At 48.6% G+C, this 62,970-nt stretch overlaps 2 protein-coding genes across 4 annotated transcripts; one reads left to right on the top strand and one right to left on the bottom strand.

Annotated features, from left to right (window-relative positions):
• Positions 1-20,641: 20,641 nt before the first annotated feature.
• LOC117011290 (atypical kinase COQ8B, mitochondrial-like) lies at positions 20,642-39,529 on the bottom strand. Of its 3 annotated transcripts, none has more exons than XM_033086658.2 (13): positions 39,497-39,529; positions 38,013-38,079; positions 37,574-37,651; positions 36,910-37,020; positions 36,150-36,235; positions 34,872-35,012; positions 33,119-33,200; positions 31,426-31,519; positions 28,075-28,216; positions 26,131-26,238; positions 24,866-24,931; positions 22,314-22,400; positions 20,642-21,023 (listed from the first exon to the last, which is right to left on the bottom strand). In XM_033086658.2, the coding sequence occupies exons 2-13, from the start codon at positions 38,017-38,019 to the stop codon at positions 20,661-20,663; spliced, it is 1,365 nt and encodes a 454-aa protein (XP_032942549.1). In that variant the 5' UTR covers positions 38,020-38,079; positions 39,497-39,529; the 3' UTR covers positions 20,642-20,660. The 3 variants fall into 3 exon arrangements, with proteins under 3 accessions (XP_032942549.1, XP_032942547.1, XP_032942548.1); XM_033086656.1 differs by lacking the exon at positions 39,497-39,529 and adding an exon at positions 38,700-39,071; XM_033086657.1 differs by lacking the exons at positions 37,574-37,651; positions 39,497-39,529 and adding an exon at positions 38,700-39,071.
• Positions 39,530-39,605: 76 nt separating this feature from the next.
• On the top strand, positions 39,606-41,422 carry LOC117011289 (collagen alpha-1(XXIII) chain-like). Its single transcript, XM_033086655.1, has 3 exons — positions 39,606-39,613; positions 40,200-41,201; positions 41,244-41,422. The coding sequence occupies exons 1-3, from the start codon at positions 39,606-39,608 to the stop codon at positions 41,245-41,247; spliced, it is 1,014 nt and encodes a 337-aa protein (XP_032942546.1). The 3' UTR covers positions 41,248-41,422.
• Positions 41,423-62,970: the final 21,548 nt, after the last annotated feature.

Genomic DNA, 62,970 nt, shown 5'->3' with positions numbered 1-62,970 from the left:
TCAGGCTCTTGCTGCCTTTTTCCCCTCCAGAGAGATGCGACGTGACTTGATGCCCTTGTGTTCCCATGTCGCACTCCATCTACTCCGGCTACTCAGCACACAAGAGCCATGCTGGGATCTGCCCTTGCTGGCATTCATTGTGGAGGTGAGCCTGATGGCCAGCACTGCCTCACTGAGCTCCTGTACTCCCAGCTCTCTGTCCTCTTGTAGCCGCAGCTGCCTGGGACAGTGTCTGTGCCCTGTGCTGCTGCCTGGGCCCAGCCCTGTGCGGTTCCAGGCTCCTGCCGGCCGGGTCCCCTGTCACTGCCCTGTGCCTTTCAGGTCCTGGATTGCCTGGACTTGAGTGAATGCACTGACAGCATCCTTGAGATCATGTCAAGGAACCTGCAGAGCAAGTCCAGCGAGAGGCATCGCCTGGCACTCAGAGGCCTTGTGGTGCTCAGCAAGGATCCCTTGATGGTGAGAAGGGGGCAGTGGCTGCAGCTGCATTTGGGAAAGCAGTCCCTCGGGCTGGCTGGGCTTCAGGAGCTGAGGCAGATGCTCCCAGCTCTCCTGCCTCACCTGCCTGAGTTCTTTGGGACAGGCCTTCGGCCTCTGGGCCCTGCAGCAGCAGGGTGGGGTTGCAGTGCCAGGGCAGTGTTGGCGCTGCAGCCCTCCGTGGCTTCACAGCACAGCCTTGTCTTCCGCACAGGCCAGACATATGCGCAGCCACAGGCTGTCTCGAAGTCTTTTGGAGCTGCTGGGTGATGCATGTGGAGAGGTGGTTGTCATGTCCCTCTCTGTATTCATCAATATGTTCCAGAAGAAACACCTCATGATATCCAGCACTGCTGCCCCGAAGCTGGCTCAGCCACTCCTGTTGCTCTTGGAAAATGTAAGGCTCTGCATGAGCACTGGCTGCTGCCCAGAAACTTTGTGCCTTCTAGACTTTTGGGCCTTTGCTCCAGGTGGGCTGGAGAAGTTGCTTCTGAGGTCTTTTCCTCCTTCTTTGCTCCAGGACAACAGCCACGTGCAGGTGCTTTCCGTTCACCTTTTCTGCGAGGTGATGGACTTAGCAGTGGACAAGGGGGAAAAGGCCCTGGAGAGAATTGTGAGCCAAAGCCTGCTACCACTCTTCTTGCACTGCCATGAGGAGAACCAGCATGTGGCCAAGGTGAGGTTTTGTGTGATGCTGGTGGATACATGGCAGGGGAGCTCAGCTGCCTCCTGCCCTGGCACCTCCCAGACTGCAGCCTCCTCCAGCCTTGGTACAGAGATGCGGCTCCTGTGCCCTGAACCGCGGTGCCATCTTCACACCTCTGCTGCTCTCCAGGCCTCTTGGAAAGCACTGCATTGTGCGGCTGGCTTCTTGAACAAGACGCATCTCCAGCAGGTGCTGATGACAGAGGAGCTGTGGAAGTTTGCTGAGTGCCTGGTAAGGACGGCCTGGAAGCGCCAGGCTCGCCCTGGAGAAGTCCCCTGACCATTGCGCTTGGCAGCTGTGGCCCTGCCCAGTGCTGCACGCAGGGGCTGCACAGGCTCTTCGCCAGGCTCCTGTGGGCCCAAGTTGGGCGTCCACAGAGCCCTGGCGAAGCAGGGCTGTGCGGCGGGATGGCACCGCAGCTCCCCAGGCACACCCGGCCCTCTGGCCCTGCAGAGCCCAGCACCAGCAGCTGCTGCCACACCTCAGGGCTATGCGGGCAGGGGAGGCCGGGGTCGGGCGCGGGCAGCACCTGGCAAAGGGGCAGAGCCCTCCCCGACCCTTCCCTGCCGCCACTCTCTGCAGCTGGCTGAGGACAGGAGCCGAGCGGCCGAGCACCTGCGCCAGGCCCTGCCGTACCTGGAGACCCCTCAGGAGCCCCTGCGAGAGGCGGCCGTCAGGTTCATTGGTGAGCCCGGGCTCCCTCCCCGCCCCACCGCAGCTTGGCCCCAGCCCCGCCTGCTGCCCTGGCAGCGCCACCCGGGCCCGGCGCCACGGAGCCCCAGCTGCCCTTGGGGCTGCTGCCACCCTCTGGCAGCCATGCCCTTGGGCATCAGCATGTGGCAAGGGCCTGGGCTGAGCCCTGCCGGGCCAGGAGGGCGAGTGGCCACAGGGCTGGCAGCACCACAGGCAGGGAACTGTGCCGCTCGGGCCATGACAGGCTCTATGTTCCCAGGGATGACCGGGACACTCATGAGGGAGCACAAGGAAGAGCTCCAGCTGGTCAGTCAGGGTGAGTGAGGGCAGTGGGCTGTCAGCGGGGGCTGGCGGAGTGAGCTGAAATCCCTGCCCCGACTGCGGGGGGGCTTCGCTCCTTGTTGTGGACAAAGGGTGACGTGCACTGAGCACAGAGAGATTTCAGGGCCACCAGAGGGATTCCTTGCCAGTAGCCAACAGCTGTGCCCCTTGGCAACTCCTCTCTACTAGCCATTGCAGGAGCTGAGTGGGATCCCCTTGGCAGGAAGGTCTCCTTGGATTGCCACAGATCCGTGCTCTGCCTGTGACTCTCTTTGTCTCTGTACCAGCCATTCAAGCGCCAAGGAAAGACAGTAGTCCATCCCACTGGAACCTGGATATTCAAGACTAGTCTGCCAGCAGAGCTGAGGAACTGGGGTCATCTTAGGGGGCCAGTGAAGCAGTGTCCCAAGAACAGCACCAGGAGACACTGAAGAGGACACCACATGCATATGTCACTGGAGCTCCAGGAAAACAGCTGATGATTGGCACAGCTGAGCTGTGGCAAGCTCGTGCGGCTTCAGCCCTCTCCCTGCCTGGAGATAGATCTCTCCCTCCAGCCCTCAGACCACGCCCATCCCTTTTTTTCCTTTCTATCTCCTTCCTTTGCTTCACCCAGAATATTATCTACTAGTAGTGCTTCTTTATCCTGTGTCATAAGAAAACGATTAAAGTGTTCTGTGAAATTTGAGTCTCAGAAATAAACAAGTCTTTTTGGAATAGACCTAAATGACCAGTTTTAGGAACTTGTATGAACAAAAATGCTTTTAGGATGCTGGCTGCCACAACAAAGCTACTGCCTAGTGCCAGAGGCCGAGACAGAGGCAAGACTTGTTTAAACTCCCCTCTCCAGTTGTACCATTCCCTTTGGCTCTCTGTGGTCCTTTCAGTCCTTGAGGCACATTCGCCTTGGCAGAAGGACATGGAAAGGGAGAAGGCTGTGAAGAGCGTGTTTGGAATTTGCCTGGATCTGTGGAGATCGAGCCAAGCACCTGCAGCAGGGTGTGTTAAACCCGCTTTGGACAGAGGTGTGAGCAGGAGCATCTCTGTCCAGCTGCGAGTCCCAAAGCTCTCTTGGAGAGCTGTGAATTCAAAGGCCTTTACACATACGCTTTTCACATCTTACCTGCCTGCTGTGTTTCAGCTCCTGGCAATAGGCAATTGCCTCTCGCTTGGTGGAAGCTGCTGTGGGCCAGGGCCAGCACAGAGCTGGGCTGTGTGGGCCGGGCAACGAGCAGAGTCTTGGCTGATCTTGGTGTGTCCCTGGCCTCAGCAAAGGCTTGGGAGGTTTGCCTCCTGAGGCATCCTGCTCATTGGCTCTTTCTGGGTGCCTTGGAGAGAACAAGGCAGGCATTTCTGTCCTCTGGGCATTAGCAGGCCTTCAAACGGGGGCGTGCTGTGGAGCAAGCCCAGCTGAGATACCCTGAGAGGAGCCAGCCCAGTGCTCCTTGCTCTTCTCTGCTGACACCAGATAGTTTGTCTGTTTTTGGGATGACCCTGGCTCTGTCAGGGTGGACACGAGACAGCTGTTCCTGTCCTGCTGGGTCCCAGCAGTGCCTCACAGCAGTCCTGCATGCACATCAGGATGCTGGCCAAGAGAGGGCCTGGAAACTGCAGCAGCTGATTTTAAGTTTTTGCAGGTGCCTACAGGTCAAGGCCAGCGGTGTTCCCTCAGCATACAGCAGTCCTGAGGGTTGTCCCCAGAGCTGCCTGATGCCGCCCATTCCTCATGACAGCAGTTGCTTTCCTGTGGAAAGTTCTACCTCCCCCAAGAGTAAAGAGGGAGCTGGAGAAAGAGCTTGCCAGGCCGCTGTCCATCCTTTCTCAGCAATCCTGGTCAAGTGCAGAAGTGCGAGCTGAGCGCCAATGTGCGAATGGAACAGCGGTGCACAGGAAGGGTTGGTGGGAAGGATGATCCAGGAGCCATAGGCCTGGCAACCTGAGCTTGCTGCTGAGGAATGCCTTGGAGCAGATCCTCCTGAGTGCCATCCCACGGCCCCTGCAGGGAAGCAGGGGGGCTGCTGGAGGCTGGGAAAGCTCTGCAGAGCTATGGGGACAGCTGGGGGTCCTGGCAGGCTGTTGATGGCTTCTGTGGGGCTGTTTAGGGGGTTTGGTGTTGGTGGGCATCTTGGGGAAGGAGTTGTCTGGAAGATGAGAGGTCTAGGCTGGAATTGGGAGTCACCTTGAAGGCAGCATCTGTGCTTTGGCACGGCTTTGGCTATGGAGGGCAGGAGGAATAGCTCTGGTTTTTTCCTGTTAGTGGTCCTGATTCTCCTGCAGGGAAGAGGGGACAGCTGTGCTTTATGAGTCACTTAGATATCTGTACCAGGAGGAGGATTAGCCATTTGCAATGTAGTAGTCAATTTATTCATTAGTGTTTCTGAATCAATGCTATTCAAAATTCCCAGTCCTGTTCCCACAACACCGGTTATGTCTCTAATAATTCATTTTTTAGAGGGATCCCGCTTTCGCAACCAGGTGGTCCATCCTTCAAAAGAGGTTTGTAAGAAAGAGGAACAAGCGGGCTGAACTTCTGAGACATTGTTTTGCATTAACAATTTGACTTGTTTAAGGGACCACGCTGGATTAAACAAAATTTGTTGTTGGCCAGTTTTCCTAATTACATATGGTCCAATTTCAGAAAATTTCGGAATTAGCATAACCAGCAGTTGGGTGGTAGGTGTTACAATATTGACATCAAGTTCTACCCAGTATTTGGTGTTATTTTACCACACATGATTTTATGGGAGGATTGTACAGCAGTTAGGTTTAACCAACATTCCTGGTTTTGAATTTCACAATATAGAACACAGCCGTGAGGTCCTGTGCCATAGCTGTACACAGATTCCCTGAGGGATCCAGCAATTAATTTACACCTTATCGCAACATCATCACCTCGCATTGCCACAAAGGAAGGGAAAACATTGTGTTTGTTCCGCACTAGGGAGGTGCTTATGCTATGGTATATAATTATTGTAGTAAGTGTGGGTTTAGTCATAGCATTAATTTTGAATCTAAAAATTAGACCCTTCACACCAGACTTATCGGCTGGATCATTCTGCCAGTTACAGGTTACATAGGTAGATTTGGTCAAAGTGAAATTATACCAGCAGTCAGCAGGTTCATCTCTGCAAAGTTTAGTGATTTCAGTGTTGATGGTATTGGGGTCTAAAGTGTAATTACCAACATTGTGCTGGTGACAACACAATATGAGAGGGGTTTTTTTACTACAGGATCATGCTTTTGTGGGACAGAGTTTTGCTGTGATGTTGAGATGCAAGTTGCTCATCACGTCTGGTTCTAGCAGATTGCCGGCAATTGCAATGGTGGAAGCTTTCTCGTGAAGGGACTTTTCCACTTTCCTGCATCCTACCTTAATTTCTTCACCAATTGTTCTGGTTAATGCTCTAGCCCAGTCATTTCTGTCCCAGACCCAGTCACTTGCACGGTATACCTCAGAGTCATGCAGCACCACAGTTGCTAGGTTTGGGCGACGATCTCTGGGATAGGGTCCTAGAGCGCTGGTGTACCTGATGGTTGCTTCAGACCAAGACCAGGCAGTCGAGATTTGGCCGAGGAGTTGTGGTAGGATGCAGAGAAGAATCAACAGTGTTAATATGGTTTTTCTGGTTTTCATGTCCCTCGGGGTTCTTTCTGTAAAAAATAAACACAACAGAGTCTGCCACCAAGCAGCAGGAGATTAAAATGACGGAACTATCCAACTGGTACTTATTCTAGGTTCCTTTCCCATGGCATTGGTGGCAACCCATGACTTTTCATTCAGGGGGGTTTTTAGCACTAGTGGTACCTCTCCAATGGTGGGGAGGTCCACTAGAACAGGTTGCCCAGGATAGTGTGCTGGATCCTTGGGGTCATTTGTTCCCCATAGCACATGAATTATGTTAGGAGCTTTTGGACAAAAAGCGGTTATTTTGGGACATCCGTTAACCCGCCATCTATCATTTATACCTTTTACAGCTTTCCATACCCGTAAGTCCCAACCAGTCTCTTGCGGTTTGAGGAGTCGTTTCAGGAGTCAGTTTGTCCTTTCTACAATCCCGTTAGCTTGGGGGTAGTAAGTGGTGTGAAAGATTCATTTTATTCCTTCATTTTTTGCCCAATCTTGTACTACTTTAGCAGTGAAATGGGACTCATTGTCAGATTGAATTTCCTGTGGCTTTGGAAAAGTTCCAAACCACTCCTGCGATGATTTAACAGTATTTTCTCCTGTAGGTCTTTTGAACACCTCAGCTTGGACTAACCCAGATATTATTTCCACTCCTACCAATACAAAGTTCTTATCACTTGATTTCCTGAAAGGACCAATATAGTCTGCCTGCCACGCATCCCATAAACCTTTATCATCTCTTAAGTGCAGAGGGTTATCTTCCAAAGGATGTCTTTCTAATAGTTTGTGACATTGCTTGCAAGCTGATACACGTTTTACACATTTCCCTGGTGACAGGCCAACCGCAGGCAAGAGCTTCCTTGTACAGATCTTTTGCACCTGTGTGCTGTCTTTTTACATGCAATCATTCTAACGAGTGCTCCTAATCCTCTGTGATCAGCTCCTTTTTAAGGGGGCTCAATCTAGCTAGTTCATCGACTACATTGTTCCAGTCTCCAGCTAGATTTCCATTTGTTTAGTGAGAAGCTACCCATCCTACAGAAAAATTTCCTTGACCTGCAATATTTAGAATTTCCTGCCATTTTTCCTTTTGCCATACTGGAATTCTGTTAACTTCCCAATTATTCTGTTGCCAGAAAGGAAGCCACTCAGTACATCCCTTAAACACAGCATAGGAGTCAGTATAAATATGCACAGAAGAAGTATTCTGCTTTTCATGTTGGAAAACACTCCAAACAGCTATTAGCTCACCAACCTGAGCACTGCCTTCTCCTTCTGTGATGATTCGTTCACTGGAGCAAGTGTGGAGGGCAACTGCTCTGTGTTTCCACAACTTTGGCATCGGTGAACCAAGAATTTGTTGATTGTTTGGGGGAGAAGGGTGGAGCAACCTTAATTGACGAGATGGGTTTGTCCTGATCGTTAACCAAACTCTCAGTCTCCTGTATTGCCAAATTTTTTACACCTCCTTCTGTTACCGTGAAGGTGTTACAGTAATGCTCTATTTGTGTGTACCATTTCCTAACTGTGGCCCTCTGGGCCACCCCGTCAGGAGAAGGGTTTGCAGTAGTAACCATTTTAATGACGTTGAAAGGGCCTCGCAATACAATGGGTTGCTGTCCTGCAATTTTTTCAACTTCTATGAGAGCTAAGCTAACTACAAAGAGCCCCTTTTCCCAGCTAGTGTATCTTTTTTCAGCATCTTTAAAGCCACGGGAATAAAAACCAACAGACCTAGTAGGGTCTTCTGGGCCCCGTTGCCATATGTGTACTGACAATCCTGAGATGGCAAACCCCCATTCTACCTGAAAAGGATCTGTGGGGTGAATAGGACCCAAGACTTGGTGAGCTGTGGCTTCGACTATCAGTAACTGCAGTGCTTTTTCCTGTGAAGGAGTCCAATCCCATTTTACCCCTTTCCTCAGCAAGTCATAAAGAGATCTAGCAATAATTGAAAAATCTGGGATATGTTTTCTCCAAAAGACTAATAATCCTAAAGCTTGTTGAAGATCTTTTCTGGATTCAGGCATTTTATTATGATCTAAGGATGTTAGGGTATCAGGTGGAATGCACGTCATGCCTTCTTTCCACCAAATTCCTATAAACTTTACTTTATGCTTTGAGCTCTCATGCTTTAGCTGAAATCATCATTTAATTCTCATAGCTGAAACATCTGGCACATCTGGTTTAAAAAGAAAAGTTGTATTTTTGCAGTTCTTAAAAGGGCATGAAAGGAAAAAAACAGAGTTACAAAGCTAAGTTTGACATGTAAGTACTCTACACATCAAGAGTGTACAAAGATATTCTTCTGCCACGGAAAACTTGTGCTAATGCAGCAGCCAAGCACTACATATTCCAGAATTAGAAATGTCTGTTCTACAAGCAATGCCTTGGAAGTTCTCACGGGAATTCCTCTTGAGAGGAGCAATTGAACACAATAGAATTCAGTAAACAGAAGGCTAATGATTTTCCTAGCTTTGACCTCACAACACCCGTACTGTTTCATTTTCAGACGTGCTGAAGGCCTTCCCTCTGGCAGCCAGAACAAGGCCAGCTCCCACTAGAACCCACCTGCGAGAAGTTCACCTGCCCTTCCCAGGAACATGGCACTACTTTCCCAGCCCAGTGCCCAGCAGGAGCTCCATGGGGTTCCCACCTCCAAGCCCAAGAAGGCCTGCACACTGTTGGTCCTATCCAGACAGTCCAAGCAGTTGGTCCTGACAGTGCCGCTCTGGGACCTGTACCGGGGACAACAGCAGAGAGAATACAACTGACATGACCTGTTCAACACATCTCCTCAATGGGGACAGGGAGACCTGAGCCAGGGTAGTAAATCAGGGCAGTGGGACCTCCCTGCCCCACCAGGGCATTTGTAAACGTGGCAGCAACGGAGGCTGAGCTTCAAGCACTGAGCACAGCTCAGGCATTTTCTGCAAATAACATCAGCCCTTCTGCTTCAGCTTCTCCCAATCCTCCTTGCTTGCTTGCTGAAAGTGTTATGCAAGATTAAGATTTCTTTTCAAACAATTCAATTAACACACTTCCAAAGAACCTCAGAGAGAAGTAACTCTTAGTTACAACAACAAAAAAAAAAGAAAATTAAAAGTACTGAGACAGTTCTTGAGTTTTATTTAGAACTAAAAGTAACAAGAATTTGTGATGCAGCTAATGCCAATTCCAATGCCCCATTTTGCTCATAAAACTTAAAAACCAGCCTCTCTCCCTCAGCTCAAGGGATGTTCAAGGCCCTCAGGCACTCAGAACTGCCCCACTTCCTTTGGGAGAAGCCCAGTAACTCCTGCTAGAAAGCTCTCCAAAGGATCACGTTAAGCAAAATGCACGTGCTCCCTGCTCAGCTAGGAGTACAAAATGCTAATGCCTCTCCCAAGGACACACACTTATCCCTTATTTCTGTCATTCCCACTATACTCTGTGTCCACCAAAGTCAGTATGGTTGTACCACCCAACCATAAACTGCAACAAGTTCTGAAGAACTTTCTTCAAGACTTTTTTTTGTATTACTATCTCTGCATTTGATTTGAAATACAAAGCAAAATACCTGACATTTCCCAAAGGAGACGGTCCATGAACTCACAAGCATTGTCACTGTATCTGTCATTAGCACAAGTCTTTGAGCTGCCACAAGTCACAATTTTTGTCTTGCTTCCAGGCTGTTGTATTTTGATTTGTGATGGCATTATTTGAATCCCCCAATAAAAAAATATTTTAAAAGCCTCTTTTAAAACTTTTTGGAGCTCATTCCCTCCTCACTCAGCAACTCTTTCTCAGGGAGAACCTCACTCAGCACTTTGCTCTGCATTAGTTAAAAGGAGGAAGGGTGGGGAAGGCAGAAGAGAAGGAATGTTGCCTACTTCTATCCCTGCTTCTCTTGTCCTGCTGAGATAAGCACAGCCTTTGCTCCAGGGATCAGGAAGAAGTACAGAGCAGAGCAGGAAACACATCACAATCCTGCTTTGAGAGAAAGGCATCTCTTCTGTGGGGGATCCAGTGCAGTCAGAAACACTGCCCTCAACACCAACATTTACAGCTCACAGAAAATGGTGCATTCCACCACTGAGGGAAATCCTCAGCATGTTCTACAGGAAGATGGAAAAACACTCATTAATTCCATGTGGCTGACCGCTAGAAAAAAGATTATCAACCATTTTCACTAAATCCTGAGGTCAAAGGCCTGAAATTATTTCTTGCCTCTTGACTGTCTCACAGAGACCTTTGTTAGATATTTGTAGAGCCTACACAGAATGAGACAAGACCTTACCAGGGTAAAATTTGTGACTCATATTTCAGCTGTTAAGCCTCTCTCAGGACACACTAAAACCACAGCAACAGGGGCAAAATTGTCTCTCTTCTTGCTGAGGGCTGAAACACATCCCAGCACCACAATTCAATCTGAGGAAATATACAGAAGTCATACACACAAACCTTTTCACTTCTTTTGCTTCAAAATAAAAAAATCCACACTCTAAGAATTTCTGGACTTGAGGTTTAAGTACATTGTGTAGTTTTCCTGCCTTCCCACCTTTAACCATCTGATGACAGTCGAAGTTCACCGTTTTGATATCAGTTGAATGTTCAGATGCTTTCAAATGACTCTGGCATTGTGAACAGAAAAAAAAAAAAAAAAAAAAAAAAAGTATACACATACCAATACCTGAACATACACAAGCAGGAGCTGAACAAGAGATTACAGATATTCTAAGAGTTGTTTTGTTAGCTTTCTTTTAGGTAAAATGAAACAACTTTTATCACCATTGAAACAAACCACTCACAACTGATTAATATTTAATGTGTATTTTTGTTTGCCTTGTCACAAAGTCAGGTTTTTCCCTTGCTACCCCAGAGGTCACCAAGGCAGCCCATGGGCTCTTCTGCTGTTCAAATACTTTCACTTGCAAAAGGTTGTTTCAGTAAAACCCCTTGTCACCAAGAGTCACTGACATGCTGGTCAGCAATGGGGACTCAGTAATCACTTCACGAGCTGCTACTGACAAAAAGCCCACCAAAACGAGTTAGGTTGCTGTGAAGAGTGGCTTGAGGAAAACTTGCCCTGATCTTCCCTGAAGAAGCCCTAAGTGCCCACAGGACGTTTTCTGGCAAAGCCCTGGGTATCGAGGCACGTCTGGGAACGTTCCTCTCTCCCACCATGAGGGCTGGATGCAGCAAATATCCCAGTGAATGCCCCAAGCCATTCAATCATGACAATACAGGGGGAAAGGGAGGGGAAAATAACACATGGCTATTGACGTGTTCTCTGGCTTCAGACAGAACTCCTCAAATGGTCAGCATTTATGAACTGCAATGTGAGGTTTTCTTTTAAACCAATCAGTGGGAATTAATGAGTGACCACTTAATAGTTAACATCTCCTGAACAAACATCTCCTGCTCATCATGAAGCAGCTCCACATTTGATAAATTGTACTTTAAAAAAAAGGGATGTATCCATTAATTACAAAAGAAATAGCCTTAAAGGAAACCTTGCAGCATTAAATACAGTAAAGTATCATGTATTTATTTCATCGGTTTTAGAGTGTAAGAAAGGCTTAGGTTTTCAATAAGTAACTACTTACACTAGTAAGCATGAAATAGGAAAATCACTTAAAATCCTCAATGTTGTCTACACTGCTGTTATGATTTTCCAGTACAGTAGCCAATCTGAACAGAATCAAACAGGAATTACGTGGAGAGCTTTCAACAATTCATTTCGCATCATGCATCTTAAGCAGTGCTGTTACGATAAATCCAGTTTTAGCTCCCAGAGCACAGCATAGCTGGGGCTTTGGTTGACAAAGGCTATGTGAAAGCAAACAAGCAAACTCCAAGGGTATGAACAGTGAAAGAACTGCCATACTCACCTGGAAAGCTTTGCTGAGCATGTGTTCTCCTTTTGCCCCAAGTGAATTTACAATCATTTGCTTGCCATATAAATTTTTAAGAGTTTGGAAGCGCCTGTTAACAGAAGAAAAATTCCACAGTCATCTTCTGGCACACAGAAAATTAACAGCAGCACCTGCAACACTGAGAAGATGCAGAGTATTCCATGCAAATGTTATTCAAACTTTCCAACAAAGCATTGAAAGGCATAAGCAATCCCCAGGGAGCTGTCAGCATTCCTGAATCCCACATTTGCACAGACAAAACCTCCCACTGGGAATAATGCATCCCATCTCTGTGATGCAGCAGAAGTTATCAGAGGTTTTCAGTGCATTAGCAAAAACTTTAGATGATTTTTACCTGTCAAAAGCTGCTGCATTTGCCTCAAAACCGCTTGACATCCTGATATGATGGGATCCCACCTGTGACACCAAGATTACATTAAATTGTCTTGCTTTGAGTAAAAGGCATGTGAACATTTCAGCAGTTATACTGAAAAATGCTGGTATGTCTAAAGAAACTAGAGTGCCTGTAAAGCACAAACTTTTCTTAACCTTTCCTGCAAAAAATGCATCACAGTATTAGTTGCTGAATCAGTCCCTCTTTCAAGAAACTGGTGATGAAATTCTATTACAGTAACTCTTGGTTCTTACTGACTTCTTGAAAAGACTTCTCCTCAACAACAATTCAGAAGAAAACAGTCTGTTTGGATGCCCTTAGACAACCCATTTAAAAGAGGAAAAGTCAGAACTTCAAAGAGAAGACATGGAAAAAGAATGGACGCTCAAGTCGTGTGCAAAGCAAGTTTTATACTTGAGAGGAGCAGGCTTGGTGAGCCACAGCAGCACCAACGTGCTCCCAAAGGATCGCCTCATCCTCACAGGCAACTGTGAATCAGAGCCCAAAGGCTAGTAGATGATGTTTAAAAGGACAGGAATAAGAATTATCTGTATAATTCAATCTATCTCCTGCTTACCTGCAGTTCTGGCTGCCCCCAAAATAACGGAGCAGATCCTCGAATCTGTATGAAAGATGACACAGAGTCATCCAAATGTATCACCTAAATTTTAAACCACTAAATTCTAAACAAATCAGTGTCTTGGGCTAACCCAATACCAGAACCGTGCTGACCAGAGAGGTGTTAAATGCTCCAAGGAAAGCAAAGCATTGCTCAGGTGTTTCAGTCACAGCAACATGACTTCATTCACACCCAGCACCTCCAGCAGAAGCCTGGCCTGGCTGCTCCCACATTTGACTGAACAGTTCCACAACCACCACCACCTCTGAACTATCCCTTTGACCCTGTTGTTCCTTGTTCCCCTCTGCCTTGGCTGCCTGGAACAGGGCATGGCACACACTGAACATCACCCAGCACCCAAACTGTGCAGCATTTCCTGGCCAGGCTGAACTGAAGCCTCTGGATCAGCTGGTGGTGCCTCACCCGGGCATGGGCAGGAAGGTTAACGCAGTTATCCTGCCCTCAGCAAAATTACACACGTGCTTTCTTTGAGATGACACTGAAAGGATCAGGAAGCTTCCATTCCTTTCTCTTAGCCCATTTGAACCCCAAATTTCTATACATTGATATTCCAGGAGGAGCAGTTCACTGAGGCTTTCAGAACTGAACCACATCAATGAGTTATAATGTTAAAATGTATTTTACTAGCCTGTGCATCTATTATCCACTCTACATTCAGGTAAGAACTACGATCAGGTACAAGGCTAAACATGTTACTTAATCTCCAGTATTTATTAAAATATTTGGAACAATCTCTAAGTTTTGAGGTCAATATTGTCAGTTTTTGTCATCTAAAAAGTGGCAGCACTGTCATCAAAACCCAGAAGTTTTCGACAATTTAAAGTGATGCTGTTCTGGGTTTAATATACAGTAATTTCACAACCATAAGGTGCACCGGACTATAAGGCGCACCCCCCAGGAGTCAGCAAATTTCGTAACTTTGTAGATCATATAAGGCACACCGGACTATAAGGCACACTTTTTTTTTGCAGTGAGGAGCCGCGCGGCGCGCAACAAAGTAACGAATTACTGGCAGGTGCTCAATTTGCAAACATTTTTCAAAGATCAGTATAGCCTTTAAACGCAGCCCCAGGCACCCTCCCTGTGCAGTAAACCCCGGCACTTCTGCCCACCCCCGGCGCCAGCTGGTACGGCTCCCGGTTCCCGGCTCCCACCACGCGGCTGTGCTGCATCCCGACTTCCCCCCGGCTGGTGGCAGTGGCTGTGCCACTTCTCCCTGCTTCCCTGTGTCTGCGCTGCTTGTCGCCACTTCTCCTCAGCTACACCGCTTCTCCCCACTTCCCTGTGGCGGCGGCCGCGCCGCTTCTCCCCGCTTCCCCGCAGCTGCACCGCCGCTGCTGCTTTGCCACGGCCACAGGGGTCACACTGCCACCACCGCTTTCCCACGGCCGTCTGGGCTACGCCGCCTCGGTGCTTTCCCCCAGCCCCCTGAGCCACGCCACCACTACTCCGATGCCACCACCGGGCAGGCTCTGCTCAGGGCTGTTGCGGACTCGCACTTCTCATTCCCCCTGTGCCCGGGCCGGGGCCGGCACTGCCCGGTTTCTCGTTCCCCCTGCCCTGCGCCTGGTGTGGTGCCACCCAGCTTCTTGTTCTGTCCGCACCCGGGCCGGGGTCGGCGGCAGCTCCCTCCCTCCCCTCACGGCTCCTGCCGGCCGTGGCCACCCGGTCCCGCTCCTCCTCGTGACTTGGCGCTCGCATGGCACCGCCCTCCCATTGCCTCTCACACTTCTGGTTTGGCAAATTTTGCAACTTTGTCCATTATGTAAGGCACACCAAATTATAAGGCACATTTCCAGGTTCGATCTAAGTTTTAGTCCAAAGCGTGTGCCTTATAGTTGTGAAATTGCTGTAAATCCCTCACTCTGAATTAGTAGAATTTCAGAATTAAGAGGCTCTGAGGCAAAGATATGGGGATAGGAATAACAGTTCTTTACTAATATATATATATATATATATACACACACACACACATATATGTAAAAATATATATATATATAAATATATGTGTGTATATATATCTAAAGCAAGGCAAACGAAGTGCCAACTGCTGTGGAATTTACAACAAACACAACAAGAACCCAGAGCCAAAAGGCACCAACCCCCCCTCCCTGAGCTGGTTCTGATCTCCTGGGGTTCTCCCCACGCCCCCCCTCTGAGAGAAAACTCCCCAAAAATCAGGGAGGTTCCCCTCCCCCATGCCCAGGACCAGCAGTGCTCCTCAGCACGTCAGTGGGAAAAAATACCACAGAAGAAACCAAAAAAGACCCCAAAGTGCTGCCTGAGTGACCACAGGTGACCATTGAATGACCAATAGTCACCCTAAATGACCCCAAAGTGCCCCCTGAGTGACCAGGAGCAACCACAAATGGCCACAACCACAACCTGCCTCCAAAATGACCCAAAAAGCCCAAAATATGCCCCTAAATGGCCCAAAGTGACCGCTGAGTGACCCCTGAGTGACCCATGAGTGACCCTGAGTGACCACAGCCCTAAACTGCCTCCAAATTGACCCAAAAAGCCCCAGAAATGCCCCAAAATGGCCCACAGTGACCCCTGAGTGACCCCTGAGTGACTCTGAGTGAACAGAAGTGACCCCTGAGTGACCCTGCGTGACCCCTGAGTGACCACAAGTGACCACTGAATGACCAAGAGTGACCCTAAATTATCCCGAACTTCCCCATAGTGACCAAGAGTGACCACAAAGACCCCAAAGCGCCCCAAAAATGCCCCAAAATTGAACCAAAAAGCCCTAAAAATGTGCCAAAGTGGCCCCCGGTGACCGTTGAGTGACCCCTGAGTGATCCCTGAGTGACCCTGAGTGATCTCAAGTGACAACTGAGGAACCCCCGTGTGACCCCAGGTGACCCCTGGGTGACCCCTGAGTGACCCCTGAGTGACCGCTAACATCTCCACCTGCAGGAAAAAACAGACAAAATTCACCCAAATTCACCCAAAATTACCCCAAAATAACCCCAAATTATACCCAAAATCATCCCAAAATTACCCCAAATTATCCCCAAAATTACCCCAAAATTCACCCAAAATTATCCCAAATTATCCCAAAATTATCCCAACACTCACCCAAAATTACCCCCAAATTATCCCAAAATTCACCAAAAATTACTCCCAAATTATCCCAAAATTCACCCCAAATTACCGCAAATTGTTCTAAAATTCACCCAAAATTACCCCAAATTATCCAAAAATTACCCCAAATTATCCAAAAAATTATCCCAAAATTCACCCAAAATTACCCCAAATTATCCCAAGATTACTGCAAAATTCCCCACTAAAATCCCCATTTTTCACCCCAAAAGCCCCGGACTTTTTCCCAAAATCCCATTTTTTTGCCCCACATCCCCTCCCCACACCTGGTCGGGTTGCTCTCCTGTCATGACTCCCTCAGTCGCGATTTCTGTCGCGATTTCTGTCACAATGTCTGTCGCGATTCCCACAGCAGCCGCAGCTGCCCGCCAGGGGGCGCCAGAGCCCGGGGCGGGTGGGGCCCAGTGGCGAGGGCGCCCCCTGGCGGCACTGAGAGGAGGGAGCCGCAGGTCCTGCCGGGGACCGGCCATGGCTGAAACCAGTATGGACCAGTATAAAGCAGAATGGACCATTGGGGACCAGTATGGACCTGTAGGGACCAGTATAAATCAGTATGGACCAGTATAAACCAGTGTGGACCTGTATGGACCTGTAGGGACCTGTAGGGACCAGTACAAATCAGTACAAACCAGTATAAACCAGAACGGACCAGTCTGGACCTGTATGGACCTGTAGGGACCAGTGTGAACCAGTATAAACCAGTGCGAACCTGTATGGATCAGTATAAATCAGTATGGACCAGTATAAACTAGTACGGACCTGAATGGACCTATAGGGACCACTATAAATCAGTGCGGACCAGTATAAACCAGTGTGGACCTGTATGGACCTGTAGAGAAAAGTATGTACCAATAAATGCTCTAGGTGATCCCAGTTCACCTCTCAGAGCTCTCAGTTTGCCCAGTAACCCCTCCCAGTGCTCCCAGAGCACCCCAAAACCGGAATCGGATTTGGGTGCGGAGCCACCTCCCCAATAAAACAGGATGTGACCCCAGTGAAGGAGATTTGATCCCAGAATTGCCCCCGGTTTGGGTTTGGGGGTGCTGGGTTGGTTTTTCCCTTTCCTCACTGAAATTTTCCCCGTATCCGGAGAGGGCACAAAGTGGCTGCACCATGGACTGGGTGAAAATTCCCACAGCGGATGGGGGAGAGGGAAGGGGGTGTAGATGGGTTGGGGGCAGGGGGACGACAATCCGTGGGAACCAAAAAGCCGAAATAGAAGAAGGGAGGGAGGCTCTGGAGCCCGCGCTACTGCTGTCCTTCCTCCCCTGCCCCCCAGCACCGGGAACCGCGATCCTGGGCTGTGGGACCCCAAACCCTGCTGGGACCCCAAACCCTTCTGGGACCCCAAAGCCTGCTGGGACCCCAAAGCCTGCTGGGACCCCAAACCCCAGTTAGGGCTGTGTGGGGCACCAAACCCCGGCTCGATCTCGCTCTGCCTCCATCCTGCCGGCTCCTGCCAACTTCCCAGCTGATGTGCCCTGAACGTCACCAGGACCTGTCCGAGAGTTCCGCCCCTCGGCACCGCTGGCATCCCAACAGTTTTGGGGTCACTCAGCCCCAATTTCGGGCTCTCTCTCCCCAGTTTCGGGCTCTCACCCCCCAATTTCAGGATCTCTCCCCAATTTTGGGGTCTCTCCCACCAGCCCCCCCCCCCCCCCCCGTTCTCCCCCAGGCTCTACAGTCCCTGCATGTCCAGGCCGTGCTGCTGCTGGGGGAGTCCTTTTGGGGGGCGCAGCCGTTCGATTTCGGGGCGCAGGGCACGGCCCGGGGGGTGCGGGGGCTGCTCCCCCAAATGCTGCGGGGCCGCCTGGGGCCCCCCCCTGAGCCCAGCTCCGCCCTGCACCGAAAACTGGGGGGGCTCTTCCTGGCCTGTGCCCACCTCAGGGGGCGTGTGCGCTGCAGGGAGCTCTTCCAGCAGGTCTACGAGGAGTACTGGCACCCCAAAAACAGAGAGAGCACCCCAAAAATGGAACTGGATTGCGGGGAACCCGGTTCCTGCAGAGAGGGGGTGTGGAGTCCCCGCCTCAATAAAGGAGATTTCATCCCAAAATTGTGCTGGAATTTGGGTTTGGGTTTGGGTCTGGGAGCTCTTCCAGCGGGTCTAGTAGGAGTACTGGCACCCCAAAAATATAGAGAGCACCCCAGAAACCCCAGAGCACCCCCAGAGCACCCCAAAAACCAAATTGGGATCTAGTGTGGAGTCCCCTCCTCAATAAAGATTTCACCCCAAAATTGTGCTGGAATTTGGGTCTGGTGGTTCTTCCAGCGGGTCTGTGAGGAGCACTGGCACCCCAAAAACAGAAAGGGCACCCCAGAAACCCAGTGCCCTCCAGTTTGCCCTCCCAGTGTCCCCAGTACCACCCCAGGGGCTCACAGGAGCTCCCAAGAGCGGCGCAGCGAGGAGAGCGCGGCACGAGCGGGAACAGGAGTGATGGAGCGGCGCCCCACAAAAGAGGACGGAACCTGCGGGGACGAGGGGGGAAATCAGCATGGCGGGGGAAGACAAGCGGAAAGAGGGGAGAGAATCAGCACGAGGGGAAGAAGCACCAAGGAGGTGGAGAATTAGCATGAAAGAGACTGCATGAAGTGGGATGGGTCGGGAACCAGGACGACGGGGGCAGAACCGGCCCAGCTCGGCCCTCGGACGGTGAGAGAACTGATGAGAGAATGAATTCTGCAGCAGGTTCCAGGAGGGCACGAGTGGCAGGGCTGGTGCGGCTCAGTTTGCTGCGGGGGGGGTCCCTAAGTACAGTCATTTCACGATTATAAGCCGCACCATTTTGACTAAAAATTTGGTCTGAACCTAAAGTGCGGCTTATAATCAGGTGTGACTTATATATGGACAAAGAACAAAAAGTTGCTGTTTTAGTTTGGAGGACAGGTGTCTGCTAAGAAAGGCAGGAGCCTCTCTTTGAAATGGAGAATGTAAACCCCCTCCCTCCAAATTATTATAATTTTGAAATCAAGGGGCTTTCAGGAAAAAATACAGGAATTAGGAATAACAGTTCTTTACTAGGGAAATTAAAATAGAAATACAGTCTACAAAGAAACAAACTCCAAGCCCTGACAAAGTCAGAGTACAACCTGACACCCCATCAGGCAGGGTGTTGATAGCAGTCCCATTAAATGGTGGTTGTAGTCCTTTTGTAGTAACAGATGTGATTCTTTTGGGGCAGTGCTCCTGTAGAAGGTGCAGTTTCCCTCTAAAGGTCCAGTGGTGATGTGCAGAAATCCAGTTTTCCTCTGGAATCCAGTGGAGAGAGGGGCTACCTTAGTGTTCCAAAACCTCAGTTTTTATTTTGGTAAGAAATGTTGGGCCCTTCCCTCTGGCTGGAGCAACGTTTAATGGGATGAAGTAATTTTATCAGTCCCACAGTGGGACTCAATGGCCATTAGCAGAAAATGACTCGCTGGAGGAAGGATGGGTTGTGAAAAGATAAAGAACAATGCCCTGCCTGGTTTCAGTGGATGGCCCATTAGCAGAATGTCTCCCGCAGAGATAAGGATCACTGCTCCCACCCTTAAGAGATGGTGATAGAATAGATACCTTTTATCACACTCTGTATTGTAACATGCAGCTTACAATCAGGTGTGGCTTATAATCGGGATCCCTATGGGCTGAGCAGTGGCTCACCATGTGCCTGTTCGCCCTCCCAGCGCTCCCAGTCCCCCCCTTTTGCCCTCCCAGCACTGCCAGAGCCCCCAGTAGCTCCCCAGGGGCTCGCAGGAGCTCCCCGAGCGGCGCTGCGGGACGCAGAGCGCGGGATGAGCCGGGACCGGTGCGGCTCCTCCTGCGGGTAAAGAGCAGTGGAGTTAGTCTGGACAGCGGGGCCGGTGCAGGGCTGGGCTCGGGCTTTGCAGAGAGAATCTCTGCAGCCGCTTCAAGAAGCGGCACGGGCGGCTGCTCCGGCTCCCTCACCCAAAACGTTCTGGGACCCCAAACTCTGCTGTGTGGGTTCCACACAGCCCAAACAGGGTTTGGGGTCCTGGCAGGGTTTGGGGTCTCAGCAGGGTGTGGAGTCCCAGCAGGGTCTGGTGTCCCACAGGGTTTGGGGTCCCGGCAGGTTTGGGGTCCCACAGCCCAGGATCGCGGCTCCCGGCGCTGGGGGGCAGGGGAGGAAGGACAGCAGTAGCGCGGGCTCCAGAGCCTCCCTCCCTTCTTCTCTTTTGGCTTTTTGGTTCCCACGGATTGTCGTCCCCCTGCCCCCACCCCACCTACACCTCCTTCCCTCTCGCCCCATCCGCTGTGGGAATTTTGGCCCAGTCCATGGTGCAGCCACTTTGTGCCCTCTCCAGATGACAATGAGGAAAATTCCAGAGAGGAAAGGGAAAAACCAACCCAGGACCCCCAAACCCAAACCGGGGGCAATTCTGGGATCAAATCTCCTTTACGGGGGTCTCATCCTGTTTTATTGGGGAGGTTGCTCCGCACTCAAATCAGATTCCGTTTTTGGGGTGCTCTGGGATTTCTGGTGTTCCTTCTCTCTTTTTGGGGTGCCAGTGCCCCTGGAAGAGCTGCTGGAAGAGCCCCCAGACCCAAACCCAGACCCAGCACAATTTTGGTGTCAAATCTCCTTCATTGGGGTGGAATCTCCTTTATTGGGGAGGGGGCTCCACACCCGAACCTGGTTCCATTTTCAGGGTGCTCCCCTGTATTTTTGGGGTGCTCTCTCTGTTTTTGGGGTGCCAGTGCCCCTCCTAGACCCGCTGGAAGAGCCCCCAGACCTGAACTCCAACCCCAACCCCAACCCAAACCCAAACTCAAATTCCAGCACAATTTTGGTATGAAATCTCCTTTATTGGGGAGGGGTCTCCACACTCGATCCCAGATCGGTTTTTGGTGTGTCCTGGGGATGCTCTGGGTTTTTTAGGGTGCTCTCTCTGTTTTTGGGGTGCCAGTACTCCTCGTAGACCTGCTGGAAGAGCTCCCTGCAGCGCACACGCCCCCTGAGGTGGGCACAGGCCAGGAAGAGCCCCCCCAATTTTCGGTGCAGGGCGTAGCTGGGCTCGGGGGGGGGCACCAGGCGGCCCCGCAGCATTTGGGGGAGCAGCCCCCGCACTCCCCGGGCTGTGCCCTGCGCCCCGAAATCGAACGGCTGCGCCCCCCAAAAGGGCTCCCCCAGCAGCAGCACAGCCTGGACATGCAGGGACTGCAGAGCCTGGGGGAGAACGGGGTGGAGATTGGGGGGAGAGACCCCAAAATTGGGGAGAGATCCTGAAATTGGGGAGAGACCCTGAAATTGGGGAGAGAGAGCCCAAAATTGGGGGGAGAGAGCCCGAAATTGGCGTTTGGGACCCTGAGATGAGGGGAGAGGGGCGTGAAGAAATGGTGGGCGGCAGGAATTGGGGTTACGGAATTCAAGGGGACCTGAAATTGGGGTGCATGGAATGAAGGGGGACCCGAAATTGGGGTTTGGGACCGGGGGTGGGGGGCGGGCAGGAATTGGGGGAGACCCCGAAATTGGGGGAGCAGGAACTGGGAGGGGCAGGAAATGGGGGGGAGCCAAAAATTGAGGGGACCAGAAATTGAGGATTGGGGGAGGGGGGGGCCAGGAAGTGTGGGGACCGAAAACTGGGGGGGACCGGAAATGGGGGGACTGGAAATCGGGGTGGACCGGAAATGGGGGCAGGAAATGGGGGGGGTGGAAATTGGGGTGGACCGGAAGTGTAGGGACCGGAAATTAGAGGGGATCCGGAAATGGGGGGGAGGAAGTGTGGGGACCCGAAACTGGGGGAAAATGAATTGGGGGGGGGGGGACCCGAAATTGGGGGGAAGAAATTCGGGGGGACTGTAAACTGGGGGGGGGGGAGGGGGGGAACCCCAAAATTGGGTGAGGGGAAAATCAAAATTGGGGTGAGAGACCCCAAAATTGGGGTTTGGGATCTAAAAATTTGGGGTGAAAGGAACAAAATGGGGCTGAAAGTGGACCCCAAAAATAGGAAAAACTCCAAAAATTTGGGGTGAAAGGACCCAAAATTAGGGTCAGGACAGAACTGAAAAATTGGGGAACCCCAAAATTGGGGTGAGGGACGATCCTAAAAATGGGAAACCCGAAAACTTGGGGTGAAAGGGGAGCCTAAAAACGGGGAAACCCTAAAATTTGGGGTGAAAGGACCCAAAACCGGGATCGGGGAGAACTGAAAAATAAGGAACCCCAAAATTCGGGGTGAAAGGAGACCCTAAAAATAGGAAAAACTCAAAATTTGGGGTGAAAGAAGCCAAAATTGGGATCAGGCCAAACTGAAAAATTGGGGAACCCCAAAATTGGGATGAGGGAGGATCCTAAAAATGGGAAAAACCCCAAAATTTGGGGTGATAAAACTGAAAATTGTGGTCAGGGAAGAACCAAAAAATGGTAAAGTCCCAAAATTTGGATGAGGGAGGAGCCCAAAATTGGGAAACCCCAAACTTTGGGGTGAAAATGCCCAGATTTGGGGTTTGCTCTCACCGGGGACTCAAAGCCCGTCAGGAATTTCAGCTCCTGGGATTTGCTGAGGATTTTCTGCTCATCCCGCTCAGCTGCAGCCTTGATCACCTGGAAAGCCCAAAATCCAGAATTCTGACCCCAAAATTTACAGCTCTGACCCTGAAATTCACAGTTCTGACCCCAAATTTGGCCTTTTTTACACTAATTTCTGTTTTTTCCCATTTTTCCCATAGAAATGCACAAAGAAATCGCCCAGAATGTTCTCTCAAAATTTCACAAAAATCTCACCAAATTTTAGACAAATCAAAAATCCCCAAATCTTCTGAAAATTCAACAAAATCCCCTCAAATCTGCACAAACCCCCCCAAAATCCCACAAAATTTCACAAAAATGCCCCCAAAATCCCCAAATTTTCACAAAATCCCACAAAATTTCCACAAAATCCTCAAATCTTCTCAAAATCTCCCAAAAATCCCACAAAATTTCCCCAAAACCCCCACAAAATCCTCAAATATTCACAAAATTTCACCAAATCCTCAAAATCTTCATAAAATCCCTCAAATCCCATAAACTCTGATCAAATCCCCAAAATATTCTCAAAATCCCCCAAAATGCTCCCCAAAAATCCCCCAAAAATCCCACAAAATTTCACAAAAATCTTCCCCTAAAATCCCCAAATATTCAAAAAAATTCCATAAAATCCCCAAATCTTCTCAAAATTTCACAAAATTATCTCAAATCTTCACAAAATCCCTCAAACCCTATAAAAATCCCACAAGATCCCACAAAATTTCCCCAAAATCCACCCTAAAAAGCCAAAAAATCCAAGAAAATTGCCCGAAAATCCCAATAAAGCCACAGAAATCCACCTAAAATCCCAAGAAATTTCCCGAAAATCCCCATGAAATTCTCCAAATTCCCTCCAAAATCCCCCAAAATTCAAAAAAACTCCCAAAATTCCCAATTTTTCCCTCAAATCTCAAAAACCCAAAAAATCCCCTCTAAATTACCAAAATTCCTCAAAAACCCCCCACAATTCCCAGAAAAACCCCCCAAAATTAAAAAAAATCTCCAAATTCCCAATTTTTTACCACAAATCCCACAAAATCCCAAAATTTTCCCAAAATCCCTCAAAATCCAACCCAAAATCTCCAAAATCCACAAAATCCCTCCAAAATTCCTCCAAAAATTCCCCACAATCCCATGAAATTCCCCCAAAATCCACCCAAAAATCCTCCAAAATTCAAGAAAATCTCCCCAAATTCCCCCCAAAATTTCCCAAACATCCATATTTCCCATTTTCCCCCCATTTCCCCCCAATTTTTCCCATTTTCCCCAGTTTTCTCCATCTTTTTCCCATTTCTCCCTCATTTATCCCCATTCTTCTCATTTTTTCCTGTTTTCCCCATTTCCCACTGTTTTTTCCCAAAATTCTCATTTTTTCCTCATTTTTTCCCCATTTTGTTCCAAAATCCCCATTCCCCCCCCCATTTTCTCACCATTTTCCGCCCAGATTCCTGGGTCTTTCCCACGTTTCCCTGATTTTCCCTTTTTTCCCCCTTTTTTCCCCATTTTTCCCCCATTCTGTCCCATTTTTCTCCCGATTTCCCCCCATTTTCCCTGTTTTTTTTTTCCAGTTTGCCCCATTTTCCCCATTTTTCCTCCAAAATTTCCATTTTTCTCCAAAATTCCCATTTTTCCCCAAATCCCCATTTTTTCCCATTTCCCCCTCTTTTTTTCCCAAAATTCCCATTTTCCCCCCATTTTTTTTCCCCAAATCCCCATTTCCCCCCTATTTTTCCATTTTTCTCCCAATTTTTTCCCATTTTTACACATTTTTCCCATTTTTTTCTAGTTTTCCCCCATTTTCGGCATCTTTTTCCCCAAAATCCCCACTTTTTCCCAAAGTCCCCATTTCCCCCATTTTTCCCCCATTTTTTCCACATTTCTTCCCATTTTCCCGTTTTTCCCATTTTTCTCAATTTTTTCCCATTTCTCCCTCATTTTTCCCTATTCTTCCTGGGTTTTTTTTGTGTTTTTCACAAAATTCCCATTTTTCCCCCATTTTTCCCCATTCTTTCCCCAAATACCCCATTTTTTCCCCAAATCCCCTTTTTTCCACATTTTTTTCCAATTTTCCCCCCATTTCCCCCATTTTTCCCCATTATTTCCCATTTTCCCTAATTTTTCCCATTTCCCCCCATTTCCCTGTTTTTTCCCTCATTTTTCTCCAAATTTCAATTTTCTTTCCCATTTTTCCAAAAATTCCCATTTTTTCCTCATTTTTTCCTCATTTTTCCCCATTTTTTCCCCAAATTCCCATTTTTTCCCCAAATTTCCCATTTTCCCCCCTTTTTCCCCCCCAAATTCCCATTTTTTCATAAAATCCCCATTTTCCCCCGTTTTTCCCCAAATTCTGTTTTTTTCCCTGTTTTTCCCCCATTTTTCCCCCATTTTTCCCCCGCTTTTCCCCAAATTCCCGTTTTTTCCCCAAATTCCCGTTTTTTCCCCAAATTCCCGTTTTTTCCCCATTTTTCCCAGTCTCCCTGTTTTTTCCCCCATTTCCCCCTCACCTCAATGTACAGGTCGGTGAATTCCCGCTCGAATTCCCGACACGCCCCAAAATCCAACAGCGTCACCTGGGGAAACAAACATTTAAAAAAAACTCCCAGAAAATGAAAAAAAATCCCAAGAAATAAATTTTTTTTTAAAATTCCAGAAAATAAAAAAATAATTCCCAGAAAAAAAATCCAGAAAATAAAAAAGATTGCAAATTTGGCCCAGTTGGGGTCAGTGCAGGGATCCCAAAAATCCCCCAAATCCCAGAAAAATCCCAGAAAAAAAAATCCCAGAAAAATCCCAGAAAATTAAAAAAAATCCCAGAAAAAAAAAATCCCAATAAATATAAATGAAATCTTAATAAATTAAAAAATCAAACAAAATTAAAAAAAAATTCCAATAAATATTTAGAAAATCCTAATAAATAGAAAAAAATCCTAGGAAATAAAAAAAATTCCAGAAAATAAAAAAAAATCCCAATAAACATTTTAAAAATCTAGAAAATAGAAAAATGCCAATAAAGAAAAAAAATCCCCGAAAATTAAAAAATCCCAGAACTTAAAAGAAAATACCAATAAATTTAAAAAAATCCCAGAAAATTAAAAAAATTCCCAGAAAAAAAAAAATCCCAGAAAATCCCCTTAAATGCCCCAAAAATCAATTTAAAATCCCTTTAAATGCCCCCCAAACCCCCAGATTTCCCCAAATTCCGAGTTTTTGGATTTGTTTGTCCCTCACCGTGTTTGACTGGGGCTCGTACAGGAATTTGGTCCAGTTGGGGTCGGTGCAAGGATCCCAAAAATCCCCAAAATCCCAGAAAAATCCCAGAAAAAAAACCCCAGAAAATAAAAAAAATCCCAGAAATTAAAATACAAAAAAAATTCCTAATAAATTTTTAACATCCAGAAAATAATAATTTAAAAAATCGTAATAAATTAAAAAATCCTAATAAATAAAAAAAAATCCCACGAAATAAAAAAACCCAATAAATAAAAAAATATTTCCAGAAAATAAAAAAAATCCCAATAAATATTTTTAGAAATCCTAAAAAAAAATTAAAAATCCCAGGAAATAAAAAAAACCCCCTCAATAAATTAAAAAAAATTCCAGAAAATAAAAAAAATTCCCAATAAATTAAAAAAAATCCAGAAAAAAAATCCCAGAAAATCCTAAAAAAATCCCAAGAATTCACCAGAAAATCTCCTTAAAATCCCCCAAACCCCTCCAACCCCCCAGATTTCCCCAAATTCAGAATTTTTTGGATTTCTTTGTCCCTCACCGTGTTTGATTGTGGCTCGTACAGGAAGTTGGCCCAGTTTGGGTCTGTCTGCATGAAGCGGAACTGGAACAGCTCCAGGAGGCAGAGCCGGAGCAGCTCTGAGCAGATCTGGGGAAAAGGAGGGGGTTGGGACCCCAAAAATCACAGAGAGCACAAAAAACAACCCCAAAATCCCCAAAATCCCACAGAGAAACAAAACTGAAAAAACCAAAAATCCTAAAAATCCCAAAAATCCCACAGAGCACCAAAAAAAAAATCACCAAAATCCCCAAATCCCCAAAATCCCACAGAGAAACAACAAAAAAAATCCCCAAATCCCCAGAGTACCAAAAAAACTTCCCAAAAACCCCAAAATCCCACAGAGCACCGGAAAAATCCCAAAAATTAGAGCATGAAAAAAATCCCAAATCCCAAAAATCCCACAGAGCCCAAAACCCCCAAAAATCCCACAGAGCACCAAAAAAAATCCCAAATCCCAAAAATCCCAAATCCCAAAAATCCCACAGAGCCCAAAAAAAATCCCAAAATCCCAACAATCCCCAAAATCCCACAAAGCACTAAAAAAATATCCCAAAAATCCCAGAGTACCAAAAATCCCCAAAGCACAAAAAAAACCCCAGAGTACAAAAAAACCCCAAAATCCCTTAGAGCACAAAAATCCCAAAAGCACAAAAAAATCCCCAGAGCACAAATCCCAGCCCTGAAACCCCCAAATCCTCCCCAAAACCCAAATTCAATCCCCCAAATCCCAAATTTCCACTCCCAAAACCCATGCCCAAGACCCAAAATCCCCCAAATCCCCAAAATCCCCCAAAATCCCCCAAATCCCAAATTCCATCCCTAAAACCCATCCCCAAAACCCCAAATTCCCCTGAAATCCACCCTGAAACCCCAAATTCCACCCTCAAAACTCCACATTCCATCCCTGAAATCCCAAATTTCCACCACCAAATTCCCCCAAAACTCCAAATCCCCCCCAAAAATCCAAATTTCATTCCCCAAATCCCAAAATCCATCACCAGAATCCATCCCCCAAATGCCAAATTTCCATTCCCCAAAACCCCAAATTCTCCCAAAACTCCAAAATCCATCCCCAAAATCCCAAATTCCATCCCCAAATCCCAAAATCCATCCCTGAACCCCCAAATTCCCCCCCAAAATCCCCTGAACCACAAATCCCAAACCCCTGAACCTAAAAATCCCAAATTTCCACCCTGAAAACTCATCCTCAAAAACCCAATTTCCCCCCAAATCTCAAATTCCACCCCCAAAATCCCAAATTTCCATTCCCCAAAACCCCAAATTCCAATTCCCAAATCCCAAATTCCATCCCCAAAACCCCAAAATCCACCCCTGAAACCCCAAATTCCAGCCCCAAATCCCAAATTCCAGCCCCAAATCCCAGATTTCCAGCCCCGAACCCCCAAATTTCCACCCCCAAATCCCAAAATTGCCCCCAATCCCCCAAATTTTGGGATTTCCCCTCCCAGAGTTTGGGGTCTCCCCCCCATCTTTGGGGTTCCCCTCCCCCCCCCCCTATTTTGGGTCCCCCCCCTATTTTGGGGTCCCAGCCATAAAAACCCCAAATCCTCCCAGCCCTCCATATTTGGGGTCCCATCCCCCAACCCCCCCATATTTTGGGATTTCCCCCCACCTCCACATTTGGGATTCCCCCCTCGTATTTTGGGGTCCCTCCCCCATTTTTGGGGTCTGCTCCCCATATTTGAGGTTTCCCCCATTTGGGGTCCTCCCTCATGTTTTGCCCCTCCCATATTTTGGGGTCTCTCCCCATATTTGGGGTCCCCTCCCCCATTTTGGGGTCCCCCACCACATTTTAGGGTCCCATCCCCCATATTTGGATCTCCCCCCATATTTTGGGGTCCCATCCCCCATATTTGGATCTCCCCCCATATTTTGGGGTCCCCCCCGTTTTTGGGTCCCCACCTGGTCCCGCCGCTCCTGGGGGAGCTCCCGGCACTGCTCCAGGGCCCCGCCCCTCCCCCACTCTGTGCAGAGCACCCGGCGGGAGCTGAGCTGGGGCAGCACCCGCGGCACTCGGAAAAACGGGTCGGACCCCAAAAGGGACCTGGGGGACCCCAAAAATAAAAATCAGAATAAATCCTAAAAATAACCAACCCAAAAACCCCGAAATCCCCAAAAAAATCCACCCCAAAATCACCAAAAATGGCAAAATTCCACCCAAAATCAGCAGAAATGACCCCAAAAACCACACCCCGAAAAGGGGTCGGACCTCAAAAGGGACCTGGGGGGCCCCAGAAATGGAAATCAGAATAAATCCTAAATATTCCATCCCATAAACCCCGAAATCCCCCAAAAAATCCACCCCAAAATCACCAAAAAAGGCAAAAATCCACCCAAAATCGGCAGAAATGACCCCAAAAACCGCACCCAGAAGAGGGGTCGGACCCCAAAAGAGACCTGGGGGGACCCTAAAAATGGAAATCAGAATAAATCCTAAATAATCCATCCCAAAAACCCCAAAATCCCCCCAAAAAATCCACCCCAAAATCACCAAAAATGGCAAAAATCCACCCAAAACCGGCAAAAATTACCCCAAAAACTGCGCCCAGGAAAAGGGGTCTCAGCCCAGAAGGGACCTGGGGACCCCAGAAATGGAAATCAGAAAAAATCTTAAATAATCCATTCCAAAAACTCCAAAATCCCAAAAAAAATCTACCCCAAAATCACCAAAAATGGCAAAATGGCAAAAATCCACCCAAAATCGGCAGAAATTACCCCAAAAACGGCACCAGGGAAAGGGGTCGGACCCCAAAAGGGACCTGGGGGGACCCCAAAAATAAAAATCAGAATAAATCCTAAAAATATCCAACCCAAAAACCCCGAAACCCCCAAAAAATCCACCCCAAAATCACTAAAATTACCCCAAAATACACCCCAAGATCACCAAAACGGTAAAAATTACCCCAAAAACCACAACCTGAAAAAGGGTCAGACCCCAGAAGGGACCTGGGGAAACCCCAAAAATGGAAAATTCAGAATAAATCCTAAATATTCCATCCCAAAAACCCCGAAATCCCCAAAAAAATACACCCCAAAATCACAAAAAAATGGCAAAAATCCACCCAAAATCGGCAGAAATAACCCAAAAACCACACCCAGAAAAGGGGTCGGACCTCAAAAGGGACCTGGGCGGACCTCAGAAATGGAAATCAGAATAAATCCTAAATATTCCAAACCATAAACCCCGAAATCCCCCAAAAAATCTACACCAAAATCACAAAAAATGGTAGAAATTACCCCAAAAACTGCACCAGGAAAAGGGGTCGGACCCCAAAAGGGACCTGGGGGACCCCAAAAATAAAAATCAGAATAAATCCTAAAAATATACAACCCAAAAACCCTGAAATCCCCCAAAAAATCCACCCCAAAATCACCAAAAATGGCAAAAATCCACCCAAAATCGGCAGAAATGACCCCAAAAACCACACCCAAAAAAGGGGTTCGAGCCCAGCAGGGACCTGGGGACCCCAAAAATGGAAATTCAATAAAAATCCTAAAAGATTCACCCCAAAATCCATCTCCGAAACCCCAAAAATCCCCACTAAAATTTCCCAAAAAATGCCCTAAAATCCCCCTAAAACCACCCTAAAAGCCCCCAAACCTCCCCCAAAACCTCCCCAAAATCCAATAAACCCCAAATTCCATCCCCAAACCCCAAAATCCACCCCAAAATCCACACTAAAATCCCACATTTCCCCGAAAACCCCAAAAATTCCCCCCCAAAAAACCCCAAAGTCCCCTAAAACCCCCCAAATCAATCCCTGAAATCCCAAAATCCACCCATTAAACCCCAAATTTCCCCATTCCCTTAAAATCCCCCTAAACACGTCCCAAAAAATGCCCTAGAATTCCCCAAACCTCCCCCAAAATCCCCTAAAAACACCCAAAAACCCCTTAAAGACCCCAAAATCCAACCCTGAAATCAAAAATCCCCCAAACTCTCCCCAAATCCACCCCAAAACCTCTAAAAACATCACCAAAAGCTCCCTAAAACCACCCCAAATCCCCTAAATACCCCAAAAAACCCCACAATCCCCCAAACACTCCCCAAACCCCCCCCAAACCCCAAAAAAAACCCCAAGAAATCTCAAAAAACCCCCGAAACCCAAATTCCATCCCCAAAACACCAAAATCCCTGAAAATCACCCCTAAAAAATCCAAAAAAATGCCCTAAAACTGCCCAAACCTTCCCCAAAAAACCCTAAACCCCCCCAAAAAAACCCAAAAACCCCCCAAAAACCCCCCAAAAGCCTCAAAATCCCCCAAAACCCCAAAATCCAACCAAAACCCCTAAAAAGTTTATGAAAAGTGCCCTAAAACCTCCCAAAAAAAACCCCAAAAATCCCAAACTCCCCCAAAAATCCCCTACAATCCCCCAAAAAACCCCAAAAATTCCCCCAAAATCCCTAAAAACATCCCCAAAAATGCTCTAAAATTGCCCTGAAATCCCCTAAAATGTCCCCAAAAAGCCCCAAAATACCCCCAAAAACCCCCAAAAAATCCCAAAACTCCACCAAATCCCCAAAATCCCCCCAAGTCCCCCAAAAAACTCTAAAAAACCCAAAAACTCCCTAAACCCCCTCAAGTCCCCCCAAGAAAACCCCACAAAACTCCTCCAAAGAAATCCCAAAATCCCCCCAAAAAACCCCAGAAAGTCCCAAAAAATCCCAAAAAATCGCAAAGTCCCAAAAAACCCCAAAAAAATCCCGAAGTCCCCAAAACCCTCCTAAAATCCCCCCAAAACCCCACAAAAACCCTAAAACCCCACAAAACCCCCTTAAAAACCCCAAAAAATCCCAAAAATCCCGCAAAACAACCCCAAAAAACCAACCCCCCTCAAAACCCCTAAAAACCTGCAACCCCCACCAAAAAAACCCAAAAAGTCCCAAAAAACCCTAAAAATATCCAAAAAATCCCCCAAAAACCCTAAAAAATCCCAAAAAATCCCCACGAAGTACCAAAAAACCCCACAGACTCCCATAAAAATCCCCAAAAATCTCAACCTCCCACAAAAAAACCCCCAAAAACCCAAAAAAACCTCCCAAAAACCCTAAAACCCCCCAACGTCCCCTCAAACCCCCCCCAAAAAAAATCCCCAAAACCTCCAAACCCCCCAAAACCCAAAAAAACCCCAAAAAAAACCACCCCAAAACCCCTAAAACCCCCCAACATCCCCCCAAAAAAATCCCAAAAAATCCCAAAAATCCCCAAAGCCCCAAAATGCCCCAAATCCCCACCAACTGTGAGTTTTACCGGAATCGCTGAGTGCTCTGAGCCTCCCTCCTGTAGTCGCACTCCAGCTCCAGCTCACGCTGCAGCGAGCGCAGCGAGGGACCCGCGAACAGGCCTGGGGAATAGAAATAAAATAGAAATAGAAATAGGAATATGAATATAAATATATAAAAATAAATAAAAGTAAAAATAAAAATAGAAAATAACAGTGAACGCAGCGACGGACCCGCGAACAGGTCTGGGGAAAGAGAAATTAAATAGAAATTAAATAGAAATTTAAATAGAAATAGAAATATATAAAAATAAAAATAAAAATAAAATAAAAATAAAAATAAAAATAAAAATAAAAATAAAAATAAAAATAAATACAAGTAAAATTAAAAATACAAAATAACAGCGAGTGCAGCGATGGACCCGCAAACAGGCCTGGGGTGGAAAAAATTAAATAGAAATAAATAGAAATAAAAATACAAATAAATAAAAATAAAAATGAAAATAAAAATAAATATAAAAACTAAAATTAAAATTAAAATAACAGTGAGTGCAGCGAGGGACCCACGAACAGGTCTGGATAAATAAAAACAGAAACTAAATATAAATATAAATGGAAATAAAAATAGAAAAAATAAAAATTAAAATTAAAATTTAGAAAAAAGTAAAAATAAAAATATAGAATAACAGCGATCGCAGTGACGGGCCGTGAACAGGCCTGGATAAACAGAAATAAAAACTAAATATAAATTTAAATATAAATATAAATGTAAATAGAAAGAGAAATAGGAATGTAAATAGAAATGTAAATAGAAATAGAAATAGAAAATAGAATAGAAATAGAAATAGAAAATAATAGTGAGCGCAGGAACGGACCTGCGAATAGGCCAGGGACAGGGAGAAATAAAACAGAAATAAAAATTATAAATAAAATAAAAATAAAAGTAAAAATAAAAGTAAAAATAAAAGTAAAAATAAAAGTAAAAATAAAAGTAAAAATAAAAGTAAAAATAAAAATAGAAAATAACAGCAAGCGCAGCGAGGGACCTGCGAACAGTCCTGGGACAGGGAGAAATTAAATAGAAATAAAATATGAATAAAAATAAAAATAAAAATACAACTAGAAATAGAAAATAAAAAATAACAGCGACTGCAGGGAGAGCACCGCAAACAGACCTGGGATGGGGAGAAAGAAAATAAAAATATAATTTAAAATACAGATAGAAATGGAAATAGAAATAAAAATAGAAACAGAAATAGAAATATAAAATAAGAGCACCCGCAGGGATGGGCCCGGGAACAGACCTGGGACAGGGAGAAATAAATAAAAATAAAAATAAAAATAAATTAAAAAAAAAACAAACAGTGCCCCCAGGGACGGGTCTGCGAACAGACCTGGGGGAGAGAAAAATAAAAATAAAAGTGAAAATAAAAGTAGAAATAAAAATAATAGTGAAAATAAAAGTAGAAATAAAAATAAAAATAAAAATAGAAACAAAGATAGAAATAAAAAGAGAAAATAAAAAATACAAAATATATGAAATACATAAAATATAATACATAATATAATATAAAATAACTGAGGGGTCAGCAGGGTCAACAGATTTTGGGTTATTTTGGGTTATTTTGGGGTGATTTGGGGTTATTTTGGATTATTTTGGGTTATTTTGGGGTGATTTGGGTTATTTTGGATGATTTTGGGTATTTTGGGTATTTTTGTCACCTTTGGGCAGCCCAGGGCTCAAGCTCAGCAGGGTCAGCAGATTTTCGATGTCACTGCCGATGCTGCGCGCGACGCCGGGGTACTGAGGGGACCCAAAATTCCCCAAATTACAAAAATTCTGCCCAAATTCTGTCCCAAATTCCCCAAATTCCCAAAATTCCACTCAAATTCCCACCCAAATTCCCAAAATTCCAAAAATTCCACCCAAATTCTGCCCAAATTCCCACCCCAATTCCTATAATTTTGCCCGAAATTCCCAAAATTTCCATTCCAAAGTCTAAAAATTCTGCCCAAATTCCCAAAATTCCAACTTTCCTGCCCAAATTCCCCAAATCCACACCCAAATTCCCCAAACACCCAAAATTCCCACCCAAATTCCCAAAATTCCCCACCAAACTCCCAAAATTCTGCCCAAATTCCCCAAATTCTGCCCAAAATTCCCAAAATTCCTCTCAAATCCCGCAATTCCAGCCCCAATTCCCAAAATTCCCACCCAAATTCCCAAAATTCCCAAAATTCCCACCCAAATTCTCAACATCCCAGCACAAATTCCCAAAAATCTTCCAAAATTCCCTAAATTTCCACCCAAATTTAAAATTTCAGCCCAAATTCCCAAAATTCCACCCGAATTCCCAAAATTCCCACCCAAATTTCCAAATCTCCTGCCCAAATTCCCAAAATTCCCACACAAATTCCAGCCCAAATTCCCAAATTCGACCCCAAATTCCACTCCTGAACCTCCAAATTTCCACCTGAATTCCCAAAACCCTCCCCAATTTCCCCCAGAATTCCCCAATCTCCAAAACCCCCAAACCCCAGCCCAAATTCCCATTTCCCCCCCAAAATTCCCATTTTTCCCCAAATTCCTGGTATTTTTTCCCCCCAAATTCTCCCCAGATCTCCAATCTCCATTATTTCCCTCCCAAATCCCCACTTCCCCCCCCCTTTTTAGTTTTTTTCCCCCAAATCCCGATTTTTTTACCCAAATCCCATTTTTATTATTACTTTTATTATAATTTTTATTTTATTTTTATTTCAATTTTTATTTCTATTTTTATTTCCATTTCTATTTTCATTTTTATTTGCATTTGTATTTTTATTTCTATTTTTATTTTTATTTCTATTTCTATTTTTATTCCTATTTCTATTTTTATTTTTATTTTATTTTTATTTCCATTTTTATTTCTATTTCTATTTTTATTTCCATTTCTATTTTTATTTCTATTTCTATTTTTATTCCTATTTCTGTTTTTATTTTTATTTTTATTTTATTTCCATTTTTATTTCTATTTCTATTTTTATTTCTATTTTTATTCCTATTTCTATTTTTATTTTCATTTTTACTTTTCTTTCTATTTCTATTTTCATTCCTATTTCTATTTTTATTTTTATTTTTTTTTATTTTCATTTTTATTTTTATTTTTATTTTTTATTCCCATTTTTATTTCTATTTCTATTTTTATTTTTATTCCTATTTCTACTTTTATTTCTATTTTTAGTTTTATTATTATTTCTATTTTTATTTTTAGTTCGAGTTCTATTTTAATTTTAATTTTAATTTATATTTTTTATTTATTTTTATTTAATTTTAATTTCAATTTTTATTTTTATTTTAACGTAATTCTATTTTTAATTTTAATTCCAATTTTTTGTTTTTATTTCTATTTTTATTTTTATTTAAATTTAAATTTAAAATTTAAATTTAATTTTAATGTTAATGTTAATTGAATTTAATGGATTTCTCTCTCCCCACCTGTATTTTCAGAGCCACCTCCGTGCCGTCGCGGAGCCGCCCCCGATGGACCTGGCCCAGGGACGCTGCGGCCACCGGAACGTTCTGGAACTCCTGGAGCTGCTCCTGCCAGCCAGGACCCAGCTCAGCCTCCAGCACAGCCTGGGGGACACAAAAATATCCAAAAATAGCAAATTCCCAAAAAAAAACCCCGTGAAAATATCATAAAGTGTCATAAAATAACAAAAAATCCTAAAAAATTCTATAAAAATCCTATAAAATCCCATTAAAAATTCCATAAAAATCCCATACAATCCAATAAAATCCCATAAAAATCACATTAAAAATCTCATTTAAAATGCTATAAAATCCCATTAAAACCCCATTAAAATCCTATAAAAATCCCATAAGATCCCATAAAAATTCTATAAAAATCCCAAAAAAATTCCATAAAATCCCATAAAAATCCCATTAAAAATCCCATTAAAAATCCCATAAAATCCCATTAAAAATAAAAAAAAAATGCCAGTGAAAATCCCACGAAATCCTATAAAAATCCCATTAAAAATCCTATAAAACTAAAAAAAAAATCCCATTAAAAATCCTATAAAACTAAAAAAAAAATCCCATTAAAAATCCTATAAATATTAAAATAAAAATCCCATAAAAATCCCGGGCCCAGCTCCTGCTCCAGCACAGCCTGGGGGACACAAAAAATCCCATAAAATCCCAAAATTCAACAAAACTCCCCAAAAATCCCAAAAAATCCTGGTGTAAATCCCATAAAATATCAAAAATTGATTAAAATCCTATAACAATCCAATAAAAATTGCCCAAATTCCCATAATATTACCCCAAAACATCCCCCAAAAATATCCCTGAAATCCTCCCCAATTCATCCTAAAATCCCATAAACTCCCCCAAAATCACAAATAAACATCAAATCCCAATAAAAATATCCTCAAAATCCCAATAAACTCCCCAAAAAAACCCCAAACCCCAATAAATCCCAATAGACCCCAATAAACCACAACAAATCCAAATAAAACCCCCAATAAACCCCATAAAACCCGAAATCCCATAAAACCCTATAAAAACCCTATAAAAACCCCATAAAATCCCAATAAAACCCCACAGATCCAGTTCTGTCAGCCTGGCCTGCGCTCTGCGCTCTGCCAGAGCCTGACCCCAATAAATCCCAATAGATCCCAATAAACCCCGTTAAAACCCCAATAAAAACCCCAAATCCCATAAAAACCCTATAAAAATCCTATAAAACCCTATAAAAACCCTACAAACCCGGCTCTGCCAGCCAGGCATGGGCTCTGCGCTCTGCCGGAGCCGCGCCAGGATCCGCTGCAGCTGCGGGGTCAGCACCGACGAGTCTGCGGGGTTTAGGATTTGTGGGGTCACCTATGGGGTCACTTACGGGGTTATGGGGTCAGTTATGGGGTTATGGAATTGGTTTATGGGCTTGGTTTCTGGGTTTGGTTTATGGGGTTATGCAATTGGTTTATGGGATTGGTTTATGGGGTTTGTGGGGTTATGGGGCTGGTTTATGGGGGTTTATTGGGTTGGCTTATGGGATTGGTTTATGGGGTTATGGGGTTTATGGGATTGGTTTATGGGGTTTATGGGGTTATGGGATTGGTTTATGGGATTGGTTTATGGGATTAGTTTATGGGGTTATGGGATTGGTTATGGGGTTATGGGATTGGTTTATGGCATTATGGGGTTGGTTTATGGGATTGGTTTATGGGACTATGGGGTTTATGGGATTGGTTTATGGTGTTATGGGGTTGGTTTATGGGATTGGTTTATCAGATTGGTTTATGAGGTTATGGGGTTATGGGGCTGGTTATGGGGTTATGGGATTGGTTTATGGGATGGGAGACCCCAAATCCCACCCTGTTGCTGCGGGGTCAGCAGGGACCAGTCTGAGGGGTTATTTATGGGATTGGTTTTTGGGATTTGTTGGGGTTTATTGGGGTGATTTGGGATATTTTTGGGATATATTTTAGGATATTTTGGGGTGATTTAGGGTTTTTAGGATCCCCACCTGCCATGCTGAGGAACTGGCCCAGTTTCAGAGCTGCCCCCCGGGCCCGGCTCAGCGCGGCCACCAAACGCTCGGCAGTGGCTTCGGACAGGAGGGGGGGGGAGCCCGGACCTGAGGGGAGAAATTGGGGAGGGGGGGGTACCCCAAAATTGGGGAGGGGGAGACGAAATTGGAGGTGGGGGTGTCAAAAATGGGCACGGGGACCCCAAAATTGGGGAGGGGGAACTGAAATTGGGTGTGGGGAACCAAAACTGGGGAGAGGGAACCTAAATAGGGGAGGGGAACCCCTAAATTCAGGGTGAGACCCCAAAATTGGGGAGGGGGAACCCGAAATTGGGGGTGGGGACCCCAAATTGGGGAAGGGGAACCCAAAATTGGGGAGGGGACCCCCAAAATGGGGATGGGGCTGAAATGAGACCCCAAAATGGGTCTGGGGGATTTGGGAGATCAGCCCCAATTGGGTCTGTGGTCTCAGCAGGATTTTGGGGATCCCCAGTTGGGTCTGGGGTCTCAGGAGGATTTGGGGGGTCGCCAATTGGGTCTAGGGTCTCAGCAGGATTTGAGGGGATCCCCAGTTGAGTCTGGGGTCTCGGGGGTCCCCAATTGGGTCTGGAGTCTCAGGGGTCCCCAGTTTGGTCTGGGGTCTCGGGGGTCTCTCACTCACCCCGGGGCCGCTCCTGCCCCCGCAGCCGTGTCCGGGCGGCCTCGGCCAGAGCCCCCAGACCCAATTCCAGAGCCAGCCCTGGAGGGGGGGGAGGGAAACTGGGAACTGAAACTGGGAACTGAAACTGGGACACCCCAAACTGGGAATTCAAACTGGGAACTCCAACTGGGACACCCCAAACTGGGACCCCCAACCCCAAACTGGGAATTCAAACTGGGAACCCCAACCCCAAACTGGGACCCCCCAAAGCCCCCAGCCCCAATTCCAGAACCAGCCCGGGGGTGGGGGGGATATGACACCAATGGGGGACCCCAAAATCCCAGTGCTCCCAGTTCCCATTCCCAGTCATTCCCAGTCACTCCTAGTCCCTCCCAGTCCCCTCCCAGTCCCCCCCAATCCCCTCCCAGTCCCTCCCAGTGCCTCCCAGATTGCCCAGTACCTCCCATGGCCGCAGCCCGCCCCACCCGGCTCACGGGCACGGGGTGCTCCCGGCGCCTTCCGCCGCCCTGGCGGGGGGGGGGGACAGAGTGAGGGGACCCCAAAAACAGCCGGGACACCCCAAAAATACCGGGACCCCCAAAAAAACCACCGGGACCCCCAACAAAACCACCGGGACCCCCCCAAAAACTGCCGGGACACCCCAAAAATACCGGGACCCCCCAAAAGACCACCGGGACACCGCCAAATATCAGAACCCCCCCAAAAAATACCGGGATCCCCCAACAAGAGCTGGGATCTCCCCAAAAACAACCGGGACCTCCCAAAATCGGGGCTCCTCAAAAAGAGCCGAGACCCCTCCAAATATCGAGACCTCCCCAAAAATATTCTGGGACCACCACAATAGCGGGACCCCCAAAAAAGCCAGCGGGGACACCCCCAAAAATACCGGGACCCCCCAAAAAATATCGGAACCCCCCAAACACCGGGACCCCCTCAAAAAGCGGAACCCCACCAAAAAAAAAGTGGGACTCCCAAAAATATTTACTGGGACCCCCCCCCAGATACCAGAACCCCCCAATACGGGGAGCCCTCCAAATTTGGGGACCCCCAAAAACAGCCGAGACCCCTCCCCAAATATCGGAACCACCACAAAGCGAGCCGGGACCCCCCCCCCACAATCACTGACCTGGTCCCGGGGGGCGTCCCGCTCCCCAGGGGGGTCCCGGGCCGGTTTTGGGGAGGGGTCCCGGGGGGGGTCAGGGCCGAGCCCCCGCTGGGGCCCCCCCGAGGGACGGAACCCCCGCAGGGACCCCCGGGAGAGAGCCCGGAACAGCATCGGGAACTGGGGGAGGCTCAGGAATTGGGGAGGGGTCTCAGGAATTTGGGGATCAGGAATTGGGGGGATCAGGAATTTGGGGGGGGTCTCAGGAATTTGGGGGGGTCTCAGGAATTTGGGGGGGTGCTCAGGAATTCGGGAAGAAAATCGGGAGGGCTCAGGAATGGAGGGGGAAATTTAGGGGGGGGCGTCGGGAATTGGGGAGGGGGTCTGGAATTACGGGGTCGGGATTGGGGGGTCTCGGGGAAGGTGAAGGGGAATTTTGGGGGGGGGATCTCGGACACGGCTGGGGGGGGTCACGAGGATTTTGGGGGGGGGTCCCGGCGGCGTTTTTGGGGGGCGGGGGTTTGGGGATTTTTCGGGAGAGTCTCGAAGGGGTCTTGGGGAGGTTTGGGGGTTTCAGGGACGGTTTTGGGGGGGTCTCAGGGGGGTTTTTTGGGGGAGGGTCTCGGAGGGGTCTCAAGGGGGTCTGGGGGTCTCAGGGATATTTGGGGGGGGGCGGGTCTCAGGGGTATTTTTGGAGTCCCGGGGGTCCCGGCCCGGCCCCGTTCCCGCGCTCCCCGCGTGTCCTTGCGCCGCTTCCGGGTTTGAACGTCCCGCCCTCCAGCCCCGCCCCCTCCCTACAAGAACCAATCAGAGCCGAGTACCTCGCTTAGGCCACGCCCACTCAGGGACAGACAGCGCCCCCTTGCGGCTCCTTAGCGTGCCAGCGCCCCCTGGCGGATTTGGGGGGAACCGCCGGGACCCCTCCCCAAAATGGGGGGGCCTGGACCACCCCAAATTCCCCAGAACCCCCCTAAAACCCCGAAAACCCCCAAATCCCCCAAATCCAATCCAAATCCTCCCAAATGGCCCTCAAACCTCCCCAATTTCCCCCCAGACCTCTCCAAGAGCCCCCAAACTCCCCCAAATTCTTCCCAAAAAACCACAACCCCCCAAAAAAAACCCCACAAAATCCCCCCAAAAAACAAACAAAAAAATCCCAACCCCCCACACACACCCCCCAGGACCCCCCAAACTCCCCCAGGGCACCCCCAGGATTCCCCAACACCCCCCCCCGGACCCCTCAGAACACCTCAAAATACCCCCAGGATTCCCCAAACCCCCCCCGGACCCCCTCAGGGCACCCCAAAATCCTGCCAGGTTGCCCCCAAACCCCCACAGGATTCCCCAAACCCCCTCAGGATGCCCCCAACCCCCCCCCACGATACCCCGAAATGCCCCCAGGACACCCCAAATCCCCCCAGACTCTCCCAGGGCACCCCCAGAATTCCCCAAACACCCCCAGGACCCCCTCAGGGCACCCCCAAATCATCCCACGATACCCCCAAACTCCCCCAAACCCCCCAGGACCCCCTCAAACCCTCCCGGCCGGTTTCGGGGTGCAGCAGGTGCTTTTATTACATTTGTACATCAGCGGGGCCCCCCCGGATCTTTATGGCTTGTGCTGGGGGAAAGGGGGGGCGGGACCTCCAAATTTGGGTTTGGGGGAGGGGGACAGAACCCCAAAAGTGAGCGGTTGGGGGGGCTGGGACCCCAAAACCAGGATTTGAGAAGGACTGGGACCCCAAAGGATTTGAGAAGGACTGGGACCCCAAACCCAGAATTTGGGACCCCAAAATCGGGATTTGGGAAAGACTGGGACCCCAAAACCGCAATTTGGAACCCCAAACCCAGAGCTCAAGACCCCAAAACCGGGATTTGGGGAGGACCAGGACCCCACAACTGGGGGTGCAGGGGGGGTCAGGACCTCAAACCGAGGGTCCGGGGGGCCAGGACCCCAGAATTGGGGGTTCAGGGGGGGTCAGGAACCCAAACCTGTGGTTTGGGAAGGACCGGGACTCCACAATTGAGGTTTGGGGGGGGCCAGGACCCCAAACCCAGAGCTCAGGACCCCAAAACCAGAATTTGGGAAGGATTGGGACCCCAAACCTGGGTCCAGGACCCCAAAACCGGGATTTGGGAAGGACTGGGACCCCAGAATTGGGGTTTAGGAGGACCAGGACCCCAAACTGAGGGTTTCAGGGTGGGTCAGAACCCCAAACTGGGGATCCAGGGGGGGCCAGGACCCCAGAATTGGGGGTCAGGGGGGGTCAGGACCCCAAACCGGGGGTCCAGGTGGGTTCAGGACCATAAAACCAGGATTTGGGATGGACCAGGACCCCAACCCAGTGGTCCAGGGGGGGTCACTTCTGCCGGGGCCACTCGGGCTCGCCCCAGGGGAGCCCCTCGTCCGTGGAGGACATGGTCAGGAGCCCCTGGTGCCACCGGGCCAGCTCGGCGTGTTCCTGGCTACTGGTGGCCAGAGCCCGTAGCCAGCCCTGCATGTCCTCCTGGAGAGGCAAAAATGGGGTGAGGGATCCCGAAAATGGGATCAGGCACCCCGGAAACGGGGTGAGGGACCCCGAAAATGGGGTTAGAGGGAGAGAAAATGGGGTGACGGACACCAAAAATGGGGTTGGAGAGATGGAAAATGGAGTGAGAGGGACCGAAAATGGGGTGAGACCCCAAAATTTCCCAAATTCTCCCATTTGGACCCAAAATTTCCCCAAAATTCCCTTTAGAGACCCCAAAATTCCTAAAATTCTTAAGTTTGGACACAAAATCCCCAAAATTCCCATCAAAGATCCCAAAATTCCCAAGTTTGGACCCAAAATTCCCAAAATTTCTCACATTTGCACTCAAAATTTCCCAAAAATCCCTAAAAATTCCATTTTGGGACCCCAAAATCCCCAAGTCTGGAACCAAAATTCCACCAAAATCCCCTTTAGAGACCCCAAAATTCCCCAAATTCTCAAGTATGAACCCAAAATACCCAAATTTTCCCCCAGACATCCCAAAATCACCAAAAATCCCCTCCAGAGATCACAAAATTCCCTTTTGGGACCCCAAAATTCCCAAGTTTGGACCCAAAATTCTCAAATTTGGACTAAAATTTCCAAATTTTCCCTTTAAGGACCCAAAAATTCCCAGAAATTCCCTTTAAGGACCCCAATAATTCCCCTATAGAGACCCTGAGATCCCCTCAGAGCCTCTATAGGTGCCCCCAGACCCCCCCTGATCCCCTATAGAGACCCCCAGCCCTGCTCCTATCCCCTATAAACCCCCCAAATCCCCTATAGAGACCCCCAGACCCCCCCAAAATCCCCTACAGGGATCCCCCTATCCCTTATAGACTGCCCAGATGCCCCAGATCCCCCCAAACCCCTACAGATCACCAATAACCCCCCCAAATCCCCTATAGACCCCCCCAGATCCCCTATGGAACCCCCAAATCCCCTATAGACCCCCCCCAGATCCCCTATGGAACCCCCAGATCCCCTATAGTCCCCCAGACCAATTTTAGGGACCCCCAGACCCCCCCAACCCTTATAGAGATCCCCTACAGATCCCCCCAAATGCCCTACAGAGACCTCCAGACGCCCCCAAACCCCTATAGATCCCCTATAACCCACCCCAAACCCCTATAGATCCCCTACAACCCACCCCAAACCCCTATAGCCCCCCCAAATCCCCTATAGGGATCCCCCAATCCCCTAAAGCCCCTCCCCCAAGTCCCCTTTAGGGACCCCCACACCCCCCCAAACCCCTATAGACCCCCATAACCCCCTCTAAACCCCCTACAGAGACGCACAGACCTCCCCCCATGCCATACAGACCCCCCGAAATCCCCCAAATCCTACACAGAGACCTCCAGCTCCCTTATAGACCTCTCCCCATCCCCTTTAGGGAGCCACAGACTCCTCCAAACCCCTACAGATCCCCTATAAACCCCCTGTAGGCAACCCCAGACCCCAAACCCCCCCAGACCCCTATATATCCCCTATACATCCCCTGAACATCCCAGATCGCCTCCCCAAAGCCCCAAAAAGCACCGTCCCCAAACACCCCGCAGACCGCTCCAAATCCCCTATACGGACCCCCCGGAACCCCCTCAGGCCCGTAATCGCCCCAGTCCCCCAGAGATACCCTATAGATCCCCTACAGATCCCCTATAGATCCCCCCCAGCCCCACCGTAGATCTCGGAAATGCTGGAGCCGGGCAGGGGGAAACGGGACCAAAAATGGCGGCGCCCTCTGAGGCCACTTCCGGGCGTTCTGCACATGCGCAAGGCGAACGCGCCAGTAGATGGGCGGGGCCTCGAGGGGAAAAAAAATGAACCGAGAGCGGTGATTGGTGGAGATGAAAGAAAGGGGCGGGTCAGGAAAAGGGCTGAAAGTGCGAGAGGAAAGGGGCGTGGCCAAAGCGCCGCGCGAGCCTAAAAGGATTGGATTAAAACACCAAAAAGTGCCTTAAACGCAGCCTAAATCCGCTAGGTCTGGTCTAAGATCACCTAAGTGCAGCCTAAATCCTCCAGATCTGGTCTAAAATCACCTCAAATGCAGCCTGCTCCTGCCGCGCTCTCCTCACTGCGCCGCTCTTGGGAGCTCCTGCGAGCCCCTGGGGAGGTACTGGGGGCCCTGGGAGGGCGAACTGGGGGGCACTGGGGTTTCTGGGGCGCCCTCTCTGTTTTTGGCGTGCCGTGCTCCTCGTAGACCCGCGGAAGAGCCCCCATACCCAATCCCAACCCGATTTTGAGGTGAAATCTCCTTTTTTGGGGAGGGCGCTCTGCACATTCTTCACAGCTTGGCAGAGCCTTTGAACTCAGCCCCAGGTAGCAGCCCCGGCACTCCCGCCTGCCCCCGGCTGGCGTGGCTCAGAGCGCGGCTCAGCATGCGGATCTCGTGGCTGGCACTTCTGGGTTGGCAAATTCCCGAAATTTCTCCATGTATAAGGCACTCCAGATTATAAGGCGCACTTCTGGTTTCGATCAAAGTTTTAGTCCAAAGGTTGTGCCTTACAGTCATGAAATTGCTGTAAATCCCTCCCTCTGAATTAGTAGAATTCTGGAATTAAGAGGCTCTCAGGCCAGGATATGGGGATAGGAATAATAGTTCTTTGCTTATATATATATATATACTCACATATATATATAAATAATTTATATATATGCATATATAGATGTAAGTATATATATATAAAAATATATGTGTGTATATATATCTAGAGCGAGGCAAATGAAGCACCAAGAGCTGTGGAATTAACAACAAACACAAAAAGAACCCAGAGCCAAAAGGCACCAACCCCCCCTCCCTGAGCTGGTTCTGATCTCCTGGGGTTCTCCCCACGCCCCCCCTCTGAGAGAAAACTCCCCAAAAATCAGGGGGGTTCCCCTCCCCCATGCCCAGGACCATCAGTGCTCCTCAGCACGTCAGTGGGAAAAAGTTCCACAGAAGAAACCAAAAAAGACCCCAAAGTGCTTCCTGAGTGACCAGGAGTGACCACTGCATGACCAGTAATCGCCCTAAATGACCCTAAAGTGCTCACTGAGTGACCACAGGGGACCATTGAATGAGCAATAATCACCCTAAATGACCCCAAAGTGCTCCCTGTGTGGCCACAGGTGACCATTGAATGACCAATAATCACCCTAAATGAACCCAAAGTGCCCCCTGAGGGACCAGGAGCGACCATGAATGGCCACAACCCCAAACTGCCTCCCAAATGACCCAAAATCAACCCAAAAAGCCCAAAAAATGCCCCAAAATGGCCCAAAGTGAATGCTGAGTGACCCATGAGTGACCCTGAGTGACCACAGCCCTAAACTGCCTCCCAAATGACCCAAAAAGCCCCAAAAATACCCCAAAATGGCCCACAGTGACCCCTGAGTAACCCAGGAGTGACCTATGAATGACCCCGAGTGACCACAGCCCTAAACTGCCTCCCAAATGACCCCAAAAGGCCTGGAAATGCCCCAAAATGGCCCACAGTGACCTCTGAGAGACCACAGGTGACCACTGAATGACCAAGAGTGACCCTAAATTATCCCAAACTTCCCCATAGAGACCAAGAGCGACCACAAAGACCCCAAAGCGCCCCAAAAATGCCCCAAAATTGAGCCAAAAAGCCCTAAAAATGCTCCAAAATGGCCCCCAGTGACTGGTAAGTGACCACTGTGTGACCCCAGGTGACCCCTGAGTGACCCCTGAGTGACCGTTAACCCTTGGCCTCCAGCAGCAGCTGCTGCTCCTGCGGGGTCACCTTGGGCAGTTCCACCTGCGAGAAAAAAAAGACAAAATTCACCCAAATTCACCCAAAATTATCCCAAAATTATCCCAAAATTACCCCAAAATTCACCCAAATTCACCTAAAATTCACCCAAAATTCACCCAAAATAACCCCAAATTATTCCCAAAAGTCACCCAAAACTCACCCAAAAGTACCCCAAATTACCCCAAAATTCACCCAAAATTCACCCAAAAGTCACCCAAAATTATCCCAAAATTCACCCCAAATTCACCCAAAATAACCCCAAAATTACCCCAAATTATCCCCAAATTTACCTCAAAATTCACCCAAAATTCACCCAAATTACCCCCAAATTATCCCAATATTCACCCAAAATTATCCCAAAATTCACCCCAAATTCACCCAAAATAACCCCAAAATTACCCCAAATTATCCCCAAATTTACCTCAAAATTCACCCAAAATTCACCCAAATTACCCCCAAATTATCCCAATATTCACCCAAAATTATCCCCAAAATTCACCGAAATTATCCCAATATTCACCCAAAATTACCCCAAATTATCCCAAGATTACCCCAAAATTCCCTGCTAAAATCCCCGTTTTTCACCCCAAAAGCCCCAGACTTTTTCCCAAAATCCCATTTTTTCGCCCCACATCCCCTCCCCGCACCTGGCCGGGCCGCTCTACTGCCAGGGCTCTCTCAGTCGTGATTTCTGTCGCGATTCCCGCAGCAGCCACAGCTGCCCTCCAGGGGGCGCCAGAGCCCGGGGCGGGCGGGGCCCAGTGGCGAGGAGAGGAGAGAGCCACGGGTCCTACCAGGGATCGGCGATGGCTGAAAACAGTACGGACCAGTATAAACCAGAAAGGACCAGTGGGGCCCAGTATGGACCTGTAGGGACCAGTGTAAATCAGTACGGACCAGTATAAACCAGTACGGACCTGTATGGACCTGTAGGGACCCATATAGACCAGTATGGACCAGTAAGTGCTCGCAGTGTTCCCAGTTCCCCTCCCAGCGCTCTGAGTTTGCCCAGTAACCCCTCCCAGTGCACCCAGTTCCCTTCCTGGGCACTTCTGGCAACCCCAGTATCCCTCCCGGTGCTCCCAGTTTGCCCAGTAATGGCCTCTGAGTGCTCCCAGTAAGGCCCTCATGGTCCTCCAGGTCCTCCCAGTCACCCCAGTTGCCCCTCAGAGTGCTCCCAGTTTGCCCACTGTGCCCTCTGAGTTTGTCCAGTAACGCCTCCCAGTGCTTCCAATGCTCCCAGTGACCACCTCCTGGTCCTCCCAGTTCGCCCTCCCAGCGCTCCCCCAGAGCGCCCGAAAAACGGAATCGGATTTGGGTGCGGAGCCCCCTCCCCAATAAAACAGGATGAGACCCCAGTGAAGGAGATTTGATCCCAGAATTGCCCCCGGTTTGGGTTTGGGGGTGCTGGGGTGGTTGTTCCCTTTCCTCTCTGGAATTTTCCCCATTGCCATCTGGAGAGGGCACAAAGTGGCTGCACCATGGACTGACCAAAGTTCCCACAGCGGATGGGGGAGAGGGAAGGGGGTGTAGGTGGGGTGGGGGCAGGGGGACGACAATACGTGGGAGCCAAAAAGCCAAAAGAGAAGAAGGGAGGGAGGCTCTGGAGCTCGCGCTACTGCTGTCCTTCCTCCCCTGCCCCCCAGCGCCGGGAGCCGCGATCCTGGGCTGTGGGACCCCAAACCTGCCGGGACCCCAAACCTGCCGGGACCCCAAACCCTGCTGGGACCCCAAACCCTTCTGGGACCCAAAAACCTGCCGGGACCCCAAACCCCTGTTTTATTGGGGAGGGGGCTCCGCACCCAAATCCGATTCCGTTTTTGGGGGTGCTCTGGGACCGCCGGATGGGGGAACTGGGAGTGCTGGGAGGGCAAACTGGGGGCATTGGGAGCGCTGGGAGGGCGGACGGGCACATAGTGAGGCACTGCCTAGCCCATAGGGACTCCCTGGCACAGACTGAGCCGGAGCAGCCGCCCGTGCCGCTTCTTGAAGCGGCTGCAGAGATTCTCTCTGCAAAGCCCGAGCCCAGCCCTGCGTCGGCCCCACTGTCCAGACTAACTCCGCTACTCTTTACCCACAGGAGGAGCCGCACCGATCCCGGCTCATCCCGCGCTCTGCGTCCCGCAGCGCCACTCGGGGAGCTCCTGCGAGCCCCTGGGGAGCTACTGGGGGCACTGGCAGTGCTGGGAGGGCAAAAGGGGGGGACTGGGAGCGCTGGGAGGGTGAACAGGCACATAGTGAGCCACTGCTCGGCCCATAGGGATTCCCCCTGCCACATAGTGAGCTATAAATCAGCCCATGGAGCCCCCCCTGCCACATAGTGAGTCATGCCTTAGTACAGTAATTTTGCAATTATAAGCCGCACCTGATTATAAGCTGCACATTACAATACAGGATGTGATAAAAGGTATCTATTCTATCACCTTCTGTTGAGGGTAGGGGCAGTGATCCTTATCTCCACGGGAGACATTCTGCTAATGAAACCAGGCAGGGCATTGTTCTTTATCTGTTCACAACTCACCCTTCCTCCAGGGAGTTATTTTCTGCTCATGGCCATTGAGTCCCACTGTGTGACTGATAAAATTACTGCATCCCATTGGAAGTTGCTCCAGCCAGGGGGAAGAGCCCAACATTTCTTACCAAAATAAAAACAGAGGTTTTGGGACACTAAGGGAGCCCTTTCTCCACTGGACTCCAGAGGAAAACCGGATTTCTCCACATCACCACTTTACCTCCAGAAGGAAACTGCACCTTCTACAGAATCACTGCTTCAACTGAATCACATCTGTCACTGAAAAAGGACTGCAGCCACCATTTAATGGGACTGCTACCAACACCCTGCCTGACTGATGGGGTGTCAGGTTGTACTCTGATTTTGTCAGGGCTTGGAGTTTGTTTCTTTGTAGTATTGTATTTCTATTTTAATTTCTCTAGTAAAGAACTGTTATTCCTAATTCCCATATTTTTGCCTGAAAGCCCCTTGATTTCAAAATTGTAATAATTTGGAGGGAGGGGGTTTACATTCTCCATTTCAAAGAGAAGCTCCTGCCTTTCTTAGCAGACACCTGTCCTCCAAACTAAAACAGCAACTTTTCATTCTTTGTCCATATATAAGTCACACCTGATTATAAGCCGCACTTTGGGTTCGGACCAAAATTTTAGTCAAAATGGTGCGGCTTATAATCGTGAAATTACTCCCCCTGCAGCAAACTGAGCCGCACCAGCCCCACCACTTGTGCCCTCCTGGAACCTGCTGCAGAATTAATTTTCTCATCAGTTCTCACACCATCTGAGGACCGAGCTGGGCCGGTTCCACCCCTATCGTCCTGGTTCCCGACCCATCCTGCTTCGTGCAGTCTCTTTAATGCTGATTCCCCACCTCCTCGGTGCTTCTTCCTCCCGTGCTGATTCTCCCCCTCATCCCCGCTGCTTCCGTCCTCTTTACCGGGCCGCCACTCCGTCACTCCCGTCCCCACTCGTGCCACCCTCTCCTCACAGCGCCGCTCTTGGGAGCTCTTGCGAGCCCCTGGGGAGGTACTGGGGGCACTGGCAGCGCTGGGAGGGCGAACTGGGGGCACTGGGAGGAGGAACTGGGGGACTGGGATTTCTAGGTGCCCTCTCTGTTTTTGGGATGCCAGAGCTCCTCGTAGACCCGCTGGAAGATCCACCAGACCCAAATTCCAGCACAATTTTGGGGTGAAATCTCCTTTATTGAGGAGGGGGCTCCACACTCGATCCCAGTTTGGTTTTTGGGGTGCTCTGGGGGTGCTCTGGGATTTCTGGGGTGCTCTCTGTATTTTTGGGGTGCCAATACTACTCGTAGTGCCGCTGGAAGAGCCCCCAGACCGAAACCCAAATTCCAGCCTGATTTTGGGTTGAAATCTCTTTTATTGAGGAGGGAGCTCCACACCCCCTGTCTGGGGGGTTCCCCCAATCCGGTTCCATTTTTGGGGTGCTGTCTCTGTTTTTGGGGTGCCAGTGCTCCTCGTAGAGCCACTGGAAGAGCTCCCTGCAGCCCACGCGCCCCCCGAGGTGGGCGCTGGCCAGGAAGAACCCCCTCAGTTTTTGGTGAAGGGCATAGCTGGGCTCGGGTGGGGGGCCCAAGCAACCCCGCAGCATTTGGGGGAGCAGCCCCTGCACTCCCCAGGCCGTGCCCTGTGCCCCGAAATCGAACAGCTGCGCCCCGCAAAAGGACTCTCCCAGCAGCAGCACGGCCTGGACGTGCAAGGACTGCCAAGCCTGGGGGACAACGGGGGGGAGATTGGGGGGAGAGACCCCAAAATTGGGGAGAGACCCCAAAATTGGGGGGAGAGAGGCCAAAATGGGCGGGAGAGAACCCGAAATTGGGGCTGAGTGACCCCGAAACTGTTGGGATGCCAGCGGTGCCGAGGGGCGGAACTCTCAGACAGGTCCTGGTGACGTTCAGGGCACATCATCTAGGAAGTTGGCAGGAGCCGGCAGGATGGAAGCAGAGTGAGATCGAGCCGGGGTTTGGTGCCCCACACAACCCTAACTGGGGTTTGGGGTCCCAGCAGGCTTTGGGGTCCCAGCAGGTTTGGGGTCCCAGGAGGGTTTGGGGTCCCAGAGAGCCCGAGCTGGGGTTTGGGGTCCCAGCAGGGTTTGGGGTCCTGGCAGGGTTTGGGGTCCCAGCAGGTTTTTGGGTCCCAGAAGGGTTTGGGGTCCCACAGCCCAGGATCGCGGCTCCCGGTGCTGGGGGGCAGGGGAGGAAGGACAGCAGTAGCGCGAGCTCCAGAGCCTCCCTCCCTTCTTCTCTTTTGGCTTTTTGGCTCCCACGGATTGTCATCCCCCTGCCCCCAACCCAACTACACCCCCTTCCCTCTCCCCCATCCGCTGTGGGAATTTTCACCCAGTCCATGGTGCAGCCACTTTGTGCCCTCTCCAGATGGCAATGGGGAAAATTCCAGAGAGGAAAAAGGAAAAACCAACCCAGCACCCCCAAACCCAAACCGGGGGCAATTCTGGGGTCAAATCTCCTTCACTGGGGTCTCATCCTGTTTTACTGGGGAGGGGGCTCCGCACCCAAATCCGATTCCATTTTTGGGGTGTTCTGGGAGCGCTGGGAGGGTGAACTGGTGACACTGGGAGCACTGGGAGTGGTTACTGGGCAAACTGAGAGCTTTGAGAGGTGAACTGGGAGCACTGGGAGCATTTACTGGTACATACTTTTCTCTACAGGTCCATACAGGTCCACACTGGTTTATACTGGTCTGCACTGATTTATACTGGTCCCTATAGGTCCATACAGGTCCGTACTAGTTTATACTGGTCCATACCAATTTATACTGGTCCCTACAGGTCTGTACTGGTTTATACTGGTCCATACCGATTTATACAGGTCCCTATAGGTCCACACTGGTTTATACTGGTCCATACTGATTTATACTGGTCCCTACAGGTCCATACTGGTCCCCAATGGTCCATTCTGCTTTATACTGGTCCATACTGGTTTCAGCCATGGCCGGTCCCCGGCAGGACCTGCGGCTCCCTCCTCTCAGTGCCGCCAGGGGGCGCCCTCGCCACTGGGCCCCACCCGCCCCGGGCTCTGGTGCCCCCTGGCGGGCAGCTGCGGCTGCTGTGGGAATCGCGACAGACATTGTGACAGAAATCGCGACTGAGAGAGCCCTGGCAGGAGAGCAACCCGACCAGGTGTGGGGAGGGGATGTGGGGTGAAAAAACGGGATTTCGGGAAAAAGTCCGGGGCTTTTGGGGTGAAAAATGGGGATTTTAGTGGGGAATTTTGCGGTAATCTTGGGATAATTTGGGGTAATTTTGGGTGAATTTTGGGATTATTTGGGGATCATTTGGGGTAATTTTGGGTGAATTTTGGGATTATTTGGGGATCATTTGGGGTAATTTTGGGTGAATTTTAGGACAGTTTCGGGTTTTTTTGGGTGAATTTTGGGTGAATTTGGGTGAATTTACAGTAGTTTCACGAATACAAGCCGCACGGACTATAAGCCGCACCCCCGGTGCCTCGACAATGTTGCTGTCTTTGTCAATAGATAAGCCGCACCCCGAATATTAGCCGCACTTTCGTTCATAGCGAGAATCCGTGCGCAGCTTTCACAAATTGGCCAATTAGTAACAGGATCGCGGCATAGCGGGATTTACTGGCTCGGGGCGGGGCCAGGAAGGCTCGGCCTGCTCATGGTTGCCAACGGGGCCGGCCGGGTGGTGCTGCAGCCGCCACCGGGCTCACTGGCCCCCCTCTCCCGTCAGCACCGCCTCGCTGCCGCGTTTGCTCGTCCTGCCGGCGGGCCAGCCGCTGCCGCCGCTGCGAGGCACGCCGGCCGCCCTGCTGCCGCGTTTACTTGCCCTGCCGGCGGGCCGGCCCCCGCCGCCGCTGCGAGGCACGCCGGCCGCCCTGCTGCCGCGTTTACTCGCCCTGCCGGCGGGCCGGCCCCCGCCGCCGCTGCGAGGCACGCCGGCCGCCCTGCTGCTGCGTTTACTCGCCCTGCCGGCGGGCCGGCCCCCGCCGCCGCTGCGAGGCACACCGGCCGCCCTGCTGCTGCGTTTACTCGCCCTGCCGGCGGGCTGGCCGCCGCCGCCGCCGCTAGGCTCGCCGGCCTCCCCCTCCCGTCTGCACCACCGCCGCGTTTCCTCGCCCTGGCCAGCACTGTAGGCCCCCGCACCACCGGGCACCCCCACGCTGCTGGCCCCGATTCTGCTGGGCTTCCCCCGCTGCCAGGCAGCCCCACCCGCCCGGCTTCCTGCTTCTGCCATGCTCCCCTGCATTGCTAGCCCCAGTTCTCCCGGGCTCCCCCGCCCTGCTGGCCCGGGCTCTGCCGCCCCCCCCTGCCCCGCCCTGCTGGCTCAGGCTCTGCCGCCCGCCCCCCACACTGCTGGCCCCGCCTCTGCCAGGCTTTTCCACCTCAGCCGGGGCCGGCCGGGCTCCAGCTTGGCTTGGGGCTGCCGCGGGCTCTCACTTCCGTGTTGGCAGCTTTTAGAATTTTGTCCATGTATTAGCCGCCCTCGAATATTAGCCGCACTTCCGGGTTTCCACCAAACTTTTGGTCAAATTGGTGCGGCTTGTATTCGTGAAATTACTGTAGGTGAATTTTGGGGTAATTTTGGGATACTTTTGAGATAATTTTGGGTGAATTTTGTCTGTTTTTTCTTGCAGGTGGAGCTGCCCAAGGTGACCCTGCGGGAGCAGCAGCTGCTGCTGGAAGCCGAAGATCAGCGGTCACTCAGGGGTCACTCAGGGGTCACCTGGGGTCACACGGGGGTTCCTCAGTCGTCACTTGAGGTCACTCGGGGTCACTCAGGGGTCACTCAGAGGTCACTCAACAGTCAGTATGGGCCATTTTGGAGCATTTTTAGGGCTTTTTGGCTAAATTTTGGGGCATTTTTGGGGCGTTTTGGGGTCTTTGTGGTCACTCTTGGTCTCTATGGGGAAGTTTGGGATAATTTAGGGTCACTATTGGTCATTCAGTGGTCACCTGTGGTCACTCAGAGCCACTCAGAGGTCACTCAGGGTCACTCAGGGGTCACTTGTGGTCACTCAGAGTCACTCAGAGGTCACTCAAGGGTCACTGTGGGCCATTTTGGGGCATTTCCGGGGCTTTTGGGGTCAATTTGGAGGCAGTTTAGGGCTGTGGTCACTCAGAGTCACTCGTGGGTCACTTAGGGGTCACTTGTGGTCACTAAGGGTCACTCAGCGGTCACTCAGCGGTCACTTTGGGCCATTTTGGGGCATTTTTTTGGCTCTTTGGGTCGATTTTGAGTCATTTTGGAGGCAGGTTGTGGTTGTGGCCATTTGTGGTCACTCCTGGTCACTCAGGGAGCACTTTAGGGTCATTTAGGGTGATTACTGGTTGTGCAGTGGTCACTCCTGGTCATTCAGGGAGCACTTTGGGGTCTTTTTTGGTTTCTTCTGTGGAATTTTTTCCCACTGACATGCTGAGGAGCACTGATGGTCCTGGGCATGGGGGAGGGGAACCCCCCTGATTTTTGGGGAGTTTTCTCTCAGAGGGGGGGTGTGGGGAGAACCCCAGGAGATCAGAACCAGCTCAGGGAGGGGGGGTTGGTACCTTTTGGCTCTGGGTTCCTGTTGTGTTTGTTGTAAATGCCACAGCAGTTGACGCTTCATTTGCCTTGCTTTAGCTATATATACACACATATATTTATATATATATATACGTACATCTATATATGCATGTATATAAATAATTTTTATATATAAGTGAGTATATATATATATATATATGTAAGCGAGGAACTACTATTCCGATCCCCATATCCTGGCCTGAGAGCCTCTTAATTCCAAAATTCTACTAATTTAGAGGGAGGGATTTACCGCAATTTGACGACCATAAGGCACACCCTTTGGACTAAAACTTTGATCAAAACTGGAAGAGCACCTTATAATCCAGAGTGCCTTATACAGTAATTTCATGACTATAAGGCGCACCCTTTTGACTGAATTTTTCCCCCGAACACGAAAGTGCACCTTATAGTCCGATGCGCCTTATATAATGGACAAAGTTGCGAAATTTGCCAAACCGGAAGTGTGAGAGGCAATGGGGGGGCAGTGCCGTTGGAGCGCCGAGTCGTGAGGAGGAGCGGGAGCGGGCAACCATGGCTGGCAGGAGCCGCGAGGGGAGGGAGGGAGCTGCCACCGGCCCCAGCCCGGGCGCGGGAGGAACAAGAAGCCGGGCGGCGCCACCCCGGGCGCAGGGGTGGGGGGAACGAAAAGTGCGAGTCTGCAACAACCCCAAGCAGAGCCCGTCTGGTGGTGGCATCAGAGCAGTGGCGGCGCGGCCCGGGTGGCTGGGGGAAAGTGCCGCGGCAGCGTAGCCCAGACGGCTGTGGGAAAGTGGTGGCGGTGGTGCAACCCCTGCAGCTGCGGCAAAGACGCAGCGGTGGCGCAGCCACGCGGAAGTGGAGAGAAGCGGTGCAGCTATCACCACAGGGAAGTGGGGAGAAGCAGCGGGGCCGCGGGGAAGCAGGGAGAAGCGCCGCCACCACCGCAGGAAAGCACTGAGAAGTGCTGCTGCCGCCGGCTCGGGGGAAGCCGGGACGCAGCACGGCTGCGCGGTGGGAGCCGGGAGCCGTGCCAGCTGGCACCAGGGGAGGGCAGAAGTGCCGGGGCCCGCTGCATGGGGAGGGCGCCTAGGGCTGCGTTTAAAGGCTACACCGATCTTTGAAAAATGTTTGCAAATTGAGCACCTGCCAGTAATTCGTTACTTTGTTGCGAGCCACGCGGCTCCTCATTGCAAAAATAAAGTGCGCCTTATAGTCCAGTGCACCTTATATGATCTACAAAGTTGTGAAATTTGCTGACTCCTGGGTGGTGCGCCTTATAGTCCGGTGCACCTTATGGTTGTGAAATTACTGTATATTAAATCCAGAACAGCATCACTTTAAACTGTCGAAAACTTCTGGGTTTTGATGACGGTGCTGCCACTTTTTAGATGACAAAAACTGACAATATTGACCTCAAAACTTAGAGATTGTTCCAAATATTTTAATAAATACTGCAGATGAAGTGATGTGTTTAACCTTATACCTGATCATAGTTCTTACCTGTATGTAGAGTGGATAATAGATGCACAGCCTAGTAAAATACATTTTAGCATTATAACTCATGGATGTGGTTCAGTTCTGAAAGCCTCCGTGAACTGCTCCTCCTGGAATATCAGTCTATAGAAATTTGGGGTTCAAATGGGCTAAGAGAAAGGAATGGAAGCCTCCTGATCCTTTAGGTATCATCTCAAAGGAAACATGTGTGTCATTTTGCTGAGGGCAGGATAACTGCGTTAACCTTCCTGCCCATGCCCTGGTGAGGCACCACCAGATAATCCAGATGCTTCAGTTCAGCCTGGCCAGGAAATGCTGCACAGTTTGGGTGCTGGGTGATGTTCAGTGTGTGCCATGCCCTGTTCCAGGCAACCAGGGCAGAGAGGAGCAAGGAGCAACAGGGTCAAAGGGATAGTTCAGAGGTGGTGGTGGTTGTGGAACTGTTCAGTCAGAACGTGGGAGCAGCCAGGCCACGCTTCTGCTGGAGGTGCTGGGTGTGAATGAAGTCATGTTGCTGTGACTGAAACACCTGAGCGATACTTTGCTTTCCTTGGAGCATTTAACACCTCTCTGGTCAGCGCGGTCCTGGTATTGGGTTAACTCCAGACACTGATTTGTTTAGAATCTAGTGGTTTAAAATTTAGGTGATACATTTGGATGACTCTGTGTCATCTTTCATACAGATTCGAGGATCTGCTCCGTTATTTTGGGGGCAGCCAGAACTGCAGGTAAGCAGGAGATAGATTGAATGATACAGATAATTCTTATTCCTGTCCTTTTAAACATCATCTACTAGCCTTTGGGCTCTGATTCACAGTTGCCTGTGAGGATGAGGCGATCCTTTGGGAGCACGTTTGTGTTGCTGTGACTCACCAAGCCTGCTCCTCTCAAGTATAAAACTTGCTTTGCACACGACTTGAGCGTCCATTCTTTTTCCATGTCTTCTCTTTGAAGTTCTGACTTTTTCCTCTTTTAAATGGGTTGTCTAAGGGCATCCAAACAGACTGTTTTCTTCTGAATTGTTGTTGAGGAGAAGTCTTTTCAAGAAGTCAGTAAGAACCAAGAGTTACTGTAATAGAATTTCATCACCACTTTCTTGAAATAGGGACTGATTCAGCAACTAATACTGTGATGCATTTTTTGCAGGAAAGGTTAAGAAAAGTTTGTGCTTTACAGGCACTCTAGTTTCTTTAGACATACCAGCATTTTTCAGTATAACTGCTGAAACGTTCACATGCGTTTTACTCAAAGCAAGACAATTTAATGTAATCTTGGTGTCACAGGTGGGATCCCATCATGTCAGGATGTCAAGCGGTTTTGAGGCAAATGCAGCAGCTTTTGACAGGTAAAAATCATCTAAAGTTTTTGCTAATGCACTGAAAACCTCTGATAACTTCTGCTGCATCACAGAGATGGGATGCATTATTCCCAATGGGAGGCTTTGTCTGTGCAAATGTGAGATTCAGCAATGCTGACAACTCCTTGGGGATTGCTTATGCCTTTCAACACTTTCTTGGAAAGTTTGAATAACATTTGCATGGAATACTCTGCATCTTCTCAGTGTTGCAGGTGCTGCTGTTAATTTTCTGTGTGCCAGAAGATGACTGTGGAATTTCTCTTCTGTTAACAGGCAATTCCAAGCTCTTAAAAATTTATATGACAAGCAAATGATTGTAAATTCACTTGGGGCAAAAGGAGAACACATGCTCAGCAAAGATTTCCAGGTGAGTATGGCAGTTCTTTCACTGTTCATACCCTTGGAGTTTGCTTGTTTGCTTTCACATAGCCTTTGTCAACCAAAGCCCCAGCTATGCTGTGCTCTGGGAGCTAAAACTGGATTTATCGTAACAGCACTGCTTAAGATGCATGATTTGAAATGAATTGCTAAAAGCTCTCCACGTAATTCCTGTTTGATTCTGTTCAGATTGGTTACTGTACTGGAAAACTATAACAGCAGTGTAGACAACATTGAGGATTTTAAGTGATTTTCCTATTTCATGCTTACCAGTGTAAGTAGTTACTTATTGAAAACCTAAGCCTTTCTTACGCTGTGAAACTGATGAAATATATACATGATACTGTACTGTATTTAATGCTGCAAGGTTTCCTTTAAGGCTATTTCTTTTGTAATTAATGGATACATCCCTTTTTTTTAAAGTACAATTTATGAAATGTGGAGCTGCTTCATGATGAACAGGAGATGTTTGTTCAGGAGATGTTAACTATTAAGTGGTCACTCATTAATTCCCACTGATTGGTTTAAAAGAAAACCTTGCATTGCAGTTCATAAATACTGACCATTTGAGGAGTTCTGTCTGAAGCCAGAGAACATGTCAATAGCCATGTGTTATTTTCCCCTCCCTTTCCCCCTGTATTGTCGTGATTGAATGGCTTGGGGCATTCACTGGGATATTTGCTGCATCCAGCCCTCATGGTGGGAGAGAGGAGCGTTCCCAGACGTGCCTCGATACCCAGGGCTTTGCCAGAAAACGTCCTGTGGGCACTTAGGGCTTCTTCAGGGAAGATCAGGGCAAGTTTTCCTCAAGCCACTCTTCACAGCAACCTAACTCGTTTTGGTGGGCTTTTTGTCAGTAGCAGCTCGTGAAGTGATTACTGAGTCCCCATTGCTGACCAGCATGTCAGTGACTCTTGGTGACAAGGGGTTTTACTGAAACAACCTTTTGCAAGTGAAAGTATTTGAACAGCAGAAGAGCCCATGGGCTGCCTTGGTGACCTCTGGGGTAGCAAGGGAAAAACCTGACTTTGTGACAAGGCAAACAAAAATACACATTAAATATTAATCAGTTGTGAGTGGTTTGTTTCAATGGTGATAAAAGTTGTTTCATTTTACCTAAAAGAAAGCTAACAAAACAACTCTTAGAATATCTGTAATCTCTTGTTCAGCTCCTGCTTGTGTATGTTCAGGTATTGGTATGTGTATACTTTTTTTTTTTTTTTTTTTTTTTTTTTTCTGTTCACAATACCAGAGTCATTTGAAAGCATCTGAACATTCAACTGATATCAAAACGGTGAACTTCGACTGTCATCAGATGGTTAAAGGTGGGAAGGCAGGAAAACTACACAATGTACTTAAACCTCAAGTCCAGAAATTCTTAGAGTGTGGATTTTTTTATTTTGATGCAAAGGAAGTGAAAAGGTTTGTGTGTATAACTTCTGTATATTTCCTCAGATTGAATTGTGGTGCTGGGATGTGTTTCAGCCCTCAGCAAGAAGAGAGACAATTTTACCTCTATTGCTGTGGCTTTAGTGTGTCCTGGGAGATGCTTAACAGCTGAAATATGAGTCACAAATTTTACCCTGGTAAGGTCTTGTCTCATTCTGTGTAGGCTCTACAAATATCTAACAAAGGTCTCTGTGAGACAGTCAAGAGGCAAGAAATAATTTCAGGCCTTTGACCTCAGGATTTAGTGAAAATGGTTGATAATCTTTTTTCTAGCGGTCAGTCACATGGAATTAATGAGTGTTTTTCCATCTTCCTGTAGAACATGTTGAGGATTTCCCTCAGTGGTGGAATGCACCATTTTCTGTGAGCTGTAAATGTTGGTGTTGAGGGCAGTGTTTCTGACTGCACTGGATCCCCCACAGAAGAGATGCCTTTCTCTCAAAGCAGGATTGTGATGTGTTTCCTGCTCTGCTCTGTACTTTTTCCTGATCCCTGGAGCAAAGGCTGTGCTTATCTCAGCAGGACAAGAGAAGCAGGGATAGAAGTAGGCAACATCCCTTCTCTTCTGCCTTCCCCACCCTTCCTCCTTTTAACTAATGCAGAGCAAAGTGCTGAGTGAGGTTCTCCCTGAGAAAGAGTTGCTGAGTGATGAGGGAATGAGCTCCAAAAAGTTTTAAAAGAGGCTTTTAAAATATTGTTTTATTGGGGGATTCAAATAATGCCATCACAAATCAAAATACAACAGCCTGGAAGCAAAACAAAAGTTGTGGCTTGTGGCAGCTCAAAGACTTGTGCTAATGACAGATACAGTGACAATGCTTGTGAGTTCATGGACCATCTCCTTTGGGAAATGTCAGGTTTTTTGCTTTGTATTTCAAATCAAATGCAGAGGTAGTAATACAAAAAAAAAGTCTTGAAGAAAGTTCTTCAGAACTTGCTGCAGTTTATGGTTAGGTCTCCAAATAAGGGTGGTGCAACCATACTGACTTTGGACACAGAGTATAGTGGGAATGACAGAAATAAGGGATATGTGTGTGTCCTTGGGTGAGGCATTAGCATTTTGTACTCCTAGCTGAGCAGGGAGCACGTGGATGTTGCTTAACGTGATCCTTTGGAGAGCTTTCTAGCAGGAGTTACTGGGCTTCTCCCAAAGGAAGTGGGGCAGTTCTGAGTGCCTGAGGGCCTTGAACATCCCTTGAGCTGAGGGAGAGAGGCTGGTTTTTAAGTTTTATGAGCAAAATGGGGCATTGGAATTGGCATTAGCTGCATCACAAATTCTTGTTATTTTAGTTTTAAATAAAACTCGAGAACTGTCTCAGTACAGTAATTTCACGAATACAAGCCACACCAATTTGACTAAGATTTTGCTCCTAAACCGGAAATGCAGCCAATACTCAGGAGCGGCTAATATGTGAATAATTTTCTGACATTTACAACCTCAGAAGCGCCAACCAGAGTGCCGAGCCGAGCTGCTGCAAAGTCGGCATTTTGTGATTGTTACAAATTGCTACTCTGTTGCACCGCGGGTGGAGCCTGGCTGCCTGCAGGCAGCACGGGGGGTGGGGAGAGAGGCGGGAGAGTTCCCTCCTTCCCTCCTCTGCCGCAGCCCGGGGGAGAGACGGGGGGGCCCCGCGCCGCCATTGCGGCGGCCCGGGGAGGAGAGGGGGGGACCCGGGCCGCCACTGCCGCGGCTTGGGGAGGCGGCGGGGGGCTCCGTCCCTACCCGCCGCTGCGGGAGCGGGGGGGGCTCCGTCCCTGCCTGCCACCACAGGGCAGCTCCGGGCCGTGGTGACCGAGCCCAGTGGCAGCGGCGGCTGGCCCCCAGTGGCCCCGCCGAGCGGCAGCGCCGAGCTGGGCCACCTGGCCCTGTCGGCAGCCCCAAGCGGGCTGAGCCTGCCCAGCCCGAGCTGAGCCAGTAAACCCCGCCCTGCCACCATTCTGTTACTATTTGGCAACGTTGTTGCACGCGGGTCCTCGCTGCGAACGACAGAGCGGCTTACATTCAGGTGCGGCTTATTTATGGACAAAAAACGAAATATTTGCCAACACCTAGAGATGCGGCTTATACTCAGTGCGGCTTGTATTCGTGAATTTACTGTACTTTTTCTTTAATTTTCTTTTTGTGGTTGTTGTTGTAACTAAGAGTTATTTCTCTCTGAGGTTCTTTGGAAGTATGTTAGTTGAATTGTTTGAAAAGAAACCTTAATCTTGCATAACACTTTCAGCAAGCAAGCAAGGAGGATTGGGAGAAGCTGAAGCAGAAGGGCTGATGTTATTTGCAGAAAATGCCTGAGCTGTGCTCAGTGCTTGAAACTCAGCCTCCGTTGCTGCCACGTTTACAAATGGCCTGGTGGGGCAGGGAGGTCCCACTGCCAATGCCCTGATTTACTACCCTGGCTCAGATCTCCCTGTCCACATTGAGGAGATGTGTTGAACAGGTCATGTCAGTTGTATTCTCTCTGCTGTTGTCCCCGGCACAGGTCCCAGAGCGGCACTGTCAGGACCAACTGCTTGGACTGTCTGGATAGGACCAACAGTGTGCAGGCCTTCTTGGGCTTGGAGGTGGGAACCCCATGGAGCTCCTGCTGGGCACTGGGCTGGGAAAGTAGTGCCATGTTCCTGAGAAGAGCAGGTGAACTTCTCGCAGGTGGGTTCTAGTGGGAGTTGGCCTTGTTCTGACTGCCAGAGGGAAGACCTTCAGCACGTCTGAAAATGAAACAGTACGGGTGTTGTGAGGTCAAAGCTAGGAAAATCATTAACCTTCTGTTTACTGAATTCTATTGTGTTCAATTGCTCCTCTCAAGAGGAATTCCCGTGAGAACTTCCAAGGCATTGCTTGTAGAACAGACATTTCTAATTCTGGAATATGTAGTGCTTGGCTGCTGCATTAGCACAAGTTTCCGTGGCAGAAGAGTATCTTTGTACACTCTTGATGTGTAGAGTACTTACATGGCAAACTTAGCTTTGTAACTCTGTTTTTTCCTTTCATGCCCTTTTAAGAACATAAATACAACTTTTCTTTTTAAACCAGGTGTGCCAGATGTTTCAGCTATGAGAATTAAATGATGATTTCAGCTAAAGTATGAGAACTCAAAGCATAAAACTAGTTAATAAGAAGGGAAATGGTTAATCCTGAAGAACTGCTTACTTAATTTTAAAATTCTATTAAATGAGATGTAGGAATTCTTACTCTATTTAACACAGGAGATACTTCAAATAACAGGTACTGAACTCTAGATGGCCCCCTAAAATTACAAGAGCAAGCACCCAATTTCTAAAACTTCTGTATTTCTCCTTAGTTTTGTTTTGCAAGTTTCCTTTTGTGTCTTTTGTTGATTCCTGCCCAACAGCCTTCAGAATTTTGCCTTTGCCATTTTGTGTCTATTATTTGAGGCTCCTTCTTCTTGCTGTCAGGAACCCTAAGGTTTCCAAGACTTTTAAAAGGTCTTGAAAGTAGCTTTTGTGTTTAGTTTGGTGAACTTTAAGATGAAAATAATTCCACATTAGCTACCAAATTTTTTCCTCTATTACTACCTATCTTCAAAGGAAAACGAAGTGTTGGTGCTAAATTGCATGTGTGATGCAGCCTTTCAAGCACGACCTGGTGAGCGTTTGCTCAGAATGGTTCATATAAACCCCAGGTTAGTGGGGTTTTATGCATATATGCTGGAAAACAGGATGTGCCTTTTAAGAAAACTATTTTCACTGGGGTTTTTTTGTTTATTTGCTTTTGGTTTGGTATGTTTGGGTTTTTGCTCATGCTGTCTTCACCTGTTACAGATGCTAATAAAACAGCAGGAGGTATTAGGATTAGCTGAGAAACCTCCGTTAGTTGAAGGAATTTGCACTTTGTTATCCATGTATCTGGAGGTAAGGCAGCCACTGCTGCCTGATCACTTAATCTCTAATCATTCTGTGTGTGTGTGGAATGTGTCCCTTGGAGTAACAGGACTCATTCCAGACTTCTGTCTTGTTTGGGCACTATGTGTGGGATGTGGCATTTGGGCCTGTAAGGGACCCTTCAGAGATGTCTCCTCTGGAGAGGAAAAGCTCTAATTTTTTGTGGGCCCTTTCAGCTGACAGCTTTGGATTGCATATGCTGAGCTCAAGGTACTCATTGTTCAGTTGAAGAAGTTTACTTCAATAGCAGATTACTCTTCCTTTTACAAGAAAAGGGAGATTTGATCTTTATTAATGGGAACATGTGCTAGAATAGGAGAGAACTGAGGAGAAGGTACTTGAAATGGCACAATATTAGGGACCTGTAAGGTATCTGGTGATCACACTTGAGTCAGTGTGGGATGTGTGCCAGGAAAAAAGGCTCAGGACTGCAGGTGGTAGACAGAGCCTCTGTGGGGTGTTTTATGTTCTGTGACATTGCTTATAAATTGCAGAAAAGAAGCAGCTGAGGAGTGGAGATGTTCTCTTGCTGCACAGGCTGCTGCAGGAGCCCTGTGAGAAGATTGCCAAGTTCTTTCTCATGGATGGAGACGTGGAAAAGATCAGAGTGATGTACATATATCCTCACTTCTTAGAGTTCATGGAACTTTTTTCAATGCCCAGAGGTGGTAGTGCCTTTCTTGTCTCCTCCTTGTTAGGTTGCTCAGTACATTTCATTTCATCTTCCCTTTTTCAAGTCGATTCTGCACAGAATATATGAAGAGAAGAAGCAGGAGATTAAACAGGCAAAGTCAAGATAAACAGACACAAAATGAGGTGTCCCAGAGTCCAGGGCAATCTGCACAACTGTGGTCTGGCTCATGAGGAGAATATACAGATATGCAGAGTGCAGGTAGAACACTGTGATGGGAAGGCTGAAGGGATTGGGAGGGTTTACAATCCTTTCTCTATCTTAAGCATAAAGCTTCTAATACTGATTACACGCAGAGCGAGGTGTTCAGACAATTTGGACCCTGATGGAAACTTCTCTTTATTTTGTTTCCTGCTTGCTTTCTGAGCCATTGACTGGCTCAAATTGTACTTGCTGCTGTGTGTTCCCTTGGAAAGGATAAATGCAGTACACATACAGTACTATTTCTGTTTGTAGCATTTAAGTCACATCAGTGCCATTTCCCAGGCACACACACTGACTTCTGTCTCCAGCCCCTACTCTGGCCCTAACACGCCCATGTCACATCCTGGCATGGCTGGGGTTTCAGGCACAAGCAGTCCTCAATTGCCCTTCTCAGCACTGCCTGTCCCATCCCATGCTGAGGCACAAGACTCAGCCTCCAGCATCAACAGCCCAGACCCTAAGCGATGCCAGCACACGGATCCCACAGCCCCAGTGTCAGCCCTTG

The sequence above is a fragment of the Catharus ustulatus genome, unplaced genomic scaffold, assembly GCF_009819885.2.
Source record: "Catharus ustulatus isolate bCatUst1 unplaced genomic scaffold, bCatUst1.pri.v2 scaffold_104_arrow_ctg1, whole genome shotgun sequence".
Classification (NCBI taxonomy): Eukaryota; Metazoa; Chordata; class Aves; order Passeriformes; family Turdidae; genus Catharus; species Catharus ustulatus.
The sequence above is the reverse complement of the archived record's forward strand: the minus strand, read 5'-3'. Positions and strand labels throughout refer to the sequence as shown.

Coding starts and splice junctions, on each gene's coding strand:
- LOC117011290 (XM_033086656.1), bottom strand. CDS start 38,849: ATGCTGTTCCGGGCTCTCTCCCGGGGGTCCCTGCGGGGGTTCCGTCCC. Junction 37,021..37,573: donor GGGGCAGGAGCGGCCCCGGG/GTGAGTGAGAGA, acceptor TTCTCCCCTCAG/GTCCGGGCTCCCCCCCCCTC. Junction 28,217..31,425: donor CAGAGCACTCAGCGATTCCG/GTAAAACTCACA, acceptor GGGGTCCCCCAG/GTCCCTTTTGGGGTCCGACC.